This window comes from Oncorhynchus clarkii, chromosome 2 (assembly GCF_045791955.1).
Source record: "Oncorhynchus clarkii lewisi isolate Uvic-CL-2024 chromosome 2, UVic_Ocla_1.0, whole genome shotgun sequence".
NCBI lineage: Eukaryota > Metazoa > Chordata > Actinopteri > Salmoniformes > Salmonidae > Oncorhynchus > Oncorhynchus clarkii.
In genome coordinates, this window is record NC_092148.1 from 82,732,765 (window position 1) to 82,804,142 (window position 71,378).

Consider the following 71,378-nt stretch of genomic DNA (forward strand, 5'->3'; position numbering starts at 1 on the left):
TTCTGGATTATACAGTGCCTTCAGAAAATATTCAGACCCCTTGACTTTTTCCACATTTCTTTTACGTTACAGCCTTATTCTAAAATGTATGAAATAAAAACATTTCCTCAGCAATCTGCACACAATACCCCATACTTACAAAGCAAAATCAGGTTGAGAAATTTTTGCACAAAAATTCAAAACAGAAATAACTTATTTACATAAGTACTTAGACCCTTTGCTGTGAGACTCGAATTGATCTCAGGTACATCCTGTTTTCCATTGATCATCCTTGAGATGTTTCTACAACTTGATTAGTCATGATTTGGAAAGACACACACCTGCCTAAATAAGGTCACACAATTGACAGTGCAATGTCAGATAAAAAACCATGCCATGAGGTCGAAGGAATTGTCCGCAGAGCTCCGAGACAGGATTGCGTCTAGGCACAGATCTGGGGAAGGGTACCAAAACATTTCTGCAGCATTGAAGGTCCCCAAGAACACAGTGGCCTCCATCATTCTTAAATCGAAGATGTTTGGAACCACCAAAACTCTTCCTAGAGCTGGCTTCCCGGCCAAACTGAGCAATCGGGGGGGGGGGGGGGGGGGGGGGGGGGAACAAGAACCCACTGGTCACCCTGACAGAGCGCTACAGTTCTTCTGTGGAGATGGGAGAACCTTCCAGAAGGACAACAATCTCTGCAGCACTCCACCAATCAGGTCTTTCCATCTATACCATTTGTATTTCATTAACCTTTTGACGATTGGATGTTCTTATAGGCACTTTAGTATTGCCAGTGTAACAGTATAGCTTCCGTCCCTCTCCTCCCTGGGCTCGAACCAGCAACACAACAACAACAGCCACCATCGAAGCAGCATTACCCATGCAGAGCAAGGGTAACAACCACTCCAAGGCTCAGAGCGAGTGAAGTTTGAAACGCTATTAAGCACGCGCTAACTAGCTAGCCATTTCACTTCGGTTACAGCAGCCACATCTCGGAAGTTAATAGGCTTGAAGTCATAAACAGGGCAATGCTTGACGCGCAACGAAGAGCTGCTGGCAAAACGCACGAAAGTGCTGTTTGAATGAATGTTTACACGCCTGCTTCTGCCTACCACCGCTCTGTCAGATACTTAGATACTTGTATGCTTGTATGCTCAGTCAGATTATATGCAACGCAGGACACGCTAGATAATATCTAGTAATATCATCAACAATGTGTAGTTAACTAGTGATTATGATTGATTGTTTTTTATAAGATAAGTTTCATGCTAGCTAGCAACTTACCTTGGCTTACTGCATTCGCATAACAGGCAGTCTCCTTGTGGAGTGCAACGAGAGAGAGAGGCAGGTCGTTATTGCGTTGGACTAGTTAACTGTAAGGTTGCAAGATTGGAAGGGGAAAATCCAAAAATACCTATTTCCGATTGTTATGAAAACTTGAAATCGGCCCTAATTAATCAGCCATTCTGATTAATCTGTCGACCTCTACCCTGGATTACTGACCTCTGACGGCCTCTGAGCCTGCCTGCCGCTCTGTACCTTAGGGACTCTGCCCTGGACTACCGACCCCTGCCTGCCCTTGACCTGTCCTTTGCCTGCCCCCTGTTTATATAATAATCGTCCATTATTTGAACTCTCTGCATCTGGGTCTTTTCCTGAGCGGTAATACATGATTTATTGTATGCAGAGGCTGTAAAACAGATTGGTGGAACTACAGTGTGGAATGATGGAGCTTCCATGGCTGCTTCCATGGCTGTAGTAAGTGGACCTAATGTCGGGCTGGTGTTAACAATATTACTCGGGTTGTGGAAAGCAGAAATGCCAGGTTGAAGGTTATTGTGGAGACCAGTGGTGGTCAGTGCCGTTTTAAGATGAGGGAAGAATTTTTTTTTTTTTCATGAGCATGGCCTTATTTATATTACGGCATATTGGATTCATATTTCATTCACCCAGTTCAATGTAAAAGCGATAAGTTTAGGCTACTACATGATTCTCAAATTTTCCCTATCATTGGTCCAACATTTGCAAACAAGTTTCTATTGGACAAATTCGGGTATGTTTATCCCTGTTTTGTTCCGTTTGCTTCCATTTCAGAAATGTTTTTCAACAGAATTGGAGGAATGAATACACCCCTGATCACGAGTTAACACAGTTCACTTTCATAGCAGCCACGTTGTTTTACTTCTCACATCTATGCGCTTTCTTCCTCTCACCTTGTCCCTTCACTTGTGGACTTCAATGCACAACACATCAGCTCTATGTGACCAGGTGAAAAAGCCAAACCGAGGAAAACCACCACACACAGCCTACATCGTTGTCACCATATTAGCTACAGTAACGTCATAGTCAGCATAGCTAATAGAACTAACTCATTATTAAACCCGCCACAATCATGCAGTAATGTTACTGTACAGTCAGTAAGCAGTTACACCGGCGAGCCCCGGTGGCAAATCATTAGTCAAACCAAAAGCTTACCTTGACTTGGAATAGTTCCAGTGTTGTTGGAAAGTCATAGCCAGCTAGCTAACATAACATCCCTCTGTTTGAGCAGAGTTTTTCAGTAGGCTAAACTAGCTAGCTGCATTTATTATCTAAGTAAGTCAAACTGACAGTTAAAAAAAAAAAAAAACTTTATTTCTCTCTTGCTTCTCCTTCATTTTGGAATAAATTAAATTGTTCAACTACTGTCTTTCTCTCTCTGAGTCAACTACTCAACAACTTTTTACGCACTGCAGTGCTAGCTAGCTGTAGTTTATGCTTTCAGTACTAGATGTATTCTCTGATCCTTTGATTGGGTGGACAACATGTCAGTACACGCTGCAAGAGCTCTGATAGGTGGGAGGACGTCCTCCGTAAGTTGTCAGAATTACTGTGTAAGTCTATGGTATGGGGTGAGAACCATGAGCCTCCTAGGTTTTGTATTGAAGTCAATGTACCCAGAGGAGGACGGAAGCTGGCTGTTCTCCGGCTACACCATGGTGCTACCCTACTGAGTGCTGTTGAGGCTACTGTAGACCTTTGCAAAATAGTGTGTTTTAATTAATTATTTGGTGCCATGTGATTTATATTTATTATAGTTTAATCTGAAAAGGACAACTTTAAAGGTTTTACCATCTTTATTCCTCCCCTTCCTCTGAGGTGCCTCCACTGAGACAGCAAAAGAGATATTGGGGGTAACAGATGGGCTCCCGAGTGGCACAGCGGTCGAAGGCACTGCATCTCAGTGCTAGAGGCGTCACTACAGACCCTGGTTTGATTCCAGGCTGTATCACAACTGGCAGTGATTGGAAGTCCCATACTGCGGCGCACAATTGGCCCAGCGTCGTCTGGGTTTGGCTGGGGTAGGCCCGTCATTGTAAATAAGACTTGCCTAGTTAAATAAAACTAAAACTAAAAACTGTTTACTGTTGAAATGGTTGATGACAATCCTAAGGATGGCGTGTTTCAGCATGATGTAGATAACGTTTAATGGGGTAGGTTTATTTATTTTTGAGGATGTGGTAGGAGTTAGTATGGATTTATTTTATTTTTCATGGTAGAACAGAATTGAGCAGATCATGATTTATCGTACTTTCCAGCACAATAGGTGGCGGCATGCACATAAACGATTGTTTGTGGACCGCAATGATCTCATAGAAGAAGAATATTTTCAAGTGCAATGGGAAGTATCGCGAGAGCAGCGGGGCAGAAGGGGAAAGCGGAAGAGCGTAGCTAGTTAGCGAACAAGCTTTATATTCGTTAATATTTACATAATATCCGATTTATAAATCCAATTTTGTAATTATAAACATATGTTGAGAGTCTAAGTATTAATCGAACTACTGTCACACTCGATTAGACTACACAATGGATTCAAAGTCAATCAATCTGTCTCCGAGAGAAGAAGGGGAGCTCGAAGACGGAGAGATCTGCGATGATGACACCGAGGAAAAGGTGTTTGCGCAGCAGCAGGGTAAAAAGAGGCCTAGTAGCATGAATAACAGCAACTTCTCACGGAATACACGAAAATCGAAACAACCGGTACGAACTTTACTACCTGTCGTGGGTAGCCAGCCTACAGATTTTCGACTTTTAATTCCATACAACCGCGGACCTCATTCGCACAGTTCCGGCTTTACCGCAAACCACAGACAGCAAGGCGGACCAAGTGGACCCGACCGGCCGCCACTGGGACCACGCTGTGACCAGAGCCCGCGTTCCAGTTTCTGGGAACGAAGTCACACAGCCCTGGATCGATTGAGGCACCGGGGGAAACTAGATGACGGTCGCGGGGATTGGGGACGAGGAGCCTGGGGAGACGGGTGTGGGGGAGGGAGAGAGGCTGGTAGGCCTCCCACTGGTCGTTATGGGCCCGGGGAGAATCACAGTAACAAGAAAGAATCTCCCTCGAGAAACAAACGTATCCTTTGGCATTCATCTCACGACATCTATGTGATTGTAAAGTGTGATACATTTGTTAGGCTTTTACCTTAACATTGTAACTACACATTATAACATTTGTTTGGCTGGTTGTGGCTTCTAGCCTTGAATATGCCTTGATTTAAGTGTAGTCATATAGGCCTTCGATTTCATTGTAGTCATAATGCATCTAACTAACAATAGATCTGCCATTTTTTAATAACTTTTGATCATTACACAGCATTCCCCTCCCTATCATCAAGACTCAATTGATGATTTTTTTTTTTTGTATTAATCAAAAACAAAATACCCAGTGTTATTGAGCTGGAAATGAGTTTTTGATTAAAATACATTTCGCTATTAGGGTCCAAGTTTGTAGTCTAACCATGTCATCAAACTCATAATCGTGCCTTTCCTTCACTCCCCTACCATAGAGAAGGTAATGATGGGAAGGAATCAGGTAAGAAACCAACAGATGATGAACAACAACAATGTTGCCAAAGTCGAGAATGGGCTTGACGAGAGTTTTGAGGATCTGCTCACCAAGTACAAGCAGATTCAGCTGGAGCTGGAATGTATTAGAAAAGAAGAGAACCTGGTTCTGAAGCCCAAAGACCTGCCAGCTCAGAACGAGTCTGAGGTCTCTGCAAGTATTCCCCAAACCGAGCCATTACTCGACGCTAACAGTATTCCCAATGAAGCCACTGCAGAGGACCCGCCAGGCCCAGAAAAGACGGAGGAGAAAAGGGGTTTTCAGGCGTTCAATCTCAAACCTCTACGTCAGAAACTCCTCACTCCTGCAGAAATTGACGCGCTCAAAACAAAAACGGAAAAGAAAGACTCAGAGAAGGAGGACAGTGACATGGAAAAAGGTCAAGTTGAACCAGCTGCTATCCCGGCTGCTACTCCCAAAGGTTTGTAACAACCACTATATAACACAACACTGCAGCAATGTGGGAACACAAACTGTGGCAACGCCATGAAGCAGATTTGACTCGACTATAATCAATAATGTATTGTTTTATTAGCCACAGTGTTAACACCCTGTGTGTGTGTGTTGTGTTCTGTCTTTTCAGGAGAGGAGGAAAAAGATGGTGTGGAGAAAGAGGCAGACAAAAAAGAGGGGGAGAAGGATGCAAAAACATGTTGTGTTTGCTGTGGCAGGGAATCAGATTACCTGAAGAAAGAAGGTGAGAAGGATACAAAAGTCTGCTGTGTGTGCTGCAGCAAATCATCAGAGGACTCCACTAAATCCTCTTTCAAGGTATGAATCTATTTAAAAAAGGCAAATATGTTTTCTCCTTACCCAGAGTCAAGTGAACTTGTGGATACTGTTTTTATGTCTCTGCATGCAGTTTGAATTAAGTTGAAGTTAGTTTCTGAAGCCATTGCTAAGTAGCGTTAGTGCAATGACTGGAAGTCTATGGGATCAGCTAGCTGATTGTGCTAATGCTAGCAGATCCCATAGACTTCCAGTTATTGCGCTAAATCTAGTTAGTAATTCCAGAAACTAACTTCAACTTCCTTCAAACTACACACAGAGGTAGAACATGGTGTCTATAGCTAGGTAACCATCCAATTGGCGACAGATTTTTATGCGACGATTCTAAAATAATAATAAACTGCATTGTTTCCGAGATGTAGTGGTAGGGCCTCACGCCATATCATCGTGTGACTCCATGTTGACTTCGATAGGATGGTTATTATATCAATATTTGTGCATATAGGCATTTCCACCGCCAATTCTTGCTAAATACATTTTACCGACATAAATCCTACCATTTCGAACAAACAACTGATCGGTCGTCATTTTTAAAATTGGACCGACACTTCCTGCTTCCATTACAGCTGTCGTGATTGTTTTTTTTTATACAGTATGACTTTACTCGCATAAAAACTGTGAATCGAAACGTGATTAATGAGTTAATCTGACTCTAGGTAAGTAAAAAAAAAACAATGGTGTAATAGCCAAAATCTCAAACTATCCCCTTAAGGCATGGATCAAGAGTAAGTGATTCAAGGCACAAATATTAACTTGAGATGTGTGTTTGCAGCTCTTTTGAAAGTTTGTCTGAGTTGTGTCAATGTCAAGTTAGAATCTGGGTTGTCCGGCCCTCCTCTTGTCTTTCTGCAGCCTGAAGTGAAGGGGAGTAATGAAGATGAGGACCTGTCTGAGCTGCAGCTGCGTCTCCTGGCCCTGCAGTCAGCCAGCAGGAAGTGGCAGCAGAAAGAACAGCAAGTGATGAAGGAGAGCAAAGATAAGATCACCAAGGCCAAGCCCTCCCAGGAGAAGAGCTCCTCCACCTCCAGTGCCAAACCACCAGAGAGGGGCAGAGTCACAACCAGGTCTGCCTCTGCTGCCTCGGAGAAGGCCAAAGCTCTGGCCAACAAGCCCCAGGAGAAGACCAAGGCTGGGGCAAAGCCTCCAGCGGAGAAGGGCAAAGCTCCGGTTAAGGGGTATCCAGGGAGGAAGACAGTCAGCCCAGGTGAGCAGGGCCTTTCTGCTTATTCAGATCCAATGTTGATTCCTCTATGTTGATTCCAAGCATTCCATCACAATGACATTCTGGTTTTGGAAATGTTGGTCACATCTTGTGTATTCTTGTGTATTTTAATAATGCATTTTATCTCTGTGAATATTTGTATTTTAGTGGTGTAAAGTGATTGCCATTAAGTAAAGTAAATGGGTTTTGATCCCCTAGGCTCAGCAGCCAAGCAGGCGTTCCGAAAGCAGCAGCTAAGGACGTGGAAGCTCCAACAGGAGAGAGATCAGGAGGAGCAGCGTAGACAGGAGGAGGAGGAGCGCCGCCGGAGGGAGGAAGAGATCCGCAAGATCCGGGACCTTTCCAATCAGGACGAGCAGTACAACCGCTTCATGAAGCTGGTGGGCGGGTCCAAGCCGCCGCGCAACCGGAGCAAGGTAAGACGGACAGGGAGAGAAAGACCTTGCCCCACTCCCAAGGCATTTCCTTTTAGGTTATCTGATTCCTTCAATTATATGTGAACCTTTTTTAAACTAGTCTCTGCTTAACACCTGCAATGTGGTATGTGGGGTTCTTTCTCTGGAATAGAGCTCTCCTACATTACTGTTAGTATCATGAACATGCAACATGATTGAAGAAGAGAGCATGTGAGAGACAGACAAATGACACATTTCAATCTCAGTCCAAGGACCGAGACCACACCAGGAAGTCTTCTGGTAAACAGGGATTGGACACCTCAGGGAACCTCTACCAGTACGACAACTATGACGAGGTTGCCATGGATACTGATAGTGAGACCAATTCCCCAGGTGAGCAACCAGCTCACCTGCCAATGCACTCACTGCACTATTGAACATATCTAAAGGGATTTTATAGAACCCATCCAACATGCTGAAAGGATTGTTTATAGCCAAGGACATGGCCATCAATTCAGGCCTCTTGTTGCAATGTTTGACAGTTTTATTTCTACGGCTGAATCTGATTTGTCTAAAATTCAGTTATTTTCTCTTTCAGCGTCTTCTCCAGTACATGATCCATTTGAGGTCCCAGGATGCTTCAGTCACATGCCCATGCCTTTCCCTATGGATTCCCCCACTCAATGCAGAATGGTACGTTCCACCCCAAACTCTAAACAAGGACTGTTCTATGCATCTCTTAAAGGGGTAACTAACAAGCTTCCTCTTTCTTTCCAGGATTTGGGACAGCCGCGTTTCCTGTCCGTCATTCCGTCTGCGCCCCCTCCACCCTTACCCCCAATGCCCCCACCCCCAGATGAGCTGGAGCCTCCCCCAAAGCCGCCTTTCGCTGACGAGGAAGAGGAAGAGGAGATGTTGCTCAGAGAGACCTGCCTCATGTCCATGGCCAACAAGAAGGTTCCACTACCCGAGGTATAACACTAGATGGCTCCACAGGAGGACCAAGTGCCATGCCTGTGTTATCTGTATTGTGATAGGAGTAGAGGAGGGTTCCATTAGGTCCTAGTCGTCCTCTGGAAAGTTCATTAGTCTCAACAGAAGATGCATATTTTTCACTCTTCTGTTAATTTACAAGTGTTAAACAATGTTTTAACTTATCTCGGTACCCTGCTATATCAGATGGGCAACTCTGTCATATCATTTTCCAGTTCTACAGCAGCACTTTGTCTTTGAACAGTGGACTTGGTGAATCTGGCTTTAAAAATGTATTTCTCCCCTGTAGGATATGACCCTTGACAGCAGCCCCCTCTCTCCCTCCCTCTTGGTCAGTCTGGTCCAACCAGTGCCCAGGAGCAACCCTAGTGTGGTCAGCCTCAACACGGCACCCCAGCCATGGAGCAACAAGTTCAGCCGAGGGCACCACCTTCCCAGGCTACCACTGATGGTAAGGATAATACCATAGGAGGAAATCAAAACATTGAGTGATGGCCACATATCTACCCTCCTAGCCAGGCGAAGAAACCGTAGAGATCCAAATAGTTCACGTTTTTTAACGTCCTGCAGCGCTTTCACTCTTTCAACCACAATTTTCTGGAATATAGTTCATTTGGTGCCATTTGTTGACCTATATTCCAAACCGTTTCATACACTCATTGAAATATGCAGAAAATGTCAGTGGATTTGTGAATGATTCTTCTCTGAATGGGAAAACTGTCTTGTCTTGCATGTGCTGAAACATGTTTTAAAATATGCTCTTTTTAAATATTTTAACTTCAAAGTCATATTTTCCAACAATGAAGTTCTACTTTTTTTCCCCCAGCTGAACTGTGTAAGGCTGTGTGTGGAGGCCGTGGGTGTCTTTGTGCTCAGTAACTCCATGTAGTGTTGTCTTATGAGAACAATGAGTTGGCACTCACTCTGATACTGCCATAGGCAACACGGGTGGGGTCCCATAGACAGTACATTACAGCAGCACGTGTGCCCAATGACACCCGGCCTCCGCTATGTTCCCAGAGCACTCTGGTTTCTCACCCATGAACAATAAGCTCAACTTAGACTGCATCCCAAAGCTTCTCAGAGTAGGAGGGCTGATATAGGATACATTTTGCCTTTCAGATCATAATAAGACGGAGGTGACCTGATTGGCACTCCTATTTTGAGATGAATGGATTTTGAGTTGTGAAGTCGGTGCCCATTCATCACAATGGCTAATTCAAATCATACGTTTTATTGTTTCCCCAGCTCCCACGGCACAAGGCGGTGGTGGTACAACTGAACGGTTCAGACGACAGTGACTCAGACATGGAGGCCTGCAGCAGCTCTACACAGACACAGCCTGTCTTTGGAGGCCTGGAGTTCATGATCAAGGAGGCACGCAGGAACGCAGAGGTACGTACGTGTGTGTGTCCCAACAGTTTGGCCTCTGAGGACGACCTGTCAATTTATATATGAATAGCAGAATCCTAATTTGAGATGTGTGATAATTGTATGTGGTTAAAGGGTGAATGCTCTTTCTCTCTAAACTTCCAGGCAGCGAAACCCAAACCGACTTCAGGATCTGAGAAGGAGAACAAGCCAGGCAGAACCCCGGAGGCGCTATCTGAAGAGAAGAAGACAGAGTATCAGCTGCTCAAAGAAGAAATAGCCAGGTATATTTTTTTGATGAGAATGGTCTGACAAAGTGAGGTATAATTTTTCCACCCAAGCATTGTCTATGGATATGAAATTCATTAACGATTAATTAACATTCAGTGCAATATTAATGGCACAAAAGTGAGAGGGTATTTCTTTAAAATGTCAATGATGGAACAGAGTGGACGACACTCACTGAAATCTAAACAATCTGTTTTTTTGTTGTCTGATGTAAGTAGGGAGAAGCAGAAAATTCTGAAGGACCACAGTCCCCAAGGTGTGCCCTCTCCTGCAGGCTCTGATCCTGATGTGGACTTTGCTGCAAAGGCAGCGGTCGAGCTGCAGCTGACCGAGGCAGAGACTAGGCTGACTAAACACGGGTGAGGCCCTCAAACACCAGAAGGAAAAAAAACACCTAGATGAAGGCTGATGCCCAAACACAATGGTATTTTAAGTAATTGTCTCACATTAGGGAATTACTTGGACTTATGGTTTTCCATCTCTCTCCCTTCCGCTCACTCTACCCCTCCTTTCAGGAACCTGCTCCTGAAGGATGAGGCCATCCTGAGGCAGCTCTTACAGCAGGAGCAGAAGAAGGAGGAGGCATTGAAGGCAGCTGAGGCCAAAGTGGCCAAGGTCAAAGAACAGCTCCTGGCCTCAGAGAAGATAGTCAGTGCCAACAAGACTCTCCTCAACAGACTCCAGGAACAGGTGGGAGTTAAGAGCCAGGAAGGAACCCAGAGGGAATGAAACTCAATGGGAATGAGCTGTGAAGTAAATTCCTAGCTGAGGTATTTGTCCCTGGATGGCCATGTTTATAGCAATGAGTCGGATGGCTGAGGGTTTTAGTCAGTGGAAGCTGAATGATGGAATAGGAGTTGTTTCTCCTGGTAATGTTTGGGAAAATGCCAAGCTAAAGGAATGTCTGTAAAGGACAAGACATTTCCTTCCGTTCTTTTTTCCGTTGCCTTTGGAAGTGTATATAGCAGGTGTGGTCATGCCAACCCTCCTCCTTGGAGAGATACTGGGTGTGCTGGATTTTATTCAACACCTGATTCAGCTAACCAAGGTTCTGATGAGATGTGTGTGTGTGTGTATGTATATATCTAATTTGTTACCAGCCTTTTAATATCTGTCATGTATGTTCCCACCCTGTAGGTTCATCGTGTTCAGCACCGCGTGTCAGTGAAGAAGAACCACAGCCTGAAGCTGGAGGAGGTGCTGGTCCAAGCCCAGGCCGCCGCAGGCAGAAAGCCAAGTGGTCAGAAACGACGCACGGACATAAGCCACTCCTCGGTGAGCACCGTACCACACCTTACCGACCCACACTATACCATGCCAGGGCCCTTGTTGATTGATAAAGCACAGAAATGTGTTCAACAAGGACATTTCCACTAGAGAACATCATAAATTGCTTTGAATTGGAAAATTACTCTTATTGGACTTATTGTTCTAACACTTCCTCTGTTTCAAAATGTATATTCTTCTAACACTTCCTCTGTTTCAAAATGTATAGTCTGGTTTCCTTTCTACCAAACACCAACCAGTTGTAAGTAAAGGCCAAAGTTCTCTAAAGCATCTATCTGCCCACCCTCCATTCTTCAGCCTGTGAAACGTCTGTGTGTGGAAGTCTCCGTCGCTCCCCGCGGCTCAGAAAGGCACTTCGCCGACCTCCTTGCCCAGAAGCAGCGTCTGCAGCAGCTGGAGTCAGAATACGCCCTCAAAATCCAGAAACTAAAGGAGGCCCAGGCTCTCCACAACAGAGGGGCGGTCCCTGAACCCCCTCTACCCCAGGCCACCTCCACCCCTCTCCCCAGGGCTCGCCACCCCAGCATTCCCCCCACCAGCCCCTTCCCCCTGCCCCAGCCCTCCCTGCATGACCTCACCCAGGATAAACTCACCCTGGTCAGCAGCGAAGACCCTACCGAGACGGAGGAGAGAGACTTGGAACCTGCCGCCACAGCCAGGCCCTCAGCCCAAAGTGTTCGTAGACGCTCCTTCAGAGAGACCGGCTCCTTCACCAAGCCTAAGCTGGACTCTGGTGGGACTGGGCTGGTCAAGGATAGTCCAGCCAAGCCAGTCAGGGTTAAGGCCTCGGGGCCCGGGGAGCTGTTCCTGGGGCTAGAGGTGGAGGCCCTGCAGAGGAGGGACCAGCAGCAAGCCAGGCTGGGAGAGCTGCTGCTGGGGGAACTACGGGCGCTAGGAGGCGCTGTGGAGAAACCCCCTTCTGGGAAGGTAAACCATAATATATCACTAACTGACCTCGCAAACACTGAATTCAAATTCCCTTTTTTGTGTGTTTTAAAAATTGCTCTCTTGACAGTTTTCTTATTTGGTTGATATGTGCAGTTACTGTAGCACACGTGTCGTGTCTAAAACTATGTTTTTCATTTATTCTCCATGGTTGGGAGACTGAAAGGTTTGTGTTCATTACTTTGATGTGCAGGTGATATCGGAGGATGTGGACACCATGGCTGCCCAATCAGGCCATGCCGAGCTGAAGCCTGTCCCGTTTGGACCATATCGCAGCCCTCTCCTGGTCTTCAAATCTTATCGGTAGGTGGCTGGTTCACTGCTAGGGTTGCTCCCAATTGCTAGTGCCAAGAACAACACCCTGCCATCAATCAAACCTTTCCATCTTGTCCCTTTCTTCAGGTTCAGTCCATACTTTCGGACCAAGGAGAAGTTATCACTCAGTTCTGTGTCTTACAGCAATGTTGTAGCGCCCAAAAAGTGTTTCTGTCGCTTTGATCTCACGGGCACATGCAATGACGATGACTGTCAGTGGTAAGTCATTCTTCCTAGTGTGTGTGTAAACAGGCATGTGAATATAGACTCATGTCTGTTTCATTATAACCAACCAACCTCTCCTTTTGGGTGATCTGGTCTATGTTTCTAGGCAGCACATGAGAAACTGCACTTTTGGTGGAAACCAGCTGTTCCAGGATATCCTGTCGTACAACCTGGCCCTGATTGGCTGCTCTGAGAGCAGTACTAGTGATGTCATCAATGTTGCCACAGGTAATAGAACCACACTGCTATCTGGCAATATTTAAATACCATTGAGCTTAGAATGTATGTATTGGTGATCGATAGATTCCAAAAAGTTAACTATTCCATGATAAATACATAAGGCTTTTAATGACAATGGTTGATTTGTTGTCCTATTTTCAGAGAAGTATATAAAACAGCTGTTTGGGGCTAACAACGATCGCATGGGGATGGACCAGAAGGCTGTTCTACTCGTCAGCAAAGTGAACGAAAGCAAAAGACATGGTGAGATTTCCATACCATTCATACTCTATCCTTACACTCAGCAGTTAGGGTTGAACACACTATTGAGCAGTTGATCTCTTTTCGAAAATGTTCAAGAATAGAACCCTTCTGACTTATTCAACTTGTGTTTTGTCTAGTCCCTCCCTTCACCACGTGTAAGGATCTCAGGAGGTGGAAGCCTCAGCCCGCTTACCAGGCTAGCCCAAACACAGGGGACGACAGCTGGGACGAGAGTAGAGACACTGGTCCAGTCAAATACGGTGAGAACTGGTTAGTCAGTAGGCTTGTCTCCTAGCAACAAACCAGTCTTCCAAGCAGAATTACGACTTATCTGAAGCACAGTGTAAATAATGGAAGTAGCACTAACAGTGATTGCCTCTCTTCAGTTGTGCAGAACTGGAGATCTGACCTTAAACCTCTGCTGTTTGTCTGTTTCCTTCCTTGTCACAGACGGTTGTTCCAAGAGAAGTCTGTCTGCTACCCTGGATGTGTGTGTGACCCCTGACGACAAGCGCTACTTCATTAGTGAAACTGACGACATATCTAACCTGGAGACCAGTGTCCTAGAGAGCCCACGCAACGCACAGCTCTGGATCAAACTGGCCTTCAAATACCTCAGCCAGAAAGAAGTGTAAGAGCCTCCGGAGTGTTAAGTTGTGTCACTGAGTGTATTTTTAACCTTAACCTGGTTTAGGCTGAATGAAAAATGCAAATAGATTTGTATTTTTTGTATTTATTATGGATCCCCATTAGCTGCCAAAGCAGCAGCTACTCTTCCTGGGGTTTATTATGGATCCCCATTAGCTGCCAAAGCAGCAGCTACTCTTCCTGGGGTTTATTATGGCTCCCCATTAGCTGCCAAAGCAGCAGCTACTCTTCCTGGGGTTTATTATGGCTCCCCATTAGCTGCCAAAGCAGCAGCTACTCTTCCTGGGGTTTATTATGGCTCCCCATTAGCTGCCAAAGCAGCAGCTACTCTTCCTGGGGTTTATTATGGCTCCCCATTAGCTGCCAAAGCAGCAGCTACTCTTCTTGGTGTCCAGCAAAATTCAGGCAGTTTATAACATTTTAAAAACATTACAATACATTCAGATTTCACAACACACTGTGTGCCCTCAGGCTCCTACTCCACCACTACCAGAAATGTACAGTACTAAATCCATGTGTATGTATAGTGCGGATGTTATTGTGTGTGCATGTGTCTGTGCCAATGTTTGTGTTGCTTCACAGTTCCCGCTGTTCCATAAGGTGTGTTTTTAAAAAATCTAATTTTACTGCTTGCGTCAGTTACTTGATGCGGATAGAGTTCCATGTAGTCATGGCTGCGTGTGCCTCCCATAGTCTGTTCTGGGGACTGTGAAGAGTCCTCTTGTGGCATGTCTTGTGGGGTATGCATGGGTGTCTGAGCTGTGTGCTAGTAGTTTAGACAGTCAGCTCGGTGCATTCAACATGACAATACCTCTCACAAATACAAGTAGTGATGAAGTCAATCTCTCCTCCACTTTCAGCCAGGAGAGATTGACATGCATATATGATGTGATATGCAATATAATGTGTTATGTTGCTTCCTTGTAGGTCAGCGGCTGAGTGCCTGGATGCTTCGTTGAACACTCTGTCTCGGGCCCTGGAAGATAACCGGGACAACCCAGAGATCTGGTGCTATTACCTGTCTCTGTTCTCCCGTCGAGGGAAGCGGGATGAGGTGCAGGAGATGTGTGAGATGGCAGTGGAGCACGCCCCCGACTACCAAGTCTGGTGGAGTGTAAGTTCTCATGTCCAACCAACCCTCTGTCGACCTACTGTGGGGCATTTCCTCTACAGGGCTTTGTGTGTCCAACTCTGAGGCCTGGTTGTAGAGCGCATAGTTCAGGACCTTTGGTTTCGCCGTCCTGATGGTTTTTATTTTCCTTGGACACTTGATGTTAATGATTGGCTGAAGATGACCACACCTGGTCTTCCAGGTAGAAGTGAGTCCCTTGTTAATTAGCACAGAAGAATATCAGCAGGACTGGATGTAACTGCTGTCTTTTCCCCTTTAGTACCTAACCACGGAGAGCTTGTTTGAGGGGAAGGACTATGTGTGTGGTCGTCTGCTGCAGTACCTGCTGGAGTGTGTGGGGACTAGTGGTCTCTCTGAGAGGCTGTCCTTCCAGCTATTAGAGTCTCTACTCTACAGGGTCCAACTCAGTGTGTTCACAGGCCGGCTACAGAATGCCCTGGCCATCCTACAGGTAAGAGACTGCAAAAAAAGTCAGTCTTGAGCGCCACCAATATAGCTGCTACATCAAAATTCTGTTCCAAGCCATATGACACCTTACTGCTGCAATCAGGCCAAACAAACTCATACCTCTTAGATTAGCTACTGCTATACAAAATGCACAAGGTTCCCAAGATGCTCAAGGGTGAACGATAACCTGTTAATTTCAGAATGCCTTGAAGTCAGTCACTGAGCGGTGCATTGCTGATTACCTGACCATAAGTGACCGTTGCCTGGTCTGGCTGTCCTTCATCCACCTGACTGAGTTTGACCGCCTGCCGGCCAGTCTGTACGACCCGGCTAACTCCAACCCCTCCAGGGTGGTCAGCATTGAGGCCTTCGCCCTCCCCTGGAGAACCCCGCTCGACGTCCGCACAGAGCCTGACACACTAATCGCTGTGTTCGAAGGTGAGGCGTCATCATCGACACGGGGTTTAACTACACCCACATAGAAACTGTCCATGCTTTTCCCAGGTCTCCTACTTAGTTTTTTCACACAATTATGTTGACTTTTTCCACAGCTGCTCATGGTAGTTTATTTGTAGTTGTGCTATTTCCGCTCAGTCACTAGGCTTCATTTTTTCTGGCACAGATCTGTAAATGTAGTGGACAGCTGAGAGAGCGGGGCATTGATTTCATACTGGTTTGTTCAACCCTTTAGATGCACTGCGACAGTGCACAGACCAGACTCTGCCTCCCAGTGAGAGAACCCTGGCCTGTCTGCCTCTACACACTAACCTCATCACTACCTATAGTCTGCTGGGAAGGTAAGCTCAACACTGGCATTCTGATAGCTGTGTGTGTGCGCGCCGAACCTAATAAAATCAGGCTTGTGTGTTTGGGCATGCAAGTTGTTAACCCTTTACGGGTTAAAAATAGCAGATTTTGACACTGATAAGCATCTAAATTGGAACGTAGTGGCTGTACAGTAACATGCTATAAATGACATCAAAGCTCAGTCTGTGCTTCACCGTTCTGAACTTGAGCACCACACATGACAAGAAGTTTCCCTGATCCCTCTGACTAACTGGGAAACTTTAGAAAATGTTTTTGTTGCCTGAGTGAGGGAAATGCTGTAAATTAAGAGGACCATGTATTTTGAAAGATGAGACGTTGAGGATTATAATAAATACTGATTTGATGTCATACAAGCAAGACAAACACCCATGAGTCCAAATGTGCACTTCACATCATAAAACTCATGTCATATACAGTGTCAAGATGACATGGGTTGTTCTGAACAGAATAAGCTTGTTTGTTTATTGTGATGAACATTTGCCATGGCACACGCATCTGAATGAGCTCAGGACTCATTTCTTTGCGCACCAGAATTGCGATCTGTTTCTCTGAATTGCCTTGTGAAAGCCTAACACTGCATCATAGTATTTTATAACTTAGAAAACTCATATTGGTGGTCTAAAGCACTGCATCGCTACAGAACCTGGTTCGATATTGGGCTGTCGCAGCCGGCCGCAACTGGGAGACCCATGAGGTGACGCAGGGGAGGGTTTGGCCAGCCAGGATGTCCTTCTCCAATTGCGCACATGCACGCTGACACGGTCGTTAGGTGTACGGCATTTCCTCTGACACATTGGTGTGGCTGGCTTCTGGGTTAAGCGTGCTTTGTGTCAAGAAGCAGTGCGACTTGGCGGGGTTGTGTTTTGGAGGACGCATGGCTCTCGACCTTCGCCTCTCCCGAGTCCATATGGGAGTTGCAGCGATGGGACAAGACTGGAACTACCAATTGGATATGATGAAGTTGGGGAGAAGGAAAAAAAATCATACTGGCTTTGAAACCACGCCCACTTGACCTAGATTGTGATTTACAGTGGCGCTTTTCTGGATTGCGTAAACGACAGTAATTGTGTGATGGCTTGTTCTAGTTCCTCAATGGCACGGCTAGGCAAGCTTATCAAAGCACCTTATAGTGTAATGACTCTTTGTCATAAGCGCATTGAAATTGCTTAGGAACTGGGAACACTTTGGAGAGGTGTGTGGCCACGTGTAGACAGCAGTTAGTCCTCTCCCTCAACCTGGTTGTGTTATGTTGCACCTACCCCACATTTTCCAGGAATATTCTTATGTTAATCAATGTATCCAGAATATTTTCTGATTTTGTTATCAACAAACGTGGCAAAAAGTGCGTGCTTTTAAAATGCACATAAAATCAAGTGTTATGTTTGGATTCAGTCTTGTCAGGCAAACCGTGTACTCACCTTTTGGTCTAATCATTTTCCCAATAGCTCCAAACTGATCTCTTTCAATTGCTCATATTTCTTCTGTAAAACATTTCAATTTACCACTATCCATATAGGCAAATTCCAACGAGGGTAAAAGGTTGGTGTGTGTGTGTGTGTGTGTGCGCATTTTTGTGGTTGTCATTAAACTCTATTAATGTTTCTGCTAGTTTTAACTAAAATCTAATAAAACTGACTTGCACCCTGTAGGTACGATGCAGGCCTGGAGCTGTGTGAGTCCCTGTTGGCGCTGTGCCCGCATTCATGTGCCCTGTTGGATGCCCTGTCAGGCCTGTACGTGGGGAAGGGGGATGGTGAGCAGGCTGTTGGGGTGTGGCTACGGGCGCTGTCCCAGTGTCCACACAACGCAGAGGTCTTCTACCACACCTGCAAGTTCCTCATGGCTCAGGTCAGTCTCCCTGTCAGTGGGCTGTGTGGAGCTCCCTTTTAATACAACTTTATGTATCCATCCCTTAGGGCCAATTAAGCAAGGCATAGTCGATTTACATTTAACTGTCATTCTGTGTCATCTCAACCAACATTCTCCACAGGATTCAAAAGAAGATTTTTGAAATGACACCGTACTGTTTAAGAGCTGAATCCTTTCAATTTTGCGCTTGAACGTCTCATGTTGCTTGTACACAGTTTCTAGCATGACCTAGCTAGCCTGTCTGATGCATCTCTGAACAGGAGAAGTCCAGCTGCATCGCTCCTCTGTTCCGGGGGTTCGTCCTGTCTTTCTGTGACGAGGAGAGAAGTGACCAGCAACCTGTGGATGTGCTACGGTTAGTCATTTTCTCCTCAAACTTAAGCAGAAATGAATGTCCTAACTCCTAAAACGTCAGAAACAACCTTACTTTTTGCAATTGAAGTTGCTTCCTTTCTATAGTGGTATACGGTTGAATGTTCCATGAATTAATGTGATCTCCACTTCTTTTCAAGGTACATCCTTGGTATTCCAACAATGGACATCCTAAGAGTCCCAGTTATCAAAAAACAACTTAAAGAGCAGCTTAGCCACCAGATGCCTTACCTAAACCTCATCCATTGGTAATTATTGTGACGTGATATCCCGGCTGACCCTGCACTACACGGAAGCCCAGCTCTTATTCTTATATGGCAGTTCAATGCACCGTCATTAACATTGATCGGTAACAGTTTACGATAAGGTTATGATTAGATTATTAAAAATGTAGAAATACAAGAAGACACGACGACAGTTGGGCTTCCTGATCATCATAATGTTTTACAGTGTGACAATATTTCATTTCTTGGTGTCTTGTCTTGCAGTCTGTGGCAGTGGGTGCACGGTAACGTTGGCGAGGCGATGGATGCGTTTGAGAGAGCCCTCGGAGCCGTAATGCCACTAGACGTTCTTCACAAGCTGTGGATAGAGTGAGTCTTGTCTTGCAACAAGTCCTCAGCATGTGACCGTTGCGTTCAGCCTCTCACCCACCATGTGTCATCCATAAGGGTAGTACTATCATCCCATGGGGTTAACGGGACAACGTCTGAAGAGGGTCAAGCCATACTTAACCAGCCAGATTGGAAGATCCTTATAGCAATGATAGCAGGCACATTTAAAATAAAAGGACCTCGAGGTAGTACAAGCTTTAATCAGGATGACAATCTAATCAGACCTCAGTGTGGTTGGTTAGCAGCTAGCCTCTGAGGGGCTGCCATGTCCACACATCCAGGTGGAGGAGGGCCCAGAGACCTAACCCAACTAACAGTCTAACTGTTCTCTCTCCAGTTATCTCCTCTTTACCAGCAGTAAGCTAGCTGGGAGCCCCTCCAACAGCAGAGAGCTCCGGGTGTTATCAGAACTGGTTCAGCGTTGTCTAGTAACTGTCCCGTCTAGGCTTGAGGTTCCGTTCAGCTCGGCCCAGTACTGGAGCTGCTTCAGATTTCACAACAAGGTAGGTAACTGGGTCATGTTCAGCAGGGAATAACATTGTGAACGTTCTGATAGAAATATACACAGTGTACAAAAAATATTTTCATGACATAGACTGACCAGGTGAAAGCTATGATCTCTTATTGATGTGACCTGTTAAATCCACTTCCGTCAGTGTAGGTGAATGGGAGGAGACAGGTTAAAGAACGATTTGTAAGCATTGAGACATGGACTGTGTGTATGCCATTCAGAGGGGAATGGGCCAGACAAAAGTGTTAAGTGCCTTTGAACGGCGTATGGTAGTAGGTGCCAGGCGCACCGGTTTGAGTGCGTAAAGAACTGCAACGCTGCTGGGTTTTTCACACAACCGTTTCCCGTGTGTGTCAGTAAGGGTCCACCACCCAAAAGGACATCCAGCCAACTTGACACAATTGTAGGAAGCATTGGAGTCATCATAAGCCAGCATCCCTGTAAAATGCTTGACACCTTGTAGAGTTCATGCCCTGATGAATTGAGACAGTTTTAAGGGCAAAATGTGGGGTGCAATATATTAGAAAGGTGTTCCTAATGTTTTGTACACTCAGTGTACAATGTAGGACAAACATGTCTCTCTGAAATGTAAAATAAGCAATCATGTCAGCTCATTTCGATTTGCAAAGTTTGCCTCTGGGCTTTGTCGTCCCAGTACACCTACATTAACCGTATGCCATGGACCAGATCACTCCAGATGGCAGAAATCAGTGGAGGTTGGTGGGATGAGCTATAGGAGGATATGCTCATTGTAATGAATGGAATGGTATCAAGCATATGGAAACCACATCCGTTCCGTTGATTCCATTCCAGACATTACAATGAGCCTGTCCAATAGTCCCCCCCCCCCACCAGCTTCCACTGCCAGAAATCCACCTAACCCCTCAGATCCTATGTTTGTCAGGAATTGACTCTCCTTGAATTGATAGTGTTTCACTTTCGTCGGTTAGTGGCATTGTTTGCGTCTTTAATTTAAACGTGTTCATATTTGCAAACCTCTGGACTTGTGCTCGGCAGGTTGTCTCCCACTACCTGAGCTGTCTGCCTCATACCCAGCACCCCCACGTCCTGGAGAGACTACGATACACCATGCCCACCAATGCTGAACTTGCCCTGAGGTACCCAAAGCACCCGATAGACACAGCAGACCAACCAGGAGCCAATTGTATGCTAACTAGTTTGGCTTGCTTGGACATGGACAGAGGGTTATAGAGGTTGAAATCTATTCCAGTTGGAATGATGTTTTGGCGAATTATTAAACTGTAGACTGCTGGGTATATTAGTCACTGTATGGTTATGTCTGCGGATTATGTTAGTGTTATGGCTGGGTCTAATATTTCTGGGCTTGGGCCTGTAATATGCAGACGGTTTGATTTGTTGTTGTATAGGTTGCTGCATCAAGAATGGCAGGATGGAAACATAGAACATCTGAAATTCCAAGCCAGAATGTTGAGCAGTAGCGTTCCAAACTGTCTGGCCAACTGGAAAATGTAAGTCCAACTCTCTCCTCTTCGCTGAACAGCACTTGTGCTGCTGGTATGGCAACAAGGTGAATATTTTTTTCTAGCTGGATTGTCACTGTTCTAATGCACTTATCAAATGCCCTTTTTCACATACAAAATGTGGCTTCTGTCCGACTTCAATCGCAGCTTTGAAAAGCTGCTGCACAGGCACTTGAATAGCAGGCAATTCCTGCTATTCAAGTGCTGACAGGCTTTTGTGCTGTGTGTTTTTCGGCAGAGTGATCGCTGTGGAGAGGGAACTAAAGGAGCGCTCCGAGGTGAGTTAGTAGGGGTGGGTGGGCAGGGGGGAATGAAAGAAGTGAGTAGGGGCAGTGAGACGATTGAGTAAAGGAGTGGATGGATGAAGGTAATAGTTTAGGGAGAGGGATATTGACATGGAGGGAGAGAGGACTGTAAATCAGCAGGGGCTAGTTTGAATGGAAAGTAAATTATGCATGTTGGTCTGTTGATGATTCTGTGTTGCTGTCACAACCTCTTGTGTGTCGGTGTTTCACTTTGCATATTTACCTTGACCCAGCTCTCCCATGATCTTCCCTTCATTTTGTTGTAATCTATTTCTTCCCTACAGGCTATTATCAGTGTTCGCCACAATGTAATGTATGACAGTTAAAAGGCTTACATCTGACCACGGTGACTAAATGGAATGGTTGGATGTTGTATTAGAGTAAAAACTATACTAGTCACTAAAACCACTGACCTTATTCCATCTTTCTCCTGTTTTGTCCTTGTCCTCCGCTAATCTGACATGTGGCTCCCCCGTTTGGTGTTTTCCTTTGTTGTAGGTCCGGCTTCTTTATCAGCAAGCCCTGCAAAACCTTCCACTGTGTGCCACCCTATGGAAAGATGTAATTCCCCATTCAGTTACTATCTCTCTAACACACACACCTCAGCAAAAAAAAAAGGTTTTTGACTTTTTTGTTCCACCTGGCAGATAACGCACGCATGTTCAACTACCCCCCCTTCCCCTTCCCTCTCCTCTCTGTCCCTTTCCAGCGCCTGCTGTTTGAAGCTGCGGAGGGAGGTAAAACTGATAAACTGAGGAAACTTGTTGACAAGTGTCAAGAGGTGGGAGTGAGTCTAAGTGAGCCCCTAAATTTATGCTCGAGCAAAACGGAGGGAGAGGAGCACTGAGGATCAAAAAAAACTAGATTCAATCTATCAGACCAGACCACTGCCAAGTTTAGCCAGATAGGGGCAGACTCTGCTGCTAGCTGTCTTAGCAGCCCTCCCGCAGTAGCGCACTCCCTGGGCGGTCGGGAGGTGTCCGCCCCTATGAGGACGGTTGTTCGGTCATCCCTGAAGCCAATGAATGAACTCCCTCCTCCCTGTCCAAACTCTGGGCCACGCACTCAGGGTTCTATCCCCTAACATCATGTACGTAAGTATAGACCTGCTAACTAAGTGACATCTTTGCTCTTCTGTTTTTCATTTACATGTTTGTTTTTTCTCTCGTACTGTCAATTTTAATTTGCTTTTTATTTTTACCTTTATGTACGGGGTTGGAGGAGTTGACAGACTATGACATCCTGACATACGTCTGTCTTGAGTGTTTTTTAAAGGATGTTTTCCCCCAATAGTAACGCTCGCTGCTGCTATCTACAGTATGTGTAACTTTTTGTTTTCCAGTGTCTTCCAAGGGAAGAAATAAATTACTCGTTTATTTCGATATTTGTTTTAAGTGATATATATATTTTTTAATAACCACATGAAAATGAAATGGCCAGCCATGGTGACAACAAAATGGCTGCCTGCATAAGTATTTCTATTTGGCCTCTATCCTCACTGACACCTTTATTTTTGAGACTGCCAGCCACAGACTGCTGAATGCTGTGATCTCCTCTCCGCCAGTCGACCAGCGGGGAAGATCCTTTAAACGCATCACTAGGCGAGGATAGTCACAAACATTTACTAGTTTAAATGTTCTCATGTGCAATTTTGTTTTTGTAAAAAATATATTAGAATGGTTAAGAGTATTTCAGAGGAGGAGCCAAGGATGAAAGTATTTCAACTGTTTTTGTATGTTGAAATTGAATGTGTTTATATTAAATTATTTTCTAATTAATTTATTCTGTTCTGTCTTCATTTGCTTTGTAAGATTTGGTTGGGTTTGGGCGAAGAGGGAACCTTGTCAACTGGAGTGAAAACAGATGTTGAATATGTTCCATCAAGCACATAGGAGTCAGACCATAAATAACAAACATGATCCAAATAATTTGCTTTATACGTTCCACATTTCAAACTCTCTACATTTAAAACTTATTTGACCTTACTGTGACATTTGGTAATATCATTCAACTTGTAGCAATAAACAAACATGTCCTTACATTAGTATTTGCTTTATATTATTTTTGGTAAACGACTTTACATTTCCTCTATTGGCCAACTGATGATTCACAAACCATAGATCAACTAGTAGGTCCAATCTTTCTAAATACTTAAGAAATATATATTTACACCTAGAAAAAAGGGTTGCAACAAAAATATTAACAATTATAATTCATTAAACTATTCCACAGAGGTCATATAATTGTCCAAGTATGGTGACAGTTACTGTGTGTGTGCTGATATTTCAAGTACTTGAGAGTTGCTTAAAAATAACACTGTTACAGACCACTTCCATGTGTATGTATCTGAGGGTCACCTCAATGTTATCTATACCTCATGAGGACTTATCCATCCCCCAACCTGTCAAGTGTCACTATAACCATCACTGTTTCAGTGTGGGTCCCCCTGAGACTTGTGCTGAAGTGGCACTGCTTGTCACCTGGGTTAGAGTCTGGAGAGAGGTGTACTACACATGGGAGTGGGCAGGGGGACTAGCACCAGCAAGGAGTTAGGCGTTCTCTTCCACTTACAGTGTGAGAGAGACAAGGGCTTGCATGGAGTCACATGACTGTTTCTCCATGTCTTCGGAGTTCACTGAGAAAAAACTAGTGTGGCGCTGCCCTTTCTTTAGCCTGTGTGTTGTCCAATAGAGAAGCCTGCTGAGATCTTCCCTGAAATGAGGGCTGAGGAGCATGTAGAGCAAGGGGTCCAGACAGGAGGGCAGGGGCCCCACAAACAGCAGGATGGCCTTAGCCACCTTAGGGCTGGAGAGCTGGAGGAGGGAGGGAAGTGTCACAGGGAAAGAGAGGAGGCAGTTGGTGAAGAGGAGGCAGGCCTTAAGTTTGGTCACAGAGTAGTCCTGGACAGTGACTCCCTCTTTCTCTGCTGTGTCTCTGTCCATGTGACAGTAGTGTCTGGTATAGATGGCTGTCATCAGGAGGTAACACAGGGAGTTGAGCAGTACCAGGGCCGTGGTGTAGCTGTAGCCCAAACGGAAAGAGTGTCCGTAGGGAGAGGCCATGCAGAGAGAGGAGACCCCATACTCACCCATAGTGAGGAGAGGTAAGGTGGCAATGGCTCCAGCCAGGAAGCAACACAGAGCTGAGATACCTTGAGCACACCCCCACCCCAATGGAATCCTCCTGGTCTCAGTCTCGGACCACTGTGAGCCCCGGACAGTACATCCACGATATAAGACAACTGCCGTCAACAGGAAGACACTGGCCTCTGAGGAGAAGACTGACAAAAAGTCAAAGATCCAGCAACCTGGCCCACCCTCCCACCACGCACCAAAATCAGTATAGTGGTCAAATGAAATGCCGTCTAGTACAGCCAGGGCGGCGCTAGAGACGCCATTGAGGAGGTGGACCCAGGCCAAGACTCCCAGTAGATGCTGGGTAGGAGAGATCGGGGACTTCGAGGAGAGGGCGATGGATACCAGGACCAGGGAGTTGGACACCAAGGAGAGGATGACGATAATCCAAACAGCGCCTCGCACCAGCCAGCTCCCAAATAAACTCTGACATGACTGGAACGGACCTGGGGACAAACAGTTGTCAATCAACTACCCCAGTATTAGATTCGTGACAGTGTCAAATGAAGTATGTATGGGCATGGAATCCACTACGGTCCTATAGAGGTACAGGGTGTGTATGGGCATGGAATCCACTACGGTCCTATAGAGGTACAGGGTGTGTATGGGCATGGAATCCACTACAGTCCTATAGAGGTACAGAGTGTGTATGGGCATGGAATCCACTACGGTCCTATAGAGGTACAGAGTGTGTATGGGCATGGAACCCACTACGGTCCTATAGAGGTACAGGGTGTGTATGGGCATGGAATCCACTACGGTCCTATAGAGGTACAGGGTGTGTATGGGCATGGAATCCACTACGGTCCTATAGAGGTACAGAGTGTGTATGGGCATGGAATCCACTACGGTCCTATAGAGGTACAGGGTGTGTATGGGCATGGAATCCACTACGGTCCTATAGTAGTGTAGTATTATGTCAATGCATAAGTAAGTTGATCTCATCAATGCAGGGTCTTTCTTGGTAGGGTGCTGCCACAACAATCCTGTTCATAACTTCAGATAGAAAGATCTAGAAAGACCATTCACAACGTAAAGCTTTTGAAAACAAACCGACAACTGTGTACCACCGCTTCAGCTGCGCGGGCCAGGAGTAACAATGAGGACTTAACCATAAACTCCAGGACTATCCTAATCTGCCTTAGCGTCTGCAAGAGCAGAAAGAGTATCTTAACAACAAGGAACTTTGGTCCCAAATGAGGACCCAGCCGAGAAGAGATCAACATCCGACGAGCTTCTCCTTCACGTCTCTAAGGATTAAAATGAGGGTACAGGGTGTGTATGGGCATGGAATCCACTACGGTCCTATAGAGGTACAGGGTGTGTATGGGCATGGAATCCACTACGGTCCTATAGAGGTACAGAGTGTGTATGGGCATGGAATCCACTACGGTCCTATAGAGGTACAGGGTGTGTATGGGCATGGAATCCACTACGGTCCTATAGAGGTACAGAGTGTGTATGGGCATGGAATCCACTACGGTCCTATAGAGGTACAGGGTGTGTATGGGCATGGAATCCACTACGGTCCTATAGAGGTACAGAGTCTGTATGGGCATGAAATCCACTACGGTCCTATAGAGGTACAGAGTGTGTATGGGCATGGAATCCACTACGGTCCTATAGAGGTACAGAGTCTGTATGGGCATGGAATCCACTACGGTCCTATAGAGGTACAGAGTCTGTATGGGCATGGAATCCACTACGGTCCTATAGAGGTACAGAGTGTGTATGGGCATGGAATCCACTACTGTCCTATAGAGGTACAGAGTGTGTATGGGCATGGAATCCACTACGGTCCTATAGAGGTACAGAGTGTGTATGGGCATGGAATCCACTACGGTCCTATAGAGGTACAGAGTCTGTATGGGCATGAAATCCACTACGGTCCTATAGAGGTACAGAGTGTGTATGGGCATGGAATCCACTACGGTCCTATAGAGGTACAGGGTGTGTATGGGCATGGAATCCACTACGGTCCTATAGAGGTACAGGGTGTGTATGGGCATGGAATCCACTACTGTCCTATAGAGGTACAGAGTGTGTATGGGCATGGAATCCACTACGGTCCTATAGAGGTACAGGGTGTGTATGGGCATGGAATCCACTACTGTCCTATAGAGGTACAGAGTGTGTATGGGCATGGAATCCACTACGGTCCTATAGAGGTACAGCGTGTGCAGGCTTTTGTTCCAGCTTAATATTAACACACCTGATTAAACCAATCACAGACCTACCTTGGGCTGGGGAACAGTGGACAGAGTGCTGGGGTCTGGCGTCTACCTCACTCTCCACCAGGAAGTTATTCTGGTCTCTAGCCTCCTCTATAAGCAAATGGTAAGTAATCATTACTTTCACTTAATACACCAACCAAAACACAAAACATATTTCAAGGATGGTTTATGATGGTTGGCTATGATGTGTATTTGATGTGTATTTCCTTTCCAGTGACGAGATCTTTACTGATGTTCTCCGTTTTCCAGATGTAGGGGGACTTTGAGTTTTCTCCGGGTACAAAGGCACAGCACTGGAAGGCGTAGGGCATCACCACTACCCTGAGAACAATGCATAGCTTATGGTAAGACAGCTGCACGCAACCCCATAACACTTACTGCACTACATTCACTCACACACTGTCTCACCTTGAGTTGAAAACATTTTTAAGGGGCCCAGTTTAATCGTTAACTCTGTCAACTACCTGAGTTTAGGTAGTCTCTGGACAGGTAATGTGTGTCTCAGGGCAGTGTTGCCAGCGAGTCTGAGGTGTGTGAGGTCCTGAAAGCCTTCCATAGGGACGGAGGACAGCAGGTTGGAGCTGAGGTCACTGAGGGAATGGATTAAGAAACACAGATAAAGAGGAGATACTTTATTTCAATTGTTTGTCTGCATGTCTATGTCAGAGTTTCTCAAACTCTGTCCTGGGGCCCTCCTGGGTGCACGTTTGTTTTTTCGCCTAGCATTACACAGCGGATTCACATAATCAAAGATTGTTCGAAATAGCTGTGTAGTGTTCTGGCTGTTTTAAAGACTGTTCTTTTGTTCTTTAATATCATTTACATTTAGAGGGAATACACACAGACACACAACAATGGCAATCTTTTAGAGTAGTTCTTGCAAAAAATGTGTAATAGGGAAAAAGTTATGACATTCTTCGGGGAATTGCCAGGGACCTCACAATACCATATCACGATACTTAGGTGTTGATACTATACGTATTGCGAATTCGATACTGTGATTCAATGTTACAAACATTTTGCTCACTATGTCTGCTGCAGAGGGACAAGAGAGATGCATGATAAAACAAGTTTTGATCAGTCATGGAAATGCAAGAAATATCACACAGTAAAGAGGCCTCATTAATGATTTATTTCTGGCTTTCATTATTGTCCTGTTGCCATGCCAAGCTAGAATTTGTACATTGTATTGCCAGAAATGTTAAGTGTAGCAAAAGAGGTCTGCTAAGAAGGGTGGGTTTCTTTAGGATTCAGATTAGGCAGAGATGATTGTAATGTCCAACTGGTTTAGTCAGGATGATAACACTGACATAACATCATGACACCCTTCCAAGACCTCCAATACCTCCTCATGTATACACCAAATGCCATTCTGTTTGGGCTGTACATTGTGAGATGAATTCCCCAGTGATTGGGTCTCAATGTAGGCAGCAGCCTCTCTGAGTTGGTGATTGGTGTTTAGCAGTCTGATGACCTTGAGATATAAGCTGTTTTTCATTCTCTCGGTCCCAGCTTTGATGCACCTGTACTGACCTCGCCTTCTAGATGGTAGTGGTGTGCACCCACAGTGGCTCGGGTGGTTGTTGTCCTTGATGATATTTTTGGCCTTTCTGTGACATCGGATGCTGTAGGTGTCATGGAGGACAGGTAGTTTGCCCCCGGTGATGCGTTGTGCAGACCGCACCACCCTCTGGAGAGCCTTGCGGTTGAGGGCGGTGCAGTTGTGCCTTCTTCACCACACTGTCTTTGTGGGTGAACCATTTCAGTTTGTCTGTGATGTGTATGCCGAGGAACTTAAAACTTTCCACCTTCTCCACTAATGTCCCTTCAATGTGGATAGGAGGGTGCTTCCTCTGCTGTTTCCTGAAGTACACAATCATCTCCTTTGTTATGTTGAAGTTAAGTGAGAGGTTATTTTCCTGCCACCACACTCCGAGTGCCCTCACCTCCTCCCTGTAGGCTGTCTCGTCATTGTTGTTAATTAATCCCACTACTGTTGTGTCATCTGAAAACTTGATGATTGAGTTGGGGGTGTGACGGTCAGCGAAGTGGAGATGTTGTTTCCTACCTTCACCTGGCCTGTCAAAGTCCAGGACCCAATTACACAGGGTGGGGTTGAGACCCAGGGCCTCCAGCTTGATGATGAGTTTGGAGGGTACTATGGTGTTGAATGCTGAGCTGTAGTCAATGAACAGCATTCTTACATAAGTATTCCTCTTGTCCAGATGGGCTAGGGCAGTGTGATCGCAATTGCATCGTCTGTGAACCTGTTGGGGCGGTATGCAAACTGAAGTGGGTCTAGGGTGGTCGGTAAGGTGGAGGTGATATGATCTTTGACTAGTCTCTCGAAGCACTTCATAATGACAGAAGTGAGTGCTACGGGGCGGTAGTCATTTAGTTACGTTATCTTTGCCTTCTTGGGTACAGGAACAATGGTGGCCATCTTGAAGCATGTGGGGACAGCAGACTGGGATAGAGAGGGATTAAATATATCTGTAAACACACCAGCCAGCTGGTCTGTGCATGCTCTGAGGACGCTGCAAGGGATGCCGTCTGGGCCAGCAGCCTTGCAAGCTTTAAAACGTTGAAATGTTTTACTCACATCGGCCACTGTAGACCCTGCCACATTTGTCTCGTGTCTGAGCTGTTGAATTGCGACTCCACTTTGTCCCTGAACCGACATTTTGCTTGTTTGATTGCCTTGCGGAGGGAATAACTGCAGTATTCCCAGATCTCTTTCCATGGTTAAATGCGGTGGTTCGAGCGAATGCCGCCATCCATCCACGGTTTCTGGTTAGGGTAGGTTTTAATAGTCACAGTGGGTACAACATCTCCAATGCACTTCCTTATAAACTCAGTCACCGAGTCAGCATATAGATCGATATTGTTCTCTGAGGCTGACCAGAACATATCCCAGTCCGCGTGATCAAAACAATCTTGAAGCGTAGATTCTGATTGGTCAGACCAGCGATTAATGGTTCTAGTCACTGGTACATCCTGTTTGAGTTTCTGCATACAAAACGGTAGGAGCAAGATTGCATCGTGGTCGGATTTGCCGAAGGGAGGGCGGGGGAGGTCTTTATATGCATCGCGGAAGTCGGAGCAGCAGTGATCAAGTGTATTACCCCCACGAGTACTACAATCAATCTGCTGATAGAATTTAGGTAGCCTTGTTCTCTAATTTGCTTTGTTAAAATCCCCAGCTACAATAAATGCAGCATCAGGATATATGGTTTCCAGTCCAGTGAAGTTCCTCGTGGTGTCTGCTTGAGGGTGAATGTACACAGCTGTGACGATAACTGACTATTATTCTCTTGGGAGGTAATATGGCCAGCATTTGATTGTGAGGAATTCTAGGTTGGGTGAGCAGAAGGACTTGAGTTCCTGTATGTTGTTATGATTACACCATGAGTCATTAATCCTGAAGCATACACCACCGACGTTCCCAGAGTGGTGTTTATCTCTGTCAGCGCGATGCATGGAGAAGCCCGGTGGCTGAACTGATTCCTGACAACATATCCAGAGGCATCCATGTTTCCATGACACAGAGGATGTTATAATCTCTGATGTCTCTCTGGAAGGCTACCCTTGCTTGAATTTCATCTACCTTGTTGTCAAGAGTCTGTACATTGGCGAGTACTATACTCGGAAGCGGTGAGCGATGTGCAGGTCTATGGAGCCTGACCAGGAGGCCGCTCCATCTGCCCCTTCTGCGGCACTGTTGTTTTGGGTTGGTTTCTGGGATTAGATCCATTGTCCTGGGTGGTGGTCCAAACAGAGGATCTTCTTCAGGAAAGACGTATTCCTGGTCGTAATGTTGGTAAGTTGACGTCGCACTTATAGCCAATAGTTCTTCCCGTTTGTATGTAGTAAGACTTAAGATTTCCTTGGGTAACAATGTAAGAAATAATACATAAAAAAACAAAATACTGCGTAGTTGCCTTAGGACTCGAAGCGAGGCAACCATCTCTGTTGGAGCTTTCTTGGTCAATCAAACATCACCAAAATTATGTGGACATCTGCTCGTCGAGTATCTCATTCAAAAATCATGGACATTAATATGGAGTTGGTCCCCCCTTTCTACTATAACAGCCTCCACTCTTCTGGGAAGGCTTTCCACTAGATGTTGGAACATTGCTGCGGGGACTTTCTTCCATTCAGCCACCAGCATTAGTGAGGTTGGGCACTGATGTAGGGCAATTAGACTTGGCACCCAATCAGCGTTCCAATTCATCACAAAGGTGTTCAATGGGGTTGAGGTACGAGCTCTGTGCAGGCCAGTCAAGTTCTTTCACACCGATCTCGACAAACCATTTCTGTATGGACCTTGCTTTGTGCACAGGGACATTGTGATGCTGAAACAGGAAAGGGCCTTCCCCAAACTGTTGCCACAAAGTTGGAAGCTCAGAATTGTCTAGAATGTCATTGTATGCTGTTGCGTTTTGGCATGCGCCAAACCCAGATTAATCCGTTGGACTGTCAGATGGTGAAGTGTAATTCATCACTCCAGAGAACGCATTTCCACTGCTCCAGAGTCCAATGGCGGCGAGCTTAACACCACTCCAGCTGACGCTTGGCATTACGCATGGTGATCTTAGGCTTGTGTGCAACTGCTCGGCCATGGAAACCCATGTCATGAAACTATTGACGAGCAGTTATTGCGCTGACACTGCTTCCAGATGCAGTTTGGAACTCGTAGTGAGTATTGCAACTGAAGACAGAGGATTTTTAGGTGCTTCAGCACGCGGCAGTCCCGTTCTTTGAGCTTGTGTGGCTTACCCCTTCGGCTGAGCCATTGTTGCTCCTAGACGTTTCCACTTCACAATAACAAATCAAAATATATTTTCTATTTTAGATTCTTCAAAGTAGCCACCCTTTGCTTTGATGACAGCCTTGCACACTCTTGGCATTCTCTCAACCAGCTTCACCTGGAATGCTTTTCCAACAGTCTTGAAGGAGTTCCCACATATGCTGAGCACATGTTGGCTGCTTTTCCTTCACTCTGCGGTCCAACTCATCCCAAACCATCTTATTTGGGCTGAGGTCGGGTGATTGTGGAGCCAGGTCATCCATGCTTCTACATCTGCATTGCTTGCTGTTTGGGGTTTTACGCTAGGTTTCTGTACAGTACTTTGTGACATCGGCTGATGTAAAAAGGGCTTTATAAATAAATGTGATTGATTGATGCATCACTCTCCTTCTTCGTCAAATTGCCCTTACACAGCCTGGAGGTGGGTTTTGGGTCATTGTCCTGTTGAAAAACAAATGATAGTGCCACTAAGCGCAAACCAACAGGGATGGCATATCGTTGCCGAATGCTATGGTAGCCATGCTGGTTAAGTATGCCTTGAATTCTAAATAAATCACCGACTGTGTCACCAGCAAAGCACCATCACACCACCTCCTCCATGCTTCACAGTGAGAACCACACATGCGGAGATCCTCCGTTCACCTACTCTGCATCTCACAAAGACATGGCGGTTGGATCCAAAAATCGCACATTTGGGCTCATCAGACCAAAGGACAGATTTCCACTGGTCTAATTTCCATTGCTCTTGTTTCTTGGCCCAAGCAAGTCTCTTCTTCTTATTGGTGTACTTTAGTCTTGGTTTATTTGCAGCAATTCGACCATGAAGGCCTGATTCACGCAGTCTCCTCTGAACAGCTAATGTTGGAATGTGTCTGTTACTTGAACTCTGAAGCATTTATTTGGTCTGCAATCTGAGGTGCAGTTAACTCTATTGAACTTATCCTCTGCAGCAGAGGTAACTCTGGGTCTTCCTTTCCTGTGGTGGTCCTCAGGAGAGACAGTTTCATCATAGCGCTTGATGGTGTTTGCGACTGCCCTTGAAGAAACTTCCGGATTGACTGACTTTCATGTCTTAAAGTAATGATGGATGGTTGTTTCTCTTTGCTTATTTGAGCTATTCTTGACAGAATATGGACTTGGTATTTTACCATATAGGGCTATCTTCTGTATATCACCCCTACCTTATCACAACTCAACTGACTGGCTCAAACGCATTAAGAAGTAAAGACATTCCACATTAACTTTTAACAAGGCGGTACTGTTAAATGAAATGCATTGCAGGTGACTACCTCATGAAGCTGGTTGAGAGAATGCCAAGAGTGTGTGTAACCAGTGTGAAATGGCTCACTAGTTAGCGGGGTGTGCGCTAATAGCGTTTCAATCGGTGACGTCACTCGCTCTGAGACCTTGACGTAGTTGTTTCCCATGCTCTGCAAGGGCCGTGGCTTTTGTTGGGGCGAGGAGCGGGACGGAAGCAACAATGTTACATGTACAAAGCTGTCATCAAAGCAAAGGCTGGCTACTTTGAAGAATCTAAAAGGTTACTCACAGGGTTCTGAGTTCAGTCAGCTCTAGGAAAGTGTCTGTTGGAACCTTGTGGATATGGTTTTGATGGAGGTGACTAAATACAACAACACACAAACTCACAAATGTCCCCTGGATTGTATTTATGGCTGGGTTGAGGACAAACAATAATGGTAACGAAACCACTCACATTTTCTGGATCTTTCTGCAACCACTGAAGCTGGGAAGATGCTGGATCAGGTTATGGGAGAGATCCCTGCAGGTACAGTGTTCATAATTGTTTATTTAAAATGATGTTTAGGATAACACAACAACATCTAATTTCTAAGATACTGAACCAAGAGATATTATAGTACCAAGAGATATTATAGTATCACGAGATATTATAGTATCAAGAGATATTTGGTCAATCAGTATAGGGACTTACAGCTGTATCAGGTTGGGTAACTGGTCACAGAGGGTACCTGGCAGTGATGAGATGTGTGTACCTGTGACAGCTCTGAATAGACAGAGAATTTGGTCATAGAAAGGACAGACTCAAACCACGTTTACATCCACAGTTTTTATGCCAGTAAAGTCATATTGACAGTTTTTTTTATATCACAAGAGCTGTGATGTAAACAGGACATTTTGGTGTAATTTTATAAATGTCTACAGATCATTTCTTCGTTCGACATGGTGAGATCATTTTATGTCTGTAAAATTAATTATGCGGGAAATGGCGGTGGACACGACTTTATGCGCAAATTTGTATATAATAGCCATCACATCAAAGTACATTTGGAGTCAGGCAATAATATGGTGTGTGGTCCTCCCACTACAACTCGGGAAACCATGCAGTTTATTAGGCTAAAGATTAAATAAGTTAGGATGAACTTGCACAGTGATGAGCTTGACGCTCCTTTCCAATAACTGTTGATGGTCTTATAATTTTTTATTTTTTATTTATTGTTTTACTATTTTCAGTTTTTGTTTTTGGGGGTCTTATTCTGGTGACATGATGATCGAAGCTTGACTGCAATTTATCCATAATCATTTCTTCATGTAGACTAGCCAACCCGCACTGTATCTGCGAGCTGTTAGCACACGTGCCAAGACCAGAGTTGGCACATTTGCTATTTAACGCAACAGTTTTTGTGAGAAATGGAAATACATTGAAAATGTTTTCTTTTTTTTGGTACATTAAAACTAAAAGGGATACTTTGGGATTTTGGCAAGGAGGCCCTTTGTCTGCTTCCCAAGAGTCAGATGAACTCATGGATACCATTTTTATGTCCCTGTGTCCAGTATGAAAGAAGTTAGAGGTAGTTTTGTAAGCCAATGCTAACTAGCATTAGCACAATTAATGGAGTCTATTGGTATCTGCTAACATGCTAGTTAACAAGTTCCTTCAAACTGCACGCAAAGACATAAATAGTATCCACAAGTTCATCTGACCTTGGGGAAGTAGGTAAAGGGCCTCATTGCCAAAATCCAGAAGTGAAAAAAGTGCATTAAGTGTGCATTACTTCATAACGCACTGGTTTTTATCCGCAACAAGTCCATTTGGTGGAAACTGCACATTTTTTATTTTATGTGGATTCTGGAATATTCGCATGAAAATCTGTCTGCAATTGGATGGAAACCTAGCTAATGTGCTGGATCTGATTCATGAGAGCTGGGGTGTATTTAGGGACTTTTGAGGACTGAGACTTACAGGGTTTCCAAACTGTTTGTGCCAGTGAGGTCTGGAAACTCTGTGATATCTGTGGCTCCGTTGAGTGATCTATACAATAACAAAAAAGACGGACAAAAATTTGAAAATCACACCTGCTTAGCTTTCTTCAATTTTCATCTACTTCTTCTCAAATGAGGTAGGACAGAATGAAGAGGGATAATGGAGACTTACAGCATCCGTAGCGCTGGTAAATGCTGGAAAGCTGATTTCCCTACAAACTGGATGGGATTGTTGTAGAAGTATCTGTTAGAGAGGAAATAGAGCGCTATTGTCCGCGTGATCAAAATTACCTCACTCATCGAATCATTGTGAATCGATCATAATGATTGATTACTTATTCACGATCAACTTCACCTCAGGACGTTGACGCAAGAGCACCTACATTGTGTCGAGGGACGGGTTTCCCACGAAGGCTTCCTCTGGGACAGATCTGATGTTGTTGCTATGGAAACTCCTTGGGGGCACATATTTCAGATTTAAGATAACTGAAAATGTGATTTGTTCTATAAGTGGCAGCACTGGAGTGTAATGAGTTTCACTCACAGCTCTTTGAGGTTAGGGAGGGCTCTGATGGCCGTGGGAAACATGGCAAGGTCGTTGTCGTTCAAATCTCTGAGGGTCGGGGGAAAAAAGGAACATTCATTATTACAGTTGTCTGCACTGATACAGTAACTTCCCTTACTCTACTTTCCTGTCAAGAATTCATGGCTGCAGTGAAGTACAGAAAGGTTCCAGACCCTCTATCTCTGTCCAGAGTTTATACCACTCATATTAGAGCCTCTTTCTCACATGAGGCTGCTTCCTGTTTGTCCAAACTAGATGCCTAGGAACCTATAGGTCTATGCTAAGAACTGTCAGGTCTGGATTGGCTTCCAGGCAGAGGGTGAGGAGGATTTACAATAGTTTACAACCCTGCCTGCTCCTTCATGGGCAGGGGACTATTGTACTGCTAAATATGATTTACACACATCAAGTACAAGGGGGGTTTCCTGGAACCATGTGAGGACATGAAGTGCCTTCAGAAAGTATTCATACCTCTTGACTTATTCCACATTTTGTTGTCTTACAGTCTGAATTAAATAGATTTTTAATATTTTTAATACCCCATAATGACACAGGGAAAACATATTTTTTGACATTTTTGCAAATGTATTGAAAATTAAATATCTCATTTACATAAGTATTCACACCGCTGAGTCAATACTTTGTAGAAGCAACTTTGGCAGCGATTACAGCTGTGACTCTAAGAGCTTTCAACACCTGGATTGTGCAACATTTGCCCATTATTCTTTTAGAAATTCTACAAGCTCTGTCAAATTGATTGTTGATCATTGCAAGGCAACCATTTTCAGGTCTTGTCATAGATTTTCAAGTAGATTTAAATCAAAACTAACTCTGCCACTCAGGAACATTCACTGTCTTCTTGGTAAGCAACTCCAGTGTAGATTTGGCCTTGTGTTTTAGGCTATTGTCCTGTTGAAAGGTGAATTCATCTCCCAGTGTCTGGTGGAAAGCAGACTGAACCAGGTTTTCTCGAGGACAATGATCACCAACCAGTCGACCACAGGGCATTCCTAGTCGATCACCAAATATGTTGAAAGGCCAACGATAAAGGCATAAAGGCTTGCGCTCCTTTTGTGTGTGTGGCGGACAGTGTTCCCATTTTTAACCATTTTATTTGTCTGAAAAGATGCCTACAGACCGGGAGGTCTGTGGCTAAATCGAGTACGCCTACCTCACTGGCCAATTGGATAGCTCAAATCACCATGCCTACAGCGTCCACGACCCCAGCTACATCAAAGTTTGATACTGGTCTACTTGAGATTTCATAACTTTAAAACCATTACCGACCAGAGAGACTGTCAAAGAATACAGCAGAGTGCTTCTGTTTTTAAGAGTCAGTTGATGTCTAAGTATTTATTCAGCACTGCCAACACTGTTTTTATTCAACACTATTTATTACAAAACATAAAACGCGCTTCACCCTAGTTACACTCGCACTGCGGGTGCAATGAATGAGTAGCCAAGTGTTTCAGTTAATTGTATTATTATTAGCAGCTCGTTGTGTCTATTTTAATATCTAGGAATATTTAACTTTCTCTGGTCATAGGAGAACAACATGAACCCCTCTCTCTGGTCAGTCTCACCAGAGGAAAGGAAGGAGAGAGCAGGGACCGTGATGGGCAGACCCTCTGCTGCCTCAGTGTCTAGCCTGGGTACCCCAGTGTCTAGCCTGGGTACCCCAGTGTCTAGTCTGGGTACCTCAGTGTCTAGCCTGGGTACCTCAGTGTCTAGCCTGGGTACCTCAGTGTCTATGTGTTCAACAACAAAACGTTGGCTGAAGCAAAGAGAGACTGGCACCCAGACTTTCAAAAACATATAATGATGTGTGTCATCTTGAATCAAATAATTAATTAGTAGGTTATTAGTTCATTAGCTTTTTATAATCTAATGTCTCAGTAAATACCTGGTCATTTCTGTACCGTAAAAAATTGTGTCAATCAAGTCATAAGGTGATGAAGGTACATTTGAGGTAGAGGTGAACTCACAGAGTCTCCAGGCTGAGAAGCCCATCAAAACACCTATCACCCAACGACTGGATTTGGTTGTTATGAAGATGCCTAGGAAGAGATGCATGGAAAGATATCAAAAGAGTGTGAAGACCCAATAACGCCCTGCAGGGTTCTACACATTGGTAGAAAGGAAGTAGGTATGCGTAGGAGCAAAAGAGAGAGAAGGTAGAAAACAAAGAACATTGAAAGACGGAGAGAGCAAGGCTTCCCCTTAAACAACAAAAACAAATGATATAACAACCAACCGTTGGTCAATCCAACCATGCTACTCACAGGACCACCAGACTGGTGAGATTGGCGAAAGCGTGGTCTGGGATGTGGGTGATGCTGTTGAGGGCCAGGGTCACTGCCTGCAGGGTTGGCAGGATGGCCAGTGCATGGACGGGCACCTCCGTTAGGGTATTATCATCCAGCCACAGGTGGCGTAAGGACACCAGGCCCCTAAAGGAGCTCTCAGGAACACTGGCAATTTCGTTGGCATCCAACCGCCTGACAGAGAGGAAGAGTTGCAGACAGTGTCCCATACATTCAGATTTTCCTTGAAAATACAGTAATCAATTACATTCAAAGTGCATTTTTAAGAATTCTCAAGTTATTTCTTTGGAGCGGACATGTTTATTCATTAACATTTCTCTGTTAATTTAGATTAATTTCACAAACAAATTCATGCACCATCTACTTGTTCTATAAATACATGCTTTTACATGGCGCATGCATGTCCAGTACATTAATGTAAAACATTTATATTGAAAGGTAGAAAATAAAGTTGTTTGGAAAACACAAAATAAATGTAGACCTTGTGCTTTAATTAATTTCTCATATTAAACAGCATCTCCAAGCTGCTTTTTATTCCAGAGAGACATAATCGATCAGGGAGGTCTGTGCATTCTTTGGGTGCATGGTAGTAATTTCTGGTGTTGACATTTGCTGTAGGGACTAGCTGTCTGACAAAGGGTCCTGGCACCACCACAAGCAGACAGCTTACTTGAGGTCATCCTTTGTCTGTCTGTCTAACGTGTGAACTTCAGATTGGTATGTCTAAACAACATGGATAGCTATTTACTCCAGCCAGAGCGTTCAAACACGAGCCTGATTGAGATGTGGAGGACAGAGGATCAGGTAAACATGTTTAGGGATGCCTCAGGGCTCAGTGTAACAACAGTTCATTTTGTAAGAGGATAATGACGGAGTGAGTTTCGTGTGTGTATGGGGCGGCAGGTAGCCTGGTTAAGAGCATTAGGCCAGTGACCGAAAGGTCGGTGGTTCGAATTCCTGAGCCAACTAGGTGAAAAATCTGTCAATGTGACCTTGAGCGAGACACTTAACCCTAGTCCCCCTGGATAAGAGGATCTGCTAAAATGTGTGTGTGGCTATAATCCATTAGACTTTTCGTGGTTCTACATAATTTCGATTATAACATATTAAAGCTACTGAACTTTCAATATTAAGTGTAACTGAAGGTCGGTGTGTATGTGTGTGGCAGAGAGAAAACATTCCCACATTACCAACATTGTGCCATGTTTACAAATGACATGGACAATTACATTTGTGGCTCTCTAAGTGGCCTTAACCACAAATGTTTTCATTGAATGTTGCATTGTGTTTTCTGTCTCTGGAGAATAATACTTCCAAACAGTGAGAGCATAAACCAAACATATGAAATAAACCTGAAAATTCAGCTTAGCGTCAAATAAGGTCCGTCTATCATCAGTGACTGTCAAAATTAATACATATATTAATCCTTAATACAAGGAGCCCCTTTTTTCAGATGGAATGACACAAAATAAGCTATTGGCGAAGGCTAAGACTGTGGACAGATGTACCAAGGCTATAGAGTTAGAGCACAGACATAGGCAGCGCCATTGAGGACCATTTTAAGTCGTCAACTGGGTGGGACATCCTATAGGTTAAGGAACGATCACATAATTCCATCCAGGTCACCAGGAGGGATCAGCCAATGAATTATGAGGAAACATTCCAGAACGGCAGGTGGTAAAAAAATGTCTTTATACCTGTTCAAACACACTATGTGGCAGTGTGGACCCTTTCAGTTTGTTTACCAACTCATAGAAGTAGTAGAAGAAAATGGACTACTTAGAAATGGAGATGGCCTCAATGGCGCTGCCCGTGCTCTCACAGACAATGATGCAATGTCTATCCAATGTCTATGGTAAAGACTCAATATGGTGGCATTTCTCTCCTCCTCTCCTTCCTCTATTCCCTGCTCAGCTCCTTCTCGAACTGCGCTGCAGAGGGGCTATATTCAGGTGGGCATCATACAGAGAAAACTAACTGGGTCTTGAATTAGCTAGTGTCATCTTGTGCATGTGTTCAGTTGTTCAGATATACTCACAGAGACTGTAGGTTCCTCAGGTTCTCAAGAGCCTTGCTGGGAACCTGCTTTAGGTGATTGTTCTGTAGCATTCTGTTCAGAAAGACAGAAGGTATTAATTCACAAAGATGCAAGTTTTTAGGAATTGATCATGTATGTGTGAGCTAGTAAAATATGACTTACAGTACTTTGAGATTGAAGAGGCCAGAGAAAGCCCCTTCAGGGATGTCTGTTAGGTTATTTCCTGCTAGTCGTCTGCAGGGTGAGAAGCAGACGAAAGATACAAATGATGATATGGGTGTGGGAAATACACGTACACACATACTCATACACACTGTACTACATTACAGATGATTATTTGTTAACAACTGAACTTCCACTGATTCCCCCGGCACCAGTTTATTTAATTAATAAGCCAACCAGGCACCATAAACTGTAACCTGAGCCTGTTGTTTCTGAATTTCAATTTCCTGACTCCCTTTCAACAGCTCCAACAGAAAGCTGTTTCATACATGGGCAAGTAAAGAGAATGGAGTCTAATGTTAACATCATTACTGCTTCTGAATCCCGGTCCATTCTGATAGCACATCTATCGAGCCACACTGATCCGTCTGTTTTGTGTTTGTCTCTTACCCCATATTTACTGTCTGGTTCAAACTACATGTAGACTAGAGAGGGGGTTTTCAGCAGTGAGCAAACACTAACTCTGGGTTCTTTACTTGGGGATTTATTACAGACAATTTGGGGACCAGTGTAATACTCTTCAGCAGTCAGCATCAGACCAGAGAAATTTTCCAACAGAGAAATCTAATCTCCAGGAAGGACGAAGCTTAAACTCTCAAACTCCTACTAAAGAGGGGTGCCATCTGTCCTAGACTAATACTCACAGCTCTTGGAGGAAGTGTAGGTTGGAGAGGGCTCTGTTGGGCAGCAGGGTGAGGTTGTTCATACTCAGATCACTGATGGAAGAACACAGAACAGTAACAGTTTGTTACACAGTAGCAGCAGCATCCTGTTTCCATTGAGCATCATTGAGATGTTTCTACAACTTGATTGGAGTCCATCTGTAGTAAATTCAATTGACTGGACATGATTTGGAAAGGAACATACCTGTCTATGTAAGTTACCACATTTGACCAAGCCATGAGGTCGAAGGAATTGTCTGTAGAGCTCCGAGACAGGATTGTGTCGAGGCACCGATCTGGGGAATGGTACCAAAACAATTCTGCAGCATTGAAGGTCCCCAAGAACACAGTGGCCTCCATCATTTAATGGAAGGAGTTTGTATCCACCAAGACTCTTCCTAGAGCTGGCCGCCCAGCCAAACTGAGCAATCGGGGGAGAAGGGCAATGGTCAGGGACGGGACCAAGAACCTGATGACAGAGCTCCAGAGTTCCTCTGTGGAGATGGGAGAACCATCCAGAAGGACAACCATCTCTGCAACACTCCACCCATTAGGCATTGTTGTTAGAATGACCAGATGGAAGCCACTCCTCAGTTAAAGGCACATGACAGCCCACTTGGAGTTCGTGAAAAGGCACCTAAAGGACTTTCAGACGATGAGAAACAAGATACTCTGGTCTGATGAAACCAAGATTGAACTCTTTGGCCTGAATGCCAAGCGTCAGGTCTGGAGGAAACCAGGCACCGCTCATCAACTTTCCATTACCATCCCTACGGTGAAGCATGGTAGTGGCACCATCATGCTGTGGGGATATTTTTCAGAGGCAGGGACTGGGAGACTAGCCTAAATGTATGCTTGATCCGAAGATGTGGTCAGAGCCTCCATATGGATGGTGTGACGTAATTGCGGAGCCTCCAGAGGTCATGCAGAGGCCAAATCGGGCTCTGTACCGCATCGCCATGCGCCTCCCAAATTTTTTAACAATGTGGAGGGCTCTATATAGCTCTGCGTTAACATGATTGGTTGACTGTAGGTGGAGGTGATACATCCTGTAGAAAACACAAACTCACTTCCTTGACAACAGCTCTGCAGTGCTCCACGAAGCACAAGAAGTATCACAAGAAGTATCAATGCCTTGACTTCTGCTGAGTCTATATCACTGTAAATGCTGCATGGCTGTAACGAATGCGCTGAGAGTCGGGAAGCAAGTAAAGGGAGTGAGTGTTTAATAAATAAATGGCACAAAAAACAAGGAACACGAACAACGCACTGACATGGAACAGAGTCAATGAAGACGTTATAATAAATTAAATGAAACTTTCACGAAAATGTTCATATGAAAACCATAACTGGCATGCAGATCGGTAGAAATTGTAAGATAAATTGTAATTCCATATGAGAAAGGTTGCCGACTCCTCATGTAGCCTATTACTGTCAACTTCAGGAGAGTAATAGCAGAATCTGCGAAAGCCAGCCTCGGTGGTAGGAGAGTAGTTGGGTCAAGTTCCGTTCTTTTTCTTCTGGTTTTCTAGATCTCTGGCGCCCTCTTGGGGCATTTGTCTTACTTCATCAAACCCTAAGCTTTAAGCATCAGACAAGCTCAATGCATATAGTTGATTTTATTAAAACACATAGGGTGTGTCTATATGGTAAAATTCATGTCTAAACATTTCGGCCAATCGACTGGTAAAAAGAACAGACAACTTTTGGTCGACCAAGATTTTTTTTAGTCGGGGCCAGCCCTAGGCTGAGTACTTTGTTTTGGGTCCCTTTGGCTGTCAGGCCTTGCAGCCTTGGGACCTTGAAAACTCATGTATTTCATGGAATAATTTGGTCAATATCTGGTATGAATTGGTCATAAAATGTGATATTTCCATGGCGTATTTAAGGAACGAGCTCTAGAAATTGAGACCACTTAGGAAAATAGTAGATACTGCAGAGGAATGTCAGCAGAAAGAAAGTTCTCTGTTCAATTCCTTGTATTATGTGTTGTAATAAAACACTGCAACACCAGTGGAGTGGTCTTTGGAAGTTACAGTCCAGCAGGCATATACTATCTCTAAAGATTTGGACATGGGGATGAGGGCTGACAGTGTCTGTGTAAAGATTTAAGGAGGGATTTGTCCCCCTTTTCTAGATAAAGGATGGACGATGTTGATGAGGCGTTGATTCTGTGTGGAGTCCTTAACATTTCACAAGTAAGACCCTCTGACATAAGCAAGGGTGTCATGATACAAAGCATGCTACTACAGTACCACTGTGTCCCTGTTAACCCCTTCCTCCCTAGACAGTTGTAATGTTTTAGACTTCTCAAATCTAGAACCTAACTTTTAGAACTACAATGTATCTCTTTTCAAGCTTTTTCAAATAGTCGCAAGTCTAAAACACATAAACCCAGAATGTTCTTTAAATGTACTATCATGCATGCGCACATTCAAAAAACAGAAAGCTAACATAATGAGCCAGTACCCCAGTACACTTATGGTCTGGGACCAGAGGGGATGGATCGATTTAGATAGGCTGTCAGAGATAGAGATAATCTGTCTGCTTTAGGCACTGCCGTACATGTAACGTTGTACTGTGCGATGTTAAGAAGCCAAGGTATCTGTAAAAAAATGTACATCATAAACCAAGAATCTATACAGGTCTGAACTGAAAGAACGTAATTCTTCAATCTTAAACTTGATGGCGTAACATTTGTATAGATTGAACTCCTGTACATCAAAATGGTTGGATGTGCACTGGAGGAACATTGCATTCGTGCTGCTAAGGGTGAAATGTGAGAAGCAGGCAACATGACTGACAAAATCATTGTGTTCGCAGGCTTTTAGTGGTGACAGAGAGGCATGTGGCGGATGATGTCTTTCCCTTTTTGCTCTCTCTCTCTCTCCCATTTTCTCTCTCTTTCGCTCTCCCCCTCTCTTTCTTTCCTCTCTATTTTTCTCTCCCCCTCTTTCTTTCTTTCCTCTCTATTTTTCTCTCCCCCTCTTTCTTTCTCCATAGTTCCCTCTGGTCCCTAACAAAGACCCCCTTTTCCTTCAACTTTCAGTTAACCATCTGCTATGTTGTACGTATGTCAGGAATCCATAGCATTTCCTATGAAAATCCCCCAGTTCCTGCATGGCTGTCTCCAGCAGGGAATGGGTTAATGAGCTGTCCTTTTTCATCCCTTTATTATGAACAAGCACAGTATGTATGAAGCAGCACGTACAGATCAGCATGTGTCTATTTACACACACACACACACACACCAGTGGCGACCAGTAATATATATAAACTCATCAAAAAAAGAAACATCCCTTTTTCAGGACCCTGTCTTTCAAATATAAGTTGTAAAAATCCAAATAACTTCACAGATCTTCATTGTAAAGGGTTTAAACACGGTTCCCCATGCTTGTTCAATGAACCATAAACAATTAATGAACATGCATCTGTGGAACGGTCGTTAAGACACTAACAGCTTACAGATGGTAGGCAATTAATGTGACAGTTATGAAAACTTAGGACACTAAAGAGGCCTTTCTACTGACTCTGAAAAACACCAAAAGAAAGATGCCTAGGGTCCCTGCTCATCTGAGTGAACATGCTTTAGGCATGCTGCAAGGAAGCATGAGGACTGCAGATGTGGCCAGGGCAATAAATTGCAATGTCCGTATTGTGAGACACCTAAGACAGCGCTACAGGGAGACAGGACGGACAGCAGATCGTCTGCGCAGTGGCAGACCACGTGTAAGATACCAGATACTGACTGTTACTTTTGGTTTAGAATAGAGGTCGGCTGATTATGATTTTTCAACGCCAATACCGATACCGATTATTGGAGGACCAATAAAAGCCGATACCAATTTTTTTTTTAATATTGACAATTACAACAATGCTGAATGAACACTTATTTTAACTTAATATAATACATCAATAAAATCAATTTAGCCTAAAATAAATAGTGAAACATGTTCAATTTGGTTTAAATAATGCAAAAACAAAGTGTTGGAGAAGAAAGTAAAAGTGCAATATGTGCCATGTAAGAAAGCTAACGTTTAAATTCCTTGCTCAGAACATGAGAACATATGAAAGCTGGTGGTTCCTTTTAACATGAGTCTTCAATATTCCCAGCTAAGAAGTTTTAGGTTGTAGTTATTATAGGAATTATAGGACTATTTCTCTCCATACCATTTGTATTTCATTAACCTTTGACAATTGGATGTTCTTATAGGCACTTTAGTATTGCCAGTGTAACAGTATAGCTTCCGTCCATCTCCTCGCTCCTACCTGGGCTCGAACCAGGAACACATCGACATCAGCCACCCTCGAAGCAGCGTTACCCATCGCTCCACAAAAGCCGCAGCCCTTGCAGAGCAATGGGAACAACTACTCCAAGTCTCAGAGCAAGTGACGATTGGAACGCTATTAGCGCGCACCCCACTAACTAGCTAGCCATTTCACATCAGCTACACCAGCCTAATCTTGGGAGTTGATAGGCTTGAAGTCATATACAGCGCAATGATAGAAGCATTGCGAAGAGCTGCTGTCAAACGCACGAAAGTGCTGTTTGAATGAATGCTTACGAGCCTGCTGGTGCATACCACTGCTCAGTCAGACTGCTCTATCAAATCATAGACTTAATTATAACTTAATAACACACAGAAATACGAGCCATAGGTCATTAATATGGTCGAATCCGGAAACTATCATCTCGAAAACAAGACGCTTATTCTTTCAGTGAAATACGGAACCATTCCGTATTATATCTAACGGGTGGCATCCATAAGTCTAAATATTCCTGTTACATTGCACAACCTTCAATGTTATGTCAGAATTACGTACAATTCTGGCAAATTAGGCCGCCCAAACTGTTGCATATACACTGACTCTGCGTGCAATGAACGCAAGAGAAGTGACACAATTTCACCTGGTTAATATTGCCTGCTAACCTGGATTTCTTTTAGCTAAATATGCAGGTTTAAAAATATATACTTCTGTGTATTGATTTTAAGAAAAGCATTGATGTTTATGGTTAGGTACACATTGGAGCAACGACAGTCCTTTTTCGCGAATACGCACCGCAGCGATTATATGCAACGCAGGACACGCTAGATAAACTAGTAATATCATCAACCATGTGTAGTTAACTAGTGATTATGATTGATTGATTGTTTTTTATAAGATAAGTTTAATGCTAGCTAGCAACTTACCTTGGCTTACTGCATTCGCGTAACAAGCAGGCTCCTCGTGGAGTGTAATGTAATCAGTTGGTTAGAGCGTTGGACTAGTTAACTGTAAGGTTGCAAGATTGAATCCCCGAGCTGACAAGGTAAAAATCTGTCGTTCTGCCCATGAACAAGGCAGTTAAACCACCGTTCCTAGGCCGTCATTGAAAATAAGAATGTGTTCTTAACTGACTTTCCTAGTTAAATAAAGATTAAATAAAGTTGTAAAAATAAAATATATATATTTTTAATCGGCCAAATCGGTGTCCAAAAATACCGATTTCCGATTGTTATGAAAACTTGAAATCGGCCCTAATTAATCAGCCATTCCGATTATTCGGTCAACCTCTAATTTAGATCCTCCCCCTTTGTTCAGGGACACATTATTCAATTTCTGTTAGTCACATGTCTGTGGAACTTGTTCAGTTTATGTCTCAGTTTTTGAATCTTATGTTTATATATAAAAATATTTTTTTGGGGGGGGGGGGCTTGACTGTTTTGCATGTTATTTTGGCATTAATATATGTCACATATCAGTTTGCAAACAATGTAAAAAAAATATATATATATCTTTGAGTTAATAAAGCTGCATACACACATGGTGTAATGACTTCTGCCGCAGTCTGTCCCTCTCCTTGTTCAGGCGGCGTTCGGAGGTCGGCGTCACCAGCCTTCTAGCCATCGCTGATCCACTTTTCATTTTCCATTTGTTTTGTCTTTGTCTTACACACCTGGTTTCAATCCCCCAATTACTTGTTCATTATTTAACCCTCTGTTCCCCCATGTGTGTTTGTTAGTAATTGATTTTGTATTGCGGTCCGTATTTGTGGCCTTGTATTTATACGACGTGTATTGTGATATATTTTTGTAAAATTGCTTTCATTACTCATATCTGCTGTCCTGCGCCTGACTCATCTCACCAGCTACACACAGACACTTTACACATGGCCCAAAATGCAGGTGTTTCAACCTAGCTCAGTGCATCTGTGGTGGTGGGGCAAGCCAGCAAAAAATAGGAGCATTGCGTCGTGATTGGTTCAGTGTTCTGTCATTCATGGGGACACTACGTCATTGCGAAGTTTATGCCCTTAGTAAGGGTAGACATCCAAAAATTCAGCCCTTTGGGTCCTGCCATAGAGTTAGATTACAAGTGCTCTTCCAATAAGGCTCAAAATCATTGGTCACAGATAAAAATGACATCAAATCACGTCATATGTACAGTAGCTTTGATTGGACTGTCAACATCTTACTTTCAAAGTCTTAGCTAGCAGTCATTATCATGAATCAAGTCGACAATCTACTGGCAAATCCTTTTTAATCCTTGTCATATGAAGAGAAATTATAGATAAAACGTATCGGTGCTCATCGGCCATTGGACATAAAGATTACACAACTATTTGGAAATCGCAAATTCAACAATGAGTTGTTTGGAAGAAATCAGTGGCTAACTGCAAGCAGTGCAAAGCAACCAGTAGCCTGCTTTTCATTGTCTGCTTATATGCCCCCTTTATTTATCCAATGGTTCTGATTTGGTGTACAGGGAAAATACTGTAAGATCAGGCTATGTTCTGCATTCTGTCCCTGTACATCTCAAAAGTGCTGAACACATAGTTATATCGTCGCTCGCTCATTAATGTCTTAATCGAAATTACGGAATGCCTCTTATCCGCTCATCATTACCTTATGCCATAGTTTGTACATCTCAATTGTCAGTAGAAACCACATTTGTTTAAGTAAGTTAGCCATATCAGCTGTTTTTAAGGCAATAAACAAGGCTGAATAATTGTTTAGCTGCCCGACAAGGCTCCGCTGATAGCCAGGTGTAGTCGTGGTAAGGACTTCATTGTGCTGGAAAGAAAGCTCAGCTGGGACAGCTTTATGTAGGCCCTAACAGTTTGTGGGCATCGCCTGTCTTCATTATAGTTCAATGAATGTATTGTTTAGTGTTGTGTAGTGTCTTTGTTGGCATGCATCTAAAAAAAAATCCCACCAAAAATGACATGCTAAAATCGCCACTGACAGACACACACACACACGCACACGCACACGCACAAACATCAACAATCAAAAGTATGTCGTGAATGTTCTGATATTTGGATGTCATGTCTGTGACCTGGCTCAGAAAGAGGTCAGTCCTTTGGTCTTTCAACTCTTGTCAAGAACCATTACAGTAATCCTACTCAAGGCTGGCACTGATAGGGTCAGAGTGTCCCCACAGTAGAACTCTACAGACTTCTGAGAGAACCTGCAGGGTTGCTTGTTTTAGCGTTGGTATTTAGTGTTTTATCCCCTGCTGAAAAGACAGGTGCAAACGTGTATGGAGGACAGTAAATGTTACACTCAACAGTTGCCAGCACACGAACATGTTATGAATATAATTTAAACTTACAGGTAGGAAGTAAATACGCTCAATGTTGACGGCAACTCCGCGAGACCGAGGTCCACACAGTCCACGCGCAGAAGCATGCCGTCGTCTTCACAATTACAAAGCGACGGGCAGCCGGTGTCGGTGTCAAGAACCCCGGTCCGTTCTGTGCCCGCGCAGTCCGCCACTCCAAGCAGAAAAGTGAGCATAATAATTGCAAGAAAACACATAATAACCATACACAGAAATGTTTTTCAGATAACACTTTGCAGTTGTTCAACTAGTGTTGGACTTGTCCCCTCTTGGTTTCTTTGCAATGGCTTGCCTGGCTAGAGTAAAGCAATATTCATGGCACCGCACATCATGACAAAGTCAACAATAATAGACAGATGTGGAGAAAAGGCGGAGTAGGGAGGAGGAGCCCACATTGTATTGTTATTACCATACAGTATTAATACCATGTGTCAGTGTGGGCTACTGTAGACTTCTGTAGATTGCTACCATCTCGTGGTGTATTAAAATACCCCACTCTTATTGCAGGCCTTCTTTCTCAAAGAATTGTAGAGCCTGATGGAAGCAGAGCTGCCTGGAGGTGAGTCTGAGATTGCACTCTACATCCTCTTCAACACCAAGGTTACTTTCTAAATGTAATCCGTTACAGTTACTAATACCATCAAACTCATTTGGTTGGAGCTAGGAACACAATATTTTCGCTACACCCACAATAACATCTGCTAAATATGTGGATATGACCAATCAAATTTGATTTGGTGTGTCATCATAATGGTCTGACCTGAGGTCAGACTCGCTCCGGTGGAACAGACCTAAACGTGGCCTTTATACAGTGGTGAATTGAATGTCATTGAAGAAAAACTGAAAGGTGTCATAATGCATTTTTTTTTCTCTCGCAAACATGCTTTCTGGATTTAAAGTAGGCTAGAAGTAATCATCTTGTTTTTCAAAAGTATCTGTAATCGGATAACAATATTTTAGCTGATAATGTAACTAATTATACTTAACTTTTGTTTTAATAATCCGATTGAAGTGCCTTCAGAAAGTATTCACACCCCTTGACTTTTCACACATTTTGTTGCATTACAGACAGAATTTTAAATTGATAAAATTGAGATTTTGTGTATCTGATCTACACACAATACCCCATAATGTCAAAGTTGAATTATGTTTTTTAGAATATTTTTGAAAATAATAAAACATGAAAAGCTGAAATGCATCAATAAATATTCAACCCATTTGTTATGGCACGTCTAAATAAATTCATTATTAAAAATGTGTTTAACAAGTCACATAATTATTATTTTTTTTAATTTTATTTTACCTTTATTTAACTAGGCAAGTCAGTTAAGAACAATTCTTATTTTCAATGACGGCCTAGGAACAGTGGGTTAACTGCCTGTAAGTGGCATGGACTCACTCTTTGTCCAATAATAGTATTTTCAATAATTTTTAAATGACTACCTCATCTCTGGACGCCACACATACAATTATCTGTAAGGGCCCTTTGAGCACGGTGAAGTTATTAATTACACTTTGGATGATGTATCAATACACCCAGTCACTACAAAGTGAAAAGGTGTGTGTGTGTGTGTGTGTGTGTGTGTGTGTGTGTGTGTGTGTGTGTGTGTGTGTGTGTGTGTGTGTGTGTGTGTGAGAGAGAGAGAGAGAGAGAGAGAGAGAGAGAGAGAGAGAGTGAGAGTGAGAGTGTAAAGAATTTTTTTTTTAAACGTAAAAAGACATTTGAAAATAACAGTAGCAAGGCTACATACACTCAGGCTTATTGAGGTAGTATGTACATGTAGGTATGATCAAAGTGACTATGCATATATGATGAACAGAGAGTAGCAGTAGCGTAAAAAGAGGGGTTGTCGGATGGTGGGTGGGACACAATGCAAATAGCCCGGTTAGCCAATGTGCGGGAGCACTGGTTGGTCGGGCAAATTGAGGTAGTATGTACATGAACGTATAGTTAAAGTGACTATGCATATAAGATAAACAGAGAGTAGCAGCAGAGTAAAAGAGGGGTTGGGGGAGGCACACAATGCAAATAGTCCAGGTAACCATTTGGTTACCTGTTCAGGAGTCTTATGGCTTGGGGGTAAAAACTGTTGAGAAGACATTATGTCCTAGACTTGGCACTCCGGTACCGCTTGCCATGCAGAAGTAGAAAGAACAGTCTATGGCTGGGGTCTTAGACAATTTTTAGGGCCTTCCTCTGGCACCGCCTGGTGTAGAGGTCCTGGATGGCAGGCAGCTTTGCCCCAGTGATGTACTGGGCTGTACGCATTACCCTCTGAAGTACCTTGCGGTTGGAGGCCGAGCAATTGCAGTACCAGGCAGTGATGCTCTCGATGTTGCAGCTGTATAACCTTTTGAGGATCTCAGGACCCATGACTAATATTTTTAGTTTCCTGAGGGGGAATAGGCTTTGTCATGCCCTCTTCACGACTTCCGCTAGAAATAACAAAATGTCATGAATAAGACTCACTTTCCTTTCAATCTTTTACCCAGATTTTTGCAGAGATGCAAAGAAGCATATTCAGCTTCTTAAAAAAAAGAAACACCAGTCAGGAGGATACAGACAGCTCAATACAGACCCTCCGTCCTCATGTACTTCGTGCCCCCTATATAACAGTGGGTGCATGATGCCCCGGAAGTGATGTTACAGCAGCTAATGCCACCCACCACCATAGCCGCGGGAAGTAGGGGTCCTGAAAAATCAGAATTAAACAATATATATGAATTAAAAATATATTTATTTTTTGAAAATACAGTGGGGCAAAAAAGTATTTAGTCAGCCACCAATTGTGCAAGTTCTCCCACTTAAAAAGATGAGAGAAGCCTGTAATTTTCATCATAGGTCTATGACAGACATGACAGACAAACTAAACTATGACAGACAAAATGAGAAAAAAAATCCAGAAAATCACATTGTAGGATTTTTAATGAATTTATTTGCAAATTATGGTGGAAAATATATATTTGGTCACCTATAAACAAGCCGGATTTCTGGCTCTCACAGACCTGTAACTTCTTCTTTAAGAGGCTCCTCTGTCCTCCACTCGTTACCTGTATTAATGGCACCTGTTTGAACTTGTTATCAGTATAAAAGACACCTGTCCACAACCTCAAACAGTCACACTCCAAAACCACAATGGCCAAGACCAAAGAGCTGTCAAAGGACACCAGAAACAAAATTGTAGACCTGCACCAGGCTGGGAAGACGGAATCTGCAATAGGTAAGTAGCTTGGTTTGAAGAAATCAACTGTGGGAGCAATTATTAGGAAATGGAAGACATACAAGACCACTGATAATCTCCCTCAATCTGGGGCTCCACGCAAGATCTCACCCCATGGGGTCAAAATGATCACAAGAACGGTGAGCAAAAATCCCAGAACCACACGGGGTGGCCTAGTGAATGACATGCAGAGAGCTGGGACCAAAGTAACAAAGCCTACCATCAGTAACACACTACGCCGCCAGGGACTCAAATTCTGCAGTGCCAGACGTGTCCCCCTGCTTAAACCAGTACATGTCCAGGCCCGTCTGAAGTTTGCTAGAGAGCATTTGGATGATCCAGAAGAAGATTGGGAGAATGTCATATGGTCAGATGAAACCAAAATATAACTTTTTGGTAAAAACTAAACTCGTCGTGTTTGGAGGACAAAGAATGCTGAGTTGCATCCAAAGAACACCATACCTACTGTGAAGCATGGGGGTGGAAACATCATGCTTTGGGGCTGTTTTTCTGCAAAGGGACCAGGACGACTGATCCGTGTAAAGGAAAAAATGAACGGGGCCATGTATCGTGAGATTTTGAGTGAAAACCTCCTTCCATCAGCAAGGGCATTGAAGATGAAACGTGGCTGGGTCTTTCAGCATGACAATGATCCCAAACACACCGCCCGGGCAACGAAAGAGTGGCTTCGTAAGAAGCATTTCAAGGTCCTGGAGTGGCCTAGCCAGTCTCCAGATCTCAACCCCATAGAAAATCTTTGGAGGGAGTTGAAAGTCTGTGTTGCCCAGAAACAGCCCCAAAACATCACTGCTCTAGAGGAGATCTGCATGGAGGAATGGGCCAAAATACCAGCAACAGTGTGTGAAAACCTTGTGAAGACTTACAGAAAACGTTTGACCTCTGTCATTGCCAACAAAGGGTATATAACAAAGTATTGAGATAAACTTTTGTTATTGACCAAATACTTATTTTCCACCATAATTTGCAAATTAATTCATAAAAAATCCTACAATGTGATTTTCTGGATTTTTCCTTCTCATTTTGTCTGTCATAGTTGAAGTGTACCTATGATGAAAATGACAGGCCTCTCTCATCTTTTTAAGTGGGAGAACCTGCACAATTGGTGGCTGACTAAATACTTTTTTGCCCCACTATAAAAGGTGTTTCACAAAAGTAGTGCACTGGGCCTTTATTAGTATTAGCGGCCCGATATAGACTCTGTAGCGAGGCAAAAACATTATTTTCCAGCATCTCCAAAAGGTAGTTGTAGAACTAAGAACAGTATCTTTCAGGATTCAATAGTTGGAGTTGTTGCCCTGCCCCATTCTCTGAAATTGTCATTCTAATGGAGTCTAGAAAGAACAAAACCCTGTCCTCAAACATTTACATCAAAATGTGCAAAGTTATGGGTAAAGATACAAAACATCCATATCAAATTAAATATTTTTCTTGATCAAATAACATAAAAAACAAGCTCTTTTTGTGCAGTATTTATTTACCATCCTTACAAACCACTTAATGTAAATGTACATTACTGTAATGTACATAGGCTGGTCATCTATGTTTGTACCTGTGACTTTCCATCGCCATTAATGAAAACCAAGCACAGTACAGTAGAGTACATTGAGACATCAAGTGGTTTGTGATGATGTGATGTGATGATGTACTGTAGCTCAGTTGGTAGAGCATGGTGCTTCCAATGCTAGGGTTGTGCGTTAGAATTCCCACGGGAGATAGTACAAAAAGTCTGAAAATGTATGCACTCACGAAGTTGCTCTGGATAAGAGCGTCTATTACAATGGAAAAGGAATGAATAGACCATTTCAGTTTTCACATAGAAATAAGTTGCATTTGCAAGGTATTTCAAGAAACTGCAAAACATATCAAGCAAGTATTTTTATATCCCACAAGTATTATGAGATTATCTGTTTTGTACAGATAATTATTAGACGCAAGTTACAAATGCTGGTAACACTCAAATACATTGGGCCTTTACTATAATCCTGTATTAGCAGACTGATATAAACATCTTCAGCGCGGGCAAATATTTTTTCTGCATCCCCCTTCCCCAAATTGCAGCACCCCCACCCCAAACTACTTCCTGTGGCTATGCACACCACCCACCTGTCTGTAAACCACACAGTTGCTCTGGATGACCACTCTGTAAGGCACAACTATTGCCCATTGTGAAAATGGGACCCCCTGTGGTAATATCTGTCACTCCAGATTCCATTACATGCATCTCTGTGGGTTAATCTTGAGTGAGATGACTAAGAGACTGATCTCTCAAAGTTGGGAGGAAAGATTGTTCCCCATTTACTGTAAAGGAACTTTCATCATTCAGTAAACTTCAACTGAATTTCCTCATTACCTCAGAGAGTTTCCTGAATAGTTGTGACCTTTGTGTCAGGATGGACGAGTGATGTCCATAGTTGGTCATGTGTCCTTGTGACTGTGTCCAGTGAGGAACTTGATCATTTAACTGGTACATAAAGTGCATTGTCTACTACCACAACTACTTCATAGAAGTAGTCCAGGGTCATGTAGATTATATTTCTTTATGGTTAAGGTTAGGATTTGAGTAATTTGATCCTAAATCTGTGGTCTACCTCGGGCTGGTCTTTCCACTCAACTGTCTGAAGTTGTCCTCTCTGTCCTTGCATGCTAACAGTCTGGTATTCACAGCAAATTTTGAAAAGGTCTTTGATAAAGTAAGTCTTCGGTGACTCTCTTTTATTTTTATTTTTTGGGTTGTTGGGGGGTGGGGTCTTGGGTAGGGAATGGATTTATTTTACTTTATTACTTTTTTTCGAAGGGCGGGGCTGTGGAGGTAAGGTCTCGGATGGTTGAGGAGCAGCTCTCTGGGAACTGTGGGGTGGGGGAGATCTTAGAGGGCTGGTGGCCTGGAGGTTAAGTGCTTGGGCCTGTGGCTGATTGGTCGCTGATTCAGGTGCCCATTTTTGACCTTGTGGGAGATCTGTCAATCTGCCCTTGAGCAGGGCGTTGACCCTGGTTGCTTCCATGGGTCGCTCTGGATGGGAGTCTGTTAGATGACTGAATGTAATGTAAATGTTGAGCGGCTTTACTGCAAGAAGTAGATTGTATATTTTAATATTACATTTAAAAAAAATCTATTTAAGATAGACCTCAACCTTTCACATGAATGGTCAATAAGAGGAAGAACATTTGGCCTGTGGATATGAACCAAGGGATGACCTGCATACTCACAGGGATGTTATCAGGACCCCTAGACATGCTTGTGCAATTCTGCCTGATTATAAAAGGGGAAATGCTGGGACAGGAGTGCGTGTCAGGTTGTTTCCTGACCAGGATGTAAGGTGTGATCTGTGTGTTCTGTTTCAGTCATCAGTCTGGTTGGCCAGAGGAGAGGGGTCACCTCCTTTCCCAGTCGCCTCTCCCCACCTCATCCCTCCTCCTCTCCCCTCCCTTCTTCTACCAACAGAGAATACCTGGAATGTTTTATTGACAGGTAATGAAGTTGTATTCTCACTTATAATGCAATATACACTACCTGTCAAAAGTTATACATTGTAGAATAATAGTGAAGACATCAAAACTATGAAATAACACATGGAATCATGTAGTAACCAAAAAAGTGTTAAACAAATGAAAATATTTTTTATATGTGAGATTCTTCAAATAGCCACCCTTTGCCTTGATGACAGCTTTGCACACTCTTGGCATTCTCTCAACCAGCTTCATGATGTAGTCACCTGGAATGCATTTAAAGGAACAGGTGTGCCTCCATAAAAGTTAATTTGTGGAATTTCTTTCCTTCTTAATGCGTTTGAGCCGATCAGTTGTGTTGTGACAACGTAGGGGGGTTATACAGAAGATAGCCCTACTTGGTAAAAGACCAAGTCCATATTATGGCAAGAACAGCTTAAATAAGCAAAGAAAAACTTTGAAAGTTTCTTAAAATGCAGTCACAAAAACCATCAAGCGCTATTATGAAACTGGCTCTCATTAGGAACGTCACAGGAAAGGAAGATCCAGAGTTACCTCTGCTGCAGAGGATAAGTTCATTAGAGTTACAAGCCTCAGAAATTGCAGCCCAAATAAATGCTTCAGAGTTCAAGTATCAGACACATCTCAACATCAACTGTTCAGAGGAGACTGTGTGAATCAGGCCTTCATGGTTGAATTGCTGCAAAGAAACCACTACTAAAGGACACCAATAAGAAGAAGAGACTTACTTGGGCCAAGAAACACGAGCAATGGACATTAGACAGGTGGAAATCTGTCCTTTGGTCTGGAGTCCAAATTTGAGATTTTTGTTTCCAACCACCGTGTCTTTGTGAGATGCAGTGTGGGTGAATGGATGATCTCTGCATGTGTTTTTCCCAACATAAAGCATGGAGGAGGAGGTGTTATGGTGTGGGGGTGTTTTGCTGGTGACACTGTCAGTTATTTATTTAGAATTCAAGGCACACTTAATCAGCATGGCTACCAGAGCATTCTTCAGCGATACGCCATCCATCTGGTTTGTGCTTAATGGGACTATCATTTTTTTTTCAACAGGACAGTGACCCGAAAACCTCCAGGCTGTGTAAGGGCTATTTGAACAAGAAAGAGTGATGGAGTGCTGCATCAGATGAACTGACCTACCAAATTAAGATGGTTTGAGATGAGTCGGACCGCAGAGTGAAGGAAAAGTAGCCAACAAGTGCTCAGCATATGTGGGAACTCCTTCAAGACTGTTGGGAAAGCATTTTAGGTGAAGCTGGTTGAGAGAATTGCAAGAGTGTGCAAAGCTGTCATCAAGGCAAAGGGTGGCTATTAGAAGAATCTCAAATATCAAATAGATTTTGATTTGTTTAATGCCTTTTTGGTTACTACATGAATCCATATGTGTTATTTCATAGTTTTGATGTCTTCACTATTATTCTACAATGTAGAAAATAAAGAAAAACCCTGGAATGAGTCGGTGTCCAAACTTTTGGCAGGTAATGTACCTCAACAGCTCCTCAGCAGTGACAACATGTCAAGTACTTCACAATATACACAATATCATTAGAACTAAGGTACATTTGTATCTCACATAGCAAGCTGCCTGTATAGCTGTACTATGTGGGATCTCTGCCCCATCATCACAGAAACAGACAGTTTGGTTCATCCATCTCTCTCCAGCCCCCCTCAGGGGTCATAGGTCAGGGTGTGTGCACAAGGTCACCAGGCTCTGATTGAACCAGGAAATGGCTAATTGCAGAGGAAAGGAGATTTCCTGAGCTGCTAGCATTAGCAGCCAAACCCTGCCTGGGCCAGACTGAATGACAAAGAGGAAGCACTTTATGACTCCCATTAAAGCAAGTGTGTGTGTGTGTGTGTGTGTGTGTGTGTGTGTGTGTGTGTGTGTGTGTGTGTGTGTGTGTGTGTGTGTGTGTGTGTGTGTGTGTGTGTGTGTGTGTGTGTGTGTGTGTGTGTGTGTGTGGGGGTGGGTGGGTGGGTGGGTGGGTGTGAGCAAGTTGAAATAACATGGAGTGAGAAGGGACGGTCTGCCCAATCACAGGGCCCTGTTAGCCTGATCACTTATGTAATCAGACAGCTGCAGACAGTTTTGTAATTGGACCACCATAGCATTGTATGTGGACAGTGTTTCCCATCCCAGTCCTTAGGGACCTCCAGTTGTTGTACATAATCACCAGGTTTCAACGGGTGAATAGAACAAATCATTCTAGCACACCTGGTAATACCTGATTCAACTAGTCCACTGAGCATCAAGCTGCTTCTCTCCCTGGCCTAGTGCTGGTATCATCTAGTCCACTGAGCATCAAGCTGCTTCTCTCCCTGGCCTAGTGCTGGTATCAACTAGTCCACTGAGCATTAAGCTGCTTCTCTCACTGGCCTAGTGCTGGTATCATATAGTCACTGAGCATCAAGCTGCTTCTCTCACTGCCTAGTGCTGGTATCATCTAGTCCACCTAGCATCAAGCTGCTTCTCTCACTGCCTAGTGCTGGTATCAACTAGTCCACTGAGCATCAAGCTGCTTCTCTCACTGCCTAGTGCTGGTATCATATAATCACTGAGCATCAAGCTGCTTCTCTCACTGCCTAGTGCTGGTATCATATAGTCACTGAGCATCAAGCTGCTTCTCTCACTGCCTAGTGCTGGTATCAACTAGTCCACTGAGCATCAAGCTGCTTCTCTCACTGCCTAGTGCTGGTATCAACTAGTCCACTGAGCATCAAGCTGCTTCTCTCACTGCCTAGTGCTGGTATCAACTAGTCCACTGAGCATTAAGCTGCTTCTCTCACTGCCTAGTGCTGGTATCAACTAGCTGTCTGTCTGTCTGTCTGTCTGTCTGTCTGTCTGTCTGTCTGTCTGTCTGTCTGTCTGTCTGTCTGTCCTATCTATCTATCTATATATCTATCTAGAGCTGGTGGTCTGTGAGTCCAGAGCTCTGGGGTCTATGCACACAGACCAGGGTTACACAGCATGTCTTCCTGTAGAGGGTGGAACTTCCGATCAATCAGCAGCAGGGTCGTTTCTTGTGGGGTTAAGTATACAAGCTCACTCTACACGAAATGGTACTAAATCTTCCCATCCATCCATTTTGTGCAGAGAGTGTGTAGTGAAGGGCCCTAGCTAGAGAAGTAAGATGAATAGAAATTCTACTCATGCTTCAACACTGAGCAGGATAAAAGCATGTCATTTTAATCTAACTCATTGTGCTTATATCTTGCAGCCTTCTGGGCTCTGGAACAGCATGCTATTATCCAGCCCTATCTCTAGACCTTGGCACTAGAGTGGCAGGAACAGACTGGCAAGGCTGGGTACAAAAGAGAGGGCGAAATAAAGAGAAAGCGAGAGGGAGGGAGAAGGGGGGCACCCAGGGACCGCCCTGGCTCAGCATAGGAGTGCACCAACACCCTTCCACCCCGTGGGACCGGGACCCACCACAGTCTCTTTGACCTCTTAGCTCTCTGCTCTCCCAGGCAGAACACAATGGGTCGACAGGGAGGAGACAAGTAGCATGAGACCTGGAGAGACCAGACCAGCCAATATCCCACACCAGCCACTGTCAAGATGCACTTCAAGAAGTAGGTATGTTGCTTTATCTTACTTTTGGAAATCATTTGAAAATATGTTTTACAAAGGACTTTAGTTGTAAAAATAACCATATGATTTTCTTTTTTACAGGTGCTTCTCCCTTTGAAGCATAAGGGATAGGCGGATAAGAGTACCTTACAAACGCATCACCATCATGAGTCAAGGTTTGCTATTATACAACATTCTCTCTGTTACTGTACTGTCATCCCTCTATTGAAACTAATACTACAGCCTAGCTCACTGTCATTAACAGCATGTTGTGATCGACTAAACTGAGCTGCATACCTGCCAGAAGGGTGATTTTGTGTCAGTCTGGACACAGGGATGAGACACAAGCAGTGGTGGAATTAGGCATAGGCGGCATGGGGCGCCTGCACAAAAAAAAAATCATTTTAAAAAATTGAACGTAAAAAATATTCTGAATGGTGACATTTGCACGATCGGTTTTCTATTGCTCATTTGCACGTCACGTCAATGATATCATGTCACTGTGTGGGACTGTGGGTCAATTAATCTAGTCGGAGTGGGAGCTTGGCAGGCTACTGCCTGGGAAGGTCTCCCACTCAGAAGTACGAGATGGGGAAGGGGGGCGGGGGTAAGTTGACCTCAGGTCTCCCCACTGGAAGCCCGAGGTAGGGGGAGCGGGAGAATCTATCAAATAGGGCACCTCTAACTTTGTACAGTACTAATACAATTAGTTGTGTAATTTAGTTTGTGTGTTTCTTGTTTGAAGTGCAATAGTGTAATAATCAGGTTCTCTTCTTTATAAATGTGTTATTATATTTGTGTATTGTGTGATATAGGATTTGTGCAATTTAGTTTTGTGTTTTTTTGTTAAAAATAAATAGAATAGAAATATATATACAAACATAATACTCATAAGTATCAAAAAGAAGTAACAAAGACAAATAGAAACAAATTGTAGTATATAAATACAAATAAAGATAATTGAATTATTACACTATTACCTAGTGTAATAATTAGATTCTCTTTATTTGTATGTATGTAATACAATTTGTTTCTATTTGTCTTTGTTACTTCTTTTTGATATGAATGAGTCTTATTTCTGTATATATATTTATATTTATATAGTTTTAAATGTTATGATTATTTATTTGGGTTGTTCCGAATGTCTGAATAAAAATTACATTTAGTGCAGAATGGTGCTTTTTGTTGTGTGTTGGGGGGAGACAGGGATGAGACAGGAAAATGAGACACAGAGATGAGACACAGGGATGAGACACAGGGATGAGACAGGGAGATGAGATACAGGGATGAGACACAGGGATGAGACAGGAAAATGAGACACAGAGATGAGACACAGGGATGAGACACAGAGATGAGACAGGAAAATGAGACACAGAGATGAGACACAGGGATGAGACAGGAAAATGAGACACAGAGGTGAGACACAGGGATGAGACACAGGGATGATACAGGAAAATGAGACACAGAGATGAGACACAAGGATGAGACAGGAAAATGAGACACAGAGATGAGACACAGGGATGAGACAGGGAGATGAGACACAGGGATGAGACACAGAGATGAGACACAGGGATGAGACAGGGAGATGAGACACAGAGATGAGACACAGGGATGATACACAGGGATGAGACAGGGAGATGAGATACAGGGATGAGACACAGGGATGAGACAGGAAAATGAGACACAGGGATGAGACACAGGGATGAGACAGGGAGATGAGATACAGGGATGAGACAGGAAAATGAGACACAGAGATGAGACACAGGGATGAGACACAGAGATGAGACAGGAAAATGAGACACAGAGATGAGACACAGGGATGAGACAGGAAAATGAGACACAGAGGTGAGACACAGGGATGAGACAGGAAAATGAGACACAGAGATGAGACACAGGGATGAGACAGGAAAATGAGACACAGGGATGAGACAGGGAGATGAGACAGGGAGATGAGACACAGGGATGAGACAGGGAGATGAGACACAGGGATGAGACACAGGGATGAGACACAGGGATGAGACACAAGGATGAGACACAGGGATGAGACACAGAGATGAGACACAGGGATGAGACAGGGAGATGAGACACAGAGATGAGCAGGAAACCATAGTGGGACTTTAGGGACCCGACCAGAACATACCGGAAAAGGGAGAAGAGGACACACAAATAACTGGTAAAATCACAGACAGACAGATGCCATGTAGGTCCAGATTTGTGACCTTGTGTTACAGTGAGTGTGAGTGAGATGGTAAGGGTAAAGATTTTCGGTTTGAAATTATGTCCGACTAGTTCGCTGAAACAATAGAAGCTGTCTTTGTATACTGGTTGGTTTGTGGATGTTGTTTTAGAGGAGTGACAGCCTTTAGACCTGGATTCAATCAGATTGTGAGTTAACTAGCGCTAACCAGCATTGGCCGGATCCATATAGCTGATGTTTTGAGGGTGTTTGAGGTGTAACTGTGGTATGAGCTGACGAATCAGGGAGCGGCTGCTGTTGTGTGTCACAAACCACTCCCTTCCTTATTACCCCTCCTGCGTTAGTTCAAAATGGTACTAGACAGTGAAGGCTCTATCTATGGTAGAAATAATGACTCTCAAATGTCAAACCATTAATGTGAGGCTAATGCAATTTTTGATGTTAATTTCGATGAGGGGATTGTAGCCTGTCAGTCTAATTTGAGTGTTGAAACTTCATGGGATTGCATGGGATTTGTTGGATTATAGTCAGGATTGCTTGTGGATTTGACAGCTCTAAACACAGTTCCACCTCCGACACCACCAAAACAACCGCTATGCAGATGTTGGCTAAAGCGGATCTGATTGAGTTTCTGAGGTTCTTTTAAAAAGTTGTGAAGCAGAAATCGTCTCTGCAGTGCTGGGTGTCTGTGGGTTGTTGCGGTTTAGTTCAGATATTTAACAGCAGTATTTTCTGTAAGAATCACTGCTTACTAACTTTTTCTGTGTTGGACCCCTTAAAAAAAACTCTCACAGACTAACTGTTCACCTTTAAATTGGATACAAAATTAGATGAAAAAAAAATCAACAAACATGAGCTTTCTAACAACGTGCCAATGAGTGAAGGTCCAGGACAAGTTAGTGCTTCATGTGTCGGTGACATTTGAAGGTTGAAGGTATGGTCGATGGAGGCTGACAGGAGGATGTAGAGGAAGGGTGGAGGAGATGTCCTGCTAAGAGAGAGAGAGAGAGAGATCTCTCCTCTGACTAGCACAGGATGTTAGGGAGGGGGGAGAGTGTTCCGCAGGGGAAAGAGATGGGGGGGGGGGGGGCGTCAGAAAGAGGGGGTTGATTGAGGGCCCTGTCCCACAAAGGACCCACTCCTACTGGAGATAAGACCAGGAAAAAAGAGCAGAGCCTGAGCGAAGGCCCCAAAACTCTGCTGGCCCAGGAGATTCTCTGGGGCTCTCCATGTGTTGTAGCCCTTATTGTGAGTTTCTCATTATTTCGCTCTTTCTCTACCACTTCCCAGTCCATCCCTTTCTCTATTACCCTTTCACAATCAATTCTTTTGTGCATGTAAACAAAATATGGAAGCATATGCAGTTTGGTTTCCTCAGTTTTGTGTTGTCACCCATAGAGATACCTTACCAATGTTTCAACTGCCTTATATTTTAATAGGCCAATGGTAATATGTATTAGTTTGTGTTTGTGTGTGGGGCTGGCATGATTTAAGTCAGCAGCATGCCAGCAGCATACCACTCTGCATACCACTGCTGGCTTGCTTCTGAAGCTAAGCAGGGTTGGTCCTGGTCAGTTCCTGGATGGGAGACCAGATGCTGCTGGAAGTGGTGTTGGAGCGCCAGTAGGAGGCACTCTTTCCTCTGGTCTAAAAAAAATATCCCAATGCCCCAGGGCAGTGATTGGGGACACTGCCCTGTGTAGGGTGCCGTCTTTCGGATGGGACGTTAAACAGGTGTCCTGACTCTCTGAGGTCATTAAAGATCCCATGGTACTTATCGTAAGAGTAGGGGTGTTAACCCCGGTGTCCTGGCTAAATTCCCAATCTGGCCCTCAAACGGTCACCTAATAATCCCCAGTTTACAATTGGCTCATTAATCCCCCTCCTCTCCCCTGTAACTATTCCCCAGATCGTTGCTGCGAATGAGAACGTGTTCTCAGTCAACTTACCTGGTAAAATAACAGATAAATAAAGTTTGTGAAGCCATGAGGTTCATCACTGTCTGTCAGCTGGAGGAGGCCAGAGGAACACTGTGGGCACATTGGGTTGAGCTAGTGATGGTAATCATTTGACATTGTCACTCATACCAGACAAATAACTGGTACATTTACAGTTGTAAATGTAATGATTTACTCTGTTAATTACTTTATCAAGTAAGTTGACTTCTAACACATCTGTTACAGCAACAATTTTGCAATGCATTAAAAATAAAATAACTCCAATTGTCTTCCAGATTTGTTTTGAAATGCTAAGTTTAGCATTCTGGAAATTGTGACATTAACAAATAATTGACCTATATGAAATGAAATGGAATTTGGAATATAATAATAACTGGCTTTGGTGATGTGCTGTTGGCTCTACACTAAATAATAAAATGTCAACACTGAAAAATATAAAATAATGTTCTTGTCATTTTTTCTTATGTTGTCAGTATTCCAAACGTGGGTAGCTAACGCATCACGCCTATTGCATCGTATACCATCTATCCAGGGTATAGAAACCTGCCCCCACATTGCATCTGTTTGCCTGCCATCTGAACACTTCAACATCTGCGATGTTCTTTGGTATTTCCGATAGAAGAGCATTTCCCTGTCGATGTCCAGTACTGAAGGGTACTTTAATATGAAACCACAAAAACAATTGAATAGAAGGAAGCGCTGGTCACTGACTTTGTCCTTCCCAGAAGGCAACTTCCCTTCGACACCTCAACTCATATGAATCCAGCAGACGCGTTAAACCGTTACAACTTGTAGACTAAAATGGATACTTTGTTTTTCGTTATCTTTATACTTTTTCGATGCTCTTCGACAAGTAAGTAGTCTGTCTTTTAAAGTGTGAAGAGGTTGGTTAATTAACTTTCTGATTGTTACAGTAGTCTAATAACCATATTTCTTTTGCGTGAAGATAGTCAACAACGGAAACTTTAGTTCATCCTTGTCTATACAGGGAAGGGTCAGTCAGTGAACGAATTTTTTGATTGAGGTTATTCCAAATATTATGACCCAAGTAGGTTATCTCACTGTAACAATAAAGAGTTCATTCTTTGTCAAATAAAATATTTATTTTATCTCATATTGACCATGATCGTATTCAACGGACTGCTTTAGCCTAACTCAGGTTTGAGATGAGGAATTATTCGTTAATAACAATAACGTCAATTTGACCTATTTTATTCAGCTACAACCAAAGAAAAGTACTAGTTGTAATCGAATAAAACTGTTGCCTTTTGAGAACTGATTTAACATAATCATGGGAAATGTTTATAAACTATTTCTGTAAGCCTGTAGTTTTTTGTAGCCCGTAGGTATTTGAGAAATGTTGGGCCTTGTGCATTTCAAACATTACATTACTAAATTGCTTTCAAAATATTAATAATTTGGCACTAGTTCTTTATCTTTTCGATGATTGTTAGTCCCCCACTATTGACCATCTCTTTGTATCTCCCATTTAGACGGTTTCCTTATTGCGCACACACCAAAGAAACTGTGCCTGTCAACCCACAAAACGACTGTGATCCTCAGCAGATGCAATGTCACCAGTCCCTACCAACAATGGGAATGGACGAAAGATATGAAGTTGCATCACACACAATCAGCCAAGTGTCTCTGGGCCAACCCGAGCAGTGCAATACCTCGGCACGCGCGCCTGGCCACGATCAGCGACTGTGACAGCGCACCTGCTTGGAAATGCTACGACAAACGAGGAACTTTCGGGTTAGCGGAGAAGCCCATGTACCTGAAGAAACAAGGTATACGGGTTGTGATCCGAGGAGACCAGAGGTATTCCAACTGGACTAGGTATGAGGAAATCTACTCTGGAGGGAGACAGGTGATTACCCATTTATGCCCGCTTAAAGGTGAGTGTTCTACTGAGGAATTGGGCTGCAAGTCTTCTGTTCGTTTGCATTCAGATAATAATATATATCTGTGCATTCAACTACCATACATCAATTATAAGTAGGCATGCCGATATAGTAGCCTTGAACTTTATGGATATTTTGTCATTCCTCCTCTGAAGTTTGAGAAGAGAACGTCTTGTAAAATGATAAGGCCCAACTACAGAATTAGTAGCCAACAGTATCTCTACATGGACCCAACAAACTCGTTATGACATAATTTACCTAGTTTACAGTAATGCAACTGATTTTCATTTTTAAAAAGCAGAATTATCACACAGATAAGATCTGTATCTAAATTACTTGCACCATGTCATCTTTGGACTTGTCTGACATTGGTATGGTGTGAATGCTTGAGGAAAGCAGAGGATGACACTCTTGGTACTGACTTTCCTGCACATTGTTGTCAAGTGTTTTATCAGCCCACTCACTCAGTCAGGAAGAACGTCAGCAGTGTTCTTCCTGTGAACTTAATGGCCATACAGGGGACATAGAAGAGGCTATTAATTTCACACTTGAAAAAAAACTACACATGCTACAATGTAAGCCTAACTGGTATTGTTTAATGTTAATTTACACTAAATGTTTATTCAGGCCACCTGTTATCATATATAATAAAATGGCAACACTTCCTTTTTTTGATAGTCCATCTGTAGATGATCTACAGACAATCAGTAACATTTCAACTAACTATCTACTAACCCTAACCCTTATCCTAACCCGAAACTTAACCCTTACCCTAAAGCTAGCCGTAACTTAAACTTGAACCCTTACCCTAACGCTAGCCATAACTTAAACTTTAACCATTACCCTAACGCTAGCCATAACTTAAACTTGAACCATTACCCTAACGCTAGCCGTAACTTAAACTTGAACCATTACCCTAACGCTAGCCATAACTTAAACTTGAACCATTACCCTAACGCTAGCCATAACTTAAACTTGAACCATTACCCTAACGCTAGCCATAACTTAAACTTTAACCCTTACCCTAACGCTAGCCATAACTTAAACTTTAACCCTTACCCTAATGCTAGCCATAACTTAAACTTGAACCATTACCCTAATGCTAGCCATAACTTAAACTTGAACCATTACCCTAACGCTAGCCGTAACTTAAACTTGAACCATTACCCTAACGCTAGCCATAACTTAAACTTGAACCATTACCCTAACGCTAGCCATAACTTAAACTTTAACCCTTACCCTAACGCTAGCCATAACTTAAACTTTAACCCTTACCCTAATGCTAGCCATAACTTAAACTTTAACCCTTACCCTAATGCTAGCCATAACTTAAACTTTAACCCTTACCCTAACGCTAGCCATAACTTAAACTTGAACCATTACCCTAACGCTAGCCATAACTTAAACTTTAACCCTTACCCTAACGCTAGCCATAACTTAAACTTGAACCATTACCCTAACGCTAGCCATAACTTAAACTTTAACCCTTACCCTAACGCTAGCCATAACTTAAACTTTAACCCTTACCCTAATGCTAGCCATAACTTAAACTTGAACCATTACCCTAATGCTAGCCATAACTTAAACTTGAACCATTACCCTAACGCTAGCCGTAACTTAAACTTGAACCATTACCCTAACGCTAGCCATAACTTAAACTTGAACCATTACCCTAACGCTAGCCATAACTTAAACTTTAACCCTTACCCTAACGCTAGCCATAACTTAAACTTTAACCCTTACCCTAATGCTAGCCATAACTTAAACTTTAACCCTTACCCTAATGCTAGCCATAACTTAAACTTGTGCTTTTGATGTGGGTGTTTCCTCCTAGCGGGTGGTCTTACTAACGCTAGCCCTAGCCCTAACTCTAACCTTAACTCTTACCTTAACCATAACCTTAGCAAGCAGTTGCCTATAAACATAGTCAGTTGCTTATCAACAGATAGTTTGTCTGTACAGCATCTACAGATGGACTATCCAAGTAAAATGTGACCAATAAAACCAATACCTGGCTATTTATTTCACCTAATTGAACTTTTATGTTAAAAAGATGAATAACATGACAATAAACCATCTATTACCATGTTATTAACATATTGATAAGGCGTTGTGAGCATGCAGTGTGTTTCTTTTAGGAGGAAACACCCACATCAAAGCACAGCGGTGTCTGGAACTTACGGTCAAATTCTTTAATTTCCCATTTAAGAACACTTGGGCTGGGTTAGCGTTATTACTTATGGAACACATACAGTATCTTGAATTTATTTCAATGTTATCCAATCATATTACAACCATGTGTATACGTCTAGTCACAATAACCCCTCTTTCTTCTAGGTTCCACAACCATCTCAACCTCAACCGCCACAATGTGTTCATCCACACACCAACCTTTGGCATACACCCACGCCATCAGAACAGCCCCTATAACAATAATAAACACACACTCCTCGTCAAACACTATGAGGACCCATAGTAGGACCACCCGGCAGATCTCTACATTAAGAGTCCCGGTTACATCGACCAATAGGGTGGTGACATATACGTCTGTAGTGGCGACTCACACTAATGACATCGTCAAGCCTCGGACAAGGACGGCCACGATGGGTCTCATTCCAAGTTCCATCCCAACGGCCGTCACAACATCACGGGCAGTTCTCAACCACAGCCATGAGGTTCTCTCGTCCAGTCCTGCTTTGTCCACAGCTGACTCTGCCATGGACCAAACGGTGAGTGCTGCCACCGAAAATGCCCTCCTCGACTCGAGGAACGAAGCCAAGACTCCATCAGTAAACCAACCAACTTCCAGTTCCACCACACCTAATGTAGATGAGATGGTGTCAACTGCAGCTACCACTATGACTGTGGTTTCCTCTACAATTTCCTCAGTGCCCAACACAAGTTCTAAAACAGACTCAGCAGCTACTTCTACGGTAGTGGTCGTTACCTCTGATGCTAAAGTCACAACTTCTGCTACTACTAACTCTGATTCTACCATCACACCTACCAGTACCACAGCTTTCCCCAAAACTAGGAAAGTACCCCCCAGAAAGTTTGTGGTTCCATCTACAACCAAAACCACAACTGTGCCGACTACATCAACCGCTCCCCCTACATCTCCTACTGTTGTCAGAACAACAAAGACTACAGCAAAATTCACAAGGAAAGTAGCCACACCCAATGCTGCCACAGCCCCACCCACAACATTTTCAACTCAGCTCACAACATCCTCAATTTCACCCACCTTTTCAACAGTAAAGACTATAGCAAAACCCACAATGAAAATAGCCCTGCCCACAACCTCTACAGCCCCACCTACTGCCTCTTCAACTCCACCCAATACCACTCCAATCACATCTACAACAGCCCCGCCGACCACATATACCACACCACCCATAACTATAACAAACCCACCTACAACTACTACAACCACATCCACAACTACTACAGCTCCACCCAGAAGTACTACAACCACATCCACAACCACACCCACACCAACTACAGCTCCAACAACAACTACTACAGTACCGACTACAACCACAGAGTTGACCTCCATCCCACAGGTGCGTAATGATGACAGTCACTTGAAATTAACATTTCAATCGATTTTGAATTTGTGGAATTCCATAAAGAACGTTCAAAATCATATTTGCATGCATATTTGTACAAGGAACGTTAAAGGCAGTGAAGCTTGGAACAGACCTTCTGAAAGAAGGGCTATAGTAATGGCAAATAGTAATATAGAATATATTAGTCATATTCAAATAGTCTTTCAACAGAGTAAATTCTGCAATAACAATAGTAGGCTATGAATTACACCCATGTCATGCCCTTTTAACCTACTGTATCCTATGGGTGTTAGTTTAAGTGGACCTAAAGTTCTTCAGACAGAGGAGGCAGACAGGCAGGAAGGAAAGTAGGGTGGGGTATCACAGGGAGAGAAGGAGGCTACTCAAGGTGCTGCTGTCCAGACTCAAGTGAAGGTTAAGGCTGTGAGCAAGTAGACAGACTATTTGATAGGAACTTAGGCTACTGTAGGTGTTAGAAAAAAAGTGTATATAGAGGGCGGAAGTAGATGCTGATATGGAATCAATTTCCTGAGCAGTCTGTCTACCTGACGCCGGTGATGGTGCAGCCTGAGCATTGAGGAAGGGTGTAGGAAAATCATGTGGACTAGAGATTGAAAGTGACGAGATGGTAGCGTGGGAAGAGACTGTGCGTGGTCTACTTTGCACAGATTTTGGGCAACCACAAAATCACAACGAGATGCCATGCTTGGTTAGGCACGTGCCACCTGTAGCCGCCTCCAACATGCCATTGTGAAATTCAGAAAATAAATATACATTGTTATTTCATGGACCGATTATGACAACCAATGTTGGAATATATTTGATTATTATTTATTTTTATTTATTGACCTAACGGATTTAAATCAACGACCGCAATGTTCAGATGTGCAACTATTATTTTGATCGTTTGTTTATGGTGGCGTTGTGTCGAGGTGAGTCATGGTTAAAGTCAATTTAACCTGGATTATTTTCCACTTGTTGCCTACTGTTGTTTAGCCTATCTTTTGGTTACATGTTGCCACTTCTGTGTTCCTTTCAGGCCGATACCACTAATGCTGTCAAATGTTCAGTCAACCTGACAGAGACCATCGCCAGGACGGATTCTATTGCACTCAAATTAATAACAACAGGAGAAGCTTGTAATTTTACCGTGTTTTATGAGAATAGTCGTTCCGATATAACGGATTGTGATCTATATGGGCAGTATAGTAATGTGTATATCTGCGATATAAGGGATTTAGAACCTGGGACGTTACACCACTTTGAAGTGATATCGAAGACTGATGGAGAGAGGAGAAACGTATCAGTGCGAACGGGTAAGCTAAGTGTTATAAACCAAAATTCGTTTCTGTTATATTTTAACCTATTTAATGGTATTCTATTCTAAATGTTTTTTAGACTGTTAAATTGACTTTAATTCATCTTAAACGTCCTACAATATCAGACCCCCCCCCCCCCCCCCCCCCCCAGTATCATGCACTATATATGTTTTCTGTTGATTTTAGTCTATTTTTATTGTTGATCATGATATTCGAATGATTATATTTCGTTAAAAATTAAGTTTTACACCTGATTAATTCAAAGATATCGAATTTGGCAATTTCAAACAGTTAGTAGTGGCATGACTCCTCTGATATCATAAACTCGCCATCATTAAATATATCTAACACATATGATATCATATTAGGACATCTTAGGTTCTAATGTATTGTAAACATCTAATTTATTCCAACAGCTCCTTTTGGTTGTCTTTCTGTTGGTGTTTTATTGCACAAACGTTGATACTTAAAATGTATGTAGCAACATTTAGCTTTCATATAATTTTACTGTAATATTTGATGTATTGTGAAATGGCTTGAAATTGTATATGTTCATTCATATCCTTTTGTATTATTTGATTTATGCTTACAGTAGTCAAGCCTTTGTTCTGCCCAGTATTGAACCATGTTGCACTGAATAGATTCTGTGCATCGCTTTGATAATGAAGAACATGGAGAATAGAGAACTATTATGCCAACACCGCTGAAGTCCAGTACACTTTATCCTTTGTAAAATCCTTTGAACATTGTCAAGGCCACAACCTTAGAATATCCTGCCAAGAACTTGGAGCCAGCCCTCTGGTCATTGGTCTCACAGCTCTAGATTAGAACCAGGGAAGTTCTGGAACACACTGCTGCTCCAATCACCTAAGGTTGTAACAGTAGAGGTCAGTAACAATGCAGAGCATCTAATCTTAAGTGTTTGTTTCCAGACAGATCTCCTTCTCCCCAGAGCCACTTCCCGCCAAGCATTGTTTCTTTGTACTAACGGATACAGGAGGCCTCCATGTTTTGTTTTCACGGGACAAATAGATTAGACTACAGTGCACTCCAGAACTTTGCATTCAAAGTGTGGCTGAGGTTTTTTTTCTTGGGTCTTTGTGTGTGGACCTTGAAATTTCAATTTTTGACAGTAGCCTACGAAGGATGAAATCCTCAAGATTAACAGTTCAAATCACTTGGACTTCCAAATCACTTGGACTTTATCCAGTACTGTTTTTATATTTACAGATACAATGTAGTTACTGTGTAATACAGTAGTGGTCTTGTAAAGGGCCCCAATGTGGCTCTAGGATTGGACGGACAATGTCCTTGCTGATTAGCCAATGTGATTCCTGGGGTTGCTCTGAAGAGCCCTCAGAGGGGAAGCATTATGAAGAAAGGGTCAAAGTTAATTGCTGAGCTGTGGGGGGCACCACTTACCCTGTTCTGCTCCTCTCTCTCCATTTGGTCTTTGTTTTTGTCGATTCCTGTCAAGGCTCGCTCTCTCGCTCAAGACGCACGCAAGTCTCCCAGCGAATCGCCACATTCTTTAAAGAACCAAAACAATCTTATCGCTCTGCTCCATCGCAGGCAGCCACCACTGGCTTTCAGTGAAGCACAAAGACAGGATCCAGATATTCTTCATGACCTTTTCTCCTAGTTGTATAATATCAAGATGTTTAATTGAGGTTTATATAATATCGGCAAGATGCTGGCCCCTTGGCCACTTGGTCACTTGTTTAAAGGATGTCTTTGTTGTCTATCATATTATTTATAGCAAAAATACTAACACATTCTCTCTCTCTCTCTCTCTCTCTCTCTCTCTCTCTCTCTCTCTCTCTCTCTCTCTCTCTCTCTCTCTCTCTCTCTCTCTCTCCCTCCCTCCCTCCCTCCCTCCCTCCCTCCCTCCCTCCCTCC

General features: G+C 43.5%; 3 protein-coding genes across 9 annotated transcripts in view; 2 read left to right on the forward strand and 1 right to left on the reverse strand.

Moving 5' to 3' along the window:
- Nucleotides 1–3,648: 3,648 nt before the first annotated feature.
- Nucleotides 3,649–23,195, forward strand: LOC139375026 (zinc finger C3H1 domain-containing protein-like). Of its 2 annotated transcripts, none has more exons than XM_071116394.1 (35): nucleotides 3,649–4,384; nucleotides 4,818–5,297; nucleotides 5,460–5,647; nucleotides 6,518–6,869; nucleotides 7,086–7,303; nucleotides 7,549–7,675; nucleotides 7,881–7,975; nucleotides 8,060–8,254; nucleotides 8,565–8,726; nucleotides 9,524–9,670; nucleotides 9,812–9,930; nucleotides 10,150–10,293; nucleotides 10,450–10,624; nucleotides 11,072–11,209; nucleotides 11,519–12,148; nucleotides 12,360–12,469; nucleotides 12,569–12,700; nucleotides 12,813–12,934; nucleotides 13,088–13,189; nucleotides 13,327–13,449; nucleotides 13,640–13,820; nucleotides 14,765–14,951; nucleotides 15,229–15,420; nucleotides 15,617–15,854; nucleotides 16,108–16,213; nucleotides 17,894–18,092; nucleotides 18,374–18,468; nucleotides 18,626–18,733; nucleotides 18,974–19,078; nucleotides 19,437–19,602; nucleotides 20,628–20,728; nucleotides 20,999–21,100; nucleotides 21,351–21,390; nucleotides 21,916–21,978; nucleotides 22,127–23,195. In XM_071116394.1, exons 1-35 carry the CDS (start codon nucleotides 3,832–3,834, stop codon nucleotides 22,262–22,264), a joined length of 6,333 nt encoding a protein of 2,110 aa, XP_070972495.1. In that variant the 5' UTR covers nucleotides 3,649–3,831; the 3' UTR covers nucleotides 22,265–23,195. The 2 variants fall into 2 exon arrangements, with proteins under 2 accessions (XP_070972495.1, XP_070972504.1); XM_071116403.1 differs by having other exon boundaries at nucleotides 10,153–10,293.
- A 138-nt stretch (nucleotides 23,196–23,333) lies between these two features.
- Nucleotides 23,334–48,598, reverse strand: LOC139382843 (leucine-rich repeat-containing G-protein coupled receptor 5-like). Its single transcript, XM_071127084.1, has 16 exons — nucleotides 48,243–48,598; nucleotides 40,629–40,700; nucleotides 39,925–39,996; nucleotides 39,763–39,834; nucleotides 37,683–37,898; nucleotides 37,386–37,457; nucleotides 35,380–35,448; nucleotides 35,219–35,290; nucleotides 35,008–35,079; nucleotides 34,816–34,884; nucleotides 33,547–33,618; nucleotides 33,310–33,375; nucleotides 27,250–27,375; nucleotides 27,015–27,106; nucleotides 26,789–26,875; nucleotides 23,334–24,997 (listed from the first exon to the last, which is right to left on the reverse strand). Exons 1-16 carry the CDS (start codon nucleotides 48,455–48,457, stop codon nucleotides 23,985–23,987), a joined length of 2,457 nt encoding a protein of 818 aa, XP_070983185.1. The 5' UTR covers nucleotides 48,458–48,598; the 3' UTR covers nucleotides 23,334–23,984.
- Nucleotides 48,599–58,299: 9,701 nt separating this feature from the next.
- The window catches only part of LOC139375040 (receptor-type tyrosine-protein phosphatase beta-like), a 52,750-nt gene continuing 39,671 nt past the window's right edge, over nucleotides 58,300–71,378 (forward strand). For 2 of the 6 annotated variants that reach the window (XR_011627747.1, XM_071116415.1), the window contains exons 1-4: nucleotides 63,335–63,540; nucleotides 64,181–64,585; nucleotides 66,929–68,154; nucleotides 69,200–69,476. Coding sequence is in view for 5 of the 6 variants with exons in the window: in XM_071116415.1 (XP_070972516.1) it covers nucleotides 63,489–63,540; nucleotides 64,181–64,585; nucleotides 66,929–68,154; nucleotides 69,200–69,476 (1,960 nt within the window). In the remaining variant the exon portion in view is untranslated. Of the gene's footprint in view, nucleotides 58,539–58,634; nucleotides 58,709–63,334; nucleotides 63,541–64,180; nucleotides 64,586–66,799; nucleotides 66,815–66,928; nucleotides 68,155–68,489; nucleotides 69,093–69,199; nucleotides 69,477–71,378 lie in introns of those variants that run through there. The other 4 variants (XM_071116433.1, XM_071116424.1, XM_071116442.1 and 1 more) reach the window with 4 other exon arrangements.

What these genes read in the sequence shown, in the direction of transcription:
- LOC139375026 (XM_071116394.1), top strand. Translation starts at nt 3,832, where the DNA reads ATGGATTCAAAGTCAATCAATCTGTCTCCGAGAGAAGAAGGGGAGCTC. An exon ending in CCACTAAATCCTCTTTCAAG is followed by an intron (nt 5,648 to 6,517) that starts GTATGAATCTAT and finishes GTCTTTCTGCAG; the next exon opens with CCTGAAGTGAAGGGGAGTAA. An exon ending in GCTTCAGATTTCACAACAAG is followed by an intron (nt 19,603 to 20,627) that starts GTAGGTAACTGG and finishes TGTGCTCGGCAG; the next exon opens with GTTGTCTCCCACTACCTGAG.
- LOC139382843 (XM_071127084.1), bottom strand. Translation starts at nt 48,457, where the DNA reads ATGGTTATTATGTGTTTTCTTGCAATTATTATGCTCACTTTTCTGCTT. An exon ending in CTCCCTAACCTCAAAGAGCT is followed by an intron (nt 35,291 to 35,379) that starts GTGAGTGAAACT and finishes TGTGCCCCCAAG; the next exon opens with GAGTTTCCATAGCAACAACA. An exon ending in TTACCCAACCTGATACAGCT is followed by an intron (nt 33,376 to 33,546) that starts GTAAGTCCCTAT and finishes CTGTACCTGCAG; the next exon opens with GGATCTCTCCCATAACCTGA.